Source organism: Eretmochelys imbricata, chromosome 8, assembly GCF_965152235.1.
Source record: "Eretmochelys imbricata isolate rEreImb1 chromosome 8, rEreImb1.hap1, whole genome shotgun sequence".
In the NCBI taxonomy this organism is placed as follows: domain Eukaryota; kingdom Metazoa; phylum Chordata; order Testudines; family Cheloniidae; genus Eretmochelys; species Eretmochelys imbricata.
The window spans coordinates 80326461-80398549 of NC_135579.1; the positions used below are offsets into that span (position 1 = coordinate 80326461).

The 72089-nt window shown below is 42.8% G+C and overlaps 1 pseudogene; it reads right to left on the reverse strand.

The window, feature by feature from the left end:
• Window positions 1–24676: 24676 nt before the first annotated feature.
• Window positions 24677–56135, reverse strand: LOC144269586 (large ribosomal subunit protein eL31 pseudogene; annotated as a pseudogene).
• Window positions 56136–72089: the final 15954 nt, after the last annotated feature.

Here is a 72089-nt window from a genome sequence, read left to right on the forward strand (position 1 = left end):
ATTATCAAGTATTTGTTCCCCTTATATATATACTCGTACACTGTAATTGTGTCACCCTTAACCTTCTCTTTGTTAAAATAACTAGACTGAGCTCCTTGAGTCTATCGCTGTAAGACATGCTTTCTAATCCTTTCATCATCCTCATGGCTCTTCTATGAATCATCTCCAATTTATCAACCTCCTTTTTGAATTGTGGACTCCAGGACTGAACACAATATTCCAGCAACAGTGACAATCGTGCCCAATACAGAGGTAAAATAATCTCTGTGCTCCTTCTCAAGAGTCCCCTGCACATGCATCCTAGGCTTGCATCTGCTCTTTTAGCCACAGCATTGCACTGGGAGTTCATGTTCAGCTGATTACCCACCAAATCTTTTTCAGTTACTCCTTCCCTGGAGAGGGTTCCCCCATTGTGTAAGTATGGCTTACATCCTTTGTTCCTAGATGTATATATTTACATATATTAAAAATGCATAGTGTTTGCTTGTACCCAGTTTACTGGGCAATCCAAATCTATTTGCCATTAATTCATGTTAATTGGCAATAATTGTATTACCCTCATTCAACTCTTTATTAATTGAGTCCCATATTAGTCACTCCATTATTTTGCTCAGGATCAATGTCAGACCGACTTATTACTCAGATCATCCTATTACCCTTTTTAAATATTGGCACAACCTTAGCTTTCTTCAAGACTACTGGAACTCCCCCAGTGTTCCAAGACTTATTGAAGATCAACATTAATGGTCCAGCAAGTTTCTTAGCCAGCTCTTTAAAACTCTTGAATCCAAGTTATCCAGACCTGCTGATTTTAAAAAGTCTAATTTTAGTAACTGCTGTTTAACATTCTCCTAAGATATTAATGTAATGGAAAGAGAGTTATATTATATGACCACATCATCTGTTGTTTCCCAAACATAGAACAGAAATATTTATTGAACATTTTCTGCCTTTTCAGCATTATTATTAATTCTACCATTTCCATCTAGCAATTGGCCAGTATGATTATTAGGATTCTTTTTGTTCCTAATATACTTTAAAATCTATTTATTGTCCTCAACTCTGCTGGCCATAGATTTTGCATTATATCCCTTTGCTCCCCTTGTCAATTTTTGATAATTCCTAGCTTCTGCTTTATATGAATTACTATCAACTTCCCCTTTCTTTCATTTGTTATATTTGTTTTTTTATAACTTTCTTCACTTCCCCTCTAACCCAGGTTTGTTTTTAACAAACATGACCTTCTTTCTCCATTGTGGTTCTATGGGTATCTAGTAAAGTATTCTTAAATCCCAAATTATCATTCACACTTTTCTGATTAAATTCTTCTTCCCAGCTGATGTGGCGCAATAGTTTTCAGCTTTGTGAATTTATCCCTTTTTATAGCATCAAGTATATATTGCTTGTCTGGACTTTATCCCGGTTCCACATTATAACTGTGATCAAGTCACGATCCACTTGTACATAAGCTGTCATTAATTTTTAGTTCTGTGATCAGTTCATCTTTATCTGTCAAGACGAGGTCTAATACAGAATTCGCATATGCTGGGTGAAACACCTTTTTGATGCCAGTGTAAGTCTAAGCAGTGGGTAGAAAATCCACCTCAAATTTTTATATGTGGTTGAGATGGTGTGGTCCCAATCACTGTGTCAGGGGAGGCAGGCAGGTGCCATCAGGCAGTTAGCAAATAAAGGATGAAAGCAACAACAGCAGGTTTGGGCCTCAGGCTCAGCAAATACTTGATTCAGCTGCAGCAGGTTCAGACCTGAGGCAGGACAGTATTGCTGACTATTGCGGAAAGAAAATCAGACCTGTTACTAGTGCAGTTTGTCTTTGAACGTATATAGCTGGGATACTACAGAAGAATATGCAGAGTTTCAGTTACAGGTCAGCCTTGCAATTTACAACTAGCTTACTCCTTAAACTCCAAATTCCCCAGTAACATGAATCGGATAATACCTGCTGCAAACACCATTTACAGAAAGGTACCTTTATGAAACCAACCATTTTGTTGATTAAATATCCTTTTTATTCTACATGCAAGAGAGGTATAGATGAAACCAAAGAAAGTGAAAAACACAGATCAAGAGCCCTGGTCTTTGGAAGTGCTGCTTGATTGACCTCAACTCCCCATTGGGTCACTAATAAAAACTGAGGTCAGTGGGAGTTGAGCGTGCTCAGCACCACATAGAATTTGGTGCCCAGGAATAAAAAGATACATGATCAAAACAAGCAGTTTAAAGGTGTGTTTCCATTTAAAGGGATCTTTATAAAACAACTTTAATGTTTCTCTTACACAAAGACATGCACACACACAACGACATCTTCCATTCTGCAAGGAAATCACAAGTGAGATGAAAACAAGCAAACAAACAAAAGAATCCCAAACACTAAACAAATAAAGAATAAAAGAAAGAAACCACAAACAGGCCTAAAACAAAACACATCGAGGGAGGAAAGGAAACCACAAAAAGGGGAGAAAAAGCAGTTGTGTCTGCCAGTCAAGGGTCAAAAAGGAGCATGCAACTGACCTAACTGACTAGTGGGGTCTCCCTACCCAGGGGCTTGGTTCACTGTGTCTCTGTCACACACTGCTGCAACCCTGCTAAAAAAGCCAAAGGAGAGCTGCCTCCTAGCTATAGCTCCTACAGCTGTGCTAAGCTTGCCTCCGCTGGAAGTCACTCTGGAAACAAACAAACTCACCCCAAACAAACTTGCATAGGTCTGTAGTGAGGAAATGTGTCCCACCAGAAGTACAGTGGAAAATACAACCAGTGGAATATAGCAAGAACAAATGTAAAGAATGAACCATTAGAGATACGATTCCTCTTGGTGCTAATGCAAATGTCAAATACAATCTGCATTGACCTGAGCCCATGGCTTTATTTTGAGTGGGTGAATCGTAGGGCTATTAAACTCTAGATGCAATTTGTTACTAGTTCAGTGGGCACAGATGATTACAATGGCATTCATCTGGTATTCTAACACATGTACTTAATGCTTCCCAAATTTATTATGGGCCATTTTTATCACAGAAGATTAAGACTTCATATGGTATTAGGCTTAGATGATGTGGTGGTTAAAATACAGACAGTGGAGCTGTATTGATGATAGCAACAGTAGGAGATTCTATAAAAATTGTTTAATGTATAATAAAAAGCTAGCTTCATCCTTAACTTTTGAAACACTACCACAGCTCTGTAATTATTGATTCTATAATTTAAAGAGCTGGAAAATACGACTCGGTATTTTATATTGCTTACACAGGGACAAAGCCAGGGTTCAGTTCAGGATGGGGAAGATGTCAGTCTGGGACTGTCCTGTAAAGCCATAGGAATGATGTGTTCGCATCAGACAGGGAATAGTGGAGGTCTCCTTCCCTTTGGTAATTCATTTCGAAGATGGTATAAACTCAGGACTGTCTATCACACCATGCTACCCCGAAATGGATCCATGCTGTGAACATTTTCTGAATGAGCTTGTTGTTTTGAGCATTGTGGACCTAATCAACCTCCCACTGACGTAGATGGGAGGTTTTCCATTGATTCTAATAGGATATAGATCAGCCCTGTGGTCACAAGTTTTCTATAAGACCAGAGTTCAGTACAAATTCAGGGTGAAACAAAATCCATAGGAGCCAATTGCTGATTTGATCCTGGCATTTTGTTTGCAGAAACCAATACTGTGCCATTCCCTTTTACTGATAATACACTTTGATGGCATCCTGTTCCATAGTCTCTAGACAGATGAAGAATCAAAACAAAGGGGTCTCATTCTCCACATTATACCATTTTGATGTCATGAAATTCTAGTGAAATCAGTGACATCGCGCCCCTCTGTAAGCAGTGTAAGGGGGTGGAGAACCAGGCCCAGAGGATCTTTGAGACATAGTGCTAAGTGTGTGTGTTTTATTTTTGTGCACACACATTCCCCCCACTATTCATTTTTAATGAAGTAAATGTGCCTTGATGAAAATGAAATACAGTATTTTGCATGGGGGGGGGGTGTAATGACAATCCGCTAGCACCAAGAATGACACAAAAATTGGGGAAGTGGTAAACAATGAAGAGGACAGAGAGCAATCTGGATGGCCAGGTAAGCTGTGTGCAGACAAACAATGTGTGTTTTAAACAGCTGACTTTTTAAATAAATACACAGAGGAGCAAAGAATATAGGCCATACTAACACAATGGGGAACTCTATCCTGGGAAGCAGAGACTCTGAAAAAGTTTGGGGGTTGTGGACTGTCATAAATATAAAGGGAAGGGTAGACACCTTTAAATCCCTCCTGGCCAGAGGAAAAACCCTTTCACCTGTAAAGAGTTAAGAAGCTAAGATAACCTCGCTGGCACCTGACCAAAATGACCAATGAGGAGACAAAATACTTTCAAAGCTACAGAGGGGGAGAGAAACAAAGGTTGTGTGTGTGTGTGTGATGCGATGCTTTTGCTGGGACCAAAGCAGGAATGCAGGTCAGAACTCCTGTAAAGAGTTAGTAAGCAATCTAGTTAGATATGTGTTAGATTCTGTTTTGTTTAAATGGCTGATAAAGTAAGTTGTGCTGAATGGAATGTATATTCCTGTTTTTGTATCTTTTTGTAACTTAAGGTTTTGCCTAGAGGGATTCTCTATGTTTTGAATCTGATTACGCTGTAAGGTATTTACCATCCTGATTTTACAGAAGTGATTTTTCTTTAATTAAAATTCTTCTTTTAAGAACCTGATTGCTTTTCATTGTTCTTAAGATCCAAGGGTTTGGGTCTGTGTTCACCTATGCAAATTGGTGAGGATTTTTATCAAGCCTTCCCCAGGAAAGGGGGTGTAGGGCTTGGGGGGATATTTTTGGGGAAGACGTTTCCAAGTGGGCACTTCCCCTGTTCTTTGTGTAACACTTTGGTGGTGGCAACTTTTAACCTAAGCTGGTAAGAATAAGCTTAGGGGGTCTTTCATGCAGGTCCCCACATCTGCACCCTAGAGTTCAGAGTGGGGAAGGAACCTTGACATGGACAATCAACTGAACATGAGTGTGACACTGTGGCCAAAAGGACTACTGCAGTCCTTAGATGCATAAAACAAGAGAATCCTGAATAGTGGAAGAGAAGTTATTTTACCTCTGTATGTGGCACTGCTGTGACTGCTGCTGGAATACTGTGTCCAGTTCTATTGGCCACAATGCAAGAAGGATATTGATAAATTAGACAGGATTCATAGAAGAGCCATGAGAATGATTAAAGGATTAGAAAACAGGCCATATAATGGTACTGACATGGGGAACAAATACTTGATAATGGGCTCTTCAGTCTATAAGAGAAAGTTTTCACACGATCCAATGGCTGGAAGTTGAAGTTGGACAAATTGAGTCTGGAAATACAGCATACATTTTTAACATTCAGAGTAACATTAGAACAACTTACCAAGGGTTGTGGTGGGTTCTTCCTTCACTGACCATTTTTAAATCAATCTTGGATGTTTTTCTAAGAGATATACTCTAAGAATTATTTTGGGGGAGTCTTATGGCCTGGGTTATGCAGGAGATCAGCATAGATGATCACAGTGATCCCTTCTGCCCTTGAAATCCATGAAGCTATAAAAATATTTGGGCAGAAGAAACCATTGATCTTACATTCTGTCTGAGTAATCGCATAATGATTCATCATTAATGAACAGACAGCTTAGTTCAAGTCTGCATGTGTCAATGGCCATACTTTGTGAATGCTGAAGTCTGGGAAATTAGGGAAGCAGTTATGACATAAACGGAGTGGGGGATAAAAGTCTTTTCTACTGAACAGTTAAAAGCTAATTAATTACTGCATAATCATTTTTCCCCAATGGAAAGTATCTTACAATTCCAAAATAATGCACATTTAATGTATACTGGTGCTTTGGAAGCAGATGTCTCCTTGACATGTGCATTCAAGCTGTTGGCGGTGACCTTGTAGGGTGAAGCAGTTTTGAAAATTAGTTTTTGCCTCCCAATCTGTGAAAATAATGCTGTAGTGAAGATTTAATAAAAGTCATAGCTTTTCACAGAAGCTTATTTCAGCAAAGTCAACTATTAATTAAAATAACAAATGTCAGCTATTTCTCAGGCTGACAGTTAACACAACACAGCTTTTGCTTAGCATGTTGCACAGGATGTATGGGAGGTATACCTATAATTCATTTTACCAATGTGTGGTTCACTTCTTATACTTTAACACAGTGATAAATTAACAAAAAAATGCTGCAGTTTTATTAGTGGCATGAGAGCTTGGGGAAAACCCATCTGGTGGGTGAATAGCATCTGGCTAAAATGGGGAGGAGAAACATTTGCAGCAAAAGTGAAATTGTGGAATTTCTGGAAGATCTCAGCACTGCAAAACAGATGAGAAAATTTGTAAATGCTGTTTGTGTGTGTGTGCATGAGAGAGGGCGGGAGGAGAGGGGGCTCACACAATGCTCTATGCGTGCGCATGTACATTCTCTCATTCCTTAATAAACCATACCACATGTGATCTTTGCTGAAAGCACGGGATAATAAGGCAGGAGATCTGGGGTCAGACTCTGAGTTACGTAGCTAAGGAGAAGGTAGCTTCAAGCCAATTTTGCACTTGCTGAATTCTGGTTCTGGCTAAGAGTCTGGTAGTTCTCCAGCATAAATTAAGGCAGCCCCTGGCCAGCTTTGAACAATCCTCTTCTGTTCTAGATAGGTTTTTATACTGTGCTCATCATTGTAGTGTCTGAGCACTTTCCAGTAGTGTATTAAGCAGTGTGACTTACATCTGTCGCATGTTTCTTCTCTCATCCTCTCCCCAACAGGAAAAGCATGTGCAGTGGAGTATCTTTGGGGGCTGGGAGAGGACCCATACCACCAGCTCAGGATAGCTAGAGTGCTCCATGCCTACCCTCATCTGCACTCGGGGCCAGGAAGGGACTGAGCGAGAGCCCTTAAACAAGCTTTACATCAGGCTGAAGGTATTTCCCCACTCTTGCTCTCTGCTGGCTCTCTGCCTGTTTACAGTGGGAGTGTAAAGAGGGCATGTTGAAGTGGAGAATTGGAGCCTTGGGTTCTGTTCTTGGCTTTGCGATTAGAATCACAGAATCATAGAATATCAGGGTTGGAAGGGACCTCAGGAGGTCATCTAGTCCAACCCCCTGCTCAAAGCAGGACCAATCCCGAACTAAATCATCCCAGCCAGGGCTTTGTCAAGCCTGACCTTAAAAACTTCTAAGGAAGGAGATTACACCACCTTCCTAGGTAACGCATTCCAGTGTTTCACCACCCTCCTAGTGAAAAAGTTTTTCCTAATATCCAACCTAAACCTCCCCCACTGCAACTTGAGACCATTACTCCTCGTTCTGTCATCTGCTACCACTGAGAACAGTCTAGAGCCATCCTCTTTGGAACCCCCTTTCAGGTAGTTGAAAGCAGCTATCAAATCCCCCCTCATTCTTCTCTTCCGCAGACTAAACAATCCCAGTTCCCTCAGCCTCTCCTGCTGTGGGTGGGTCCATAAGTCATGTGTTCCAGTCCCCATGGAGTTGCTCAGCAACCTTGATCAAGTCACTGAGGGTAAAAATGGTGGTCGTCTTTTTTGGGGGCTCAGTTTGAGACCCCAGGCCTGTTTTTCAGAGGGGTCGAGCACTCAGAGGTCTAACTAATGTCTTTGCTGACTGCAGGTGCTCTGTCCTTAACGTTGGAGGGGAGATGCTTTAGAAGTGCCAAGCTGTATTATTTACTGCTCTGCGTAGTACAGCAGGGAAAGTAAATGATGAAGACAGGGAAAAGAGCAATAGCTAGTACAAATAGGGGGACTCAGAAAAGTTTCAGCAAAGGGGCGAAGGGAAAAGGAAAACATATGAACCCTCATCCCTAGAGTCAGCATTCTAAGAGTTTGGGGGTCAGCCAGGGGGAAGCCTGGAAATCAATAACAATATACTTAGTGTATTTTTTCAGGAACAAGAATAGTCATTTCCAGCAAAGTACAATTTAATATGAATTTGTTGGGCTGGTGGGGCTGCCTCCGTTTTTGGTTGTGGCTGTGAGAAAGCACTTTTGCTTAAATGGTAAAACGATTGAATAAGATACTCTTGTCTCTTATTTCATCTCAGCAAACATGCACAGCCTGGGGAGGAAACATTTTATAGGAGCCTATTGTTAAACTATTGGCAGCACAGTTCTAGTGCTTCCCCAGGAACAGTTGTCTGTCAGAGCAACTGTGAAGGGAACACACTTGGCTCTGTTGTCTCCTCCTGCATTCTTACAGGAAATTCCCTTCCACTAGGAAATGGAGCCTACAATCTACAGAGCTACTGCATGCATTCAAATACAAGAGTGGTATTTACTGCAGGGGAGCAAAATTTTTCTACTGCATCCCATCCTTACAAACTGAAACCCAAACACATTTATTTATCACAAGGGAAGAGCCAAAAAATTAGAATTTTTCCCCAAACAAAAGCCAAAGTATTCACCAATCAGCAATAAAACAAATTAGAAGATGATAATTTGGCCATTGTGAGATGTGGTCATATAGGATGACTTCCATCAAACTAAAATCCTGCTTAGATTTAATAACAAAGACTCAGTAGCCAAAGGAGTCCGTTTCCAGTCTGATTGGTGTAGGCATGACACAACAAGTCAGATAAAGTAAGAACCAGCTCAAATCCTTGCCCTTGACTAAACCAGAATCAAACTTCTTAAAGATTCTAAAAACTTTAGTTAACTAGGCCACTCCTATCCCCATGTTCACCAGCCCCTCCGTAGCAATCACCTTCCCTGGCAGCTCTCATTGGAGGTTAGGGGACAAGTAGCCCACCCTCCCATGTAGTGAAACTCCTTCCTCTTTTAGGGGTGTCTCATGTGCCTGCAATACCAGAGTATTATGTCTTTTTAATGGTGAGGGGTGGCAGCTTTCCCCCCCCGCCCCGCTTTGTAGCCTTGCATTTCTTTCCATTTCACCCCTGGATGTGGGGTGAAGGAGAGTCTCACTTTCACCTTCAGAGGCAGATGACTCTCGTGCAGCCATTAAATATTTCTTGTGAAATTTGATCATCAATTTTCTTGTGTGATCTGCCACCTATCACTCTTCTTCTCTTTGAGGGGCTTTACAGCATGACAAAAACTATAGCTTCCTGCTGTTCTAAGTTTAAAGCTGTGTATATTATTATGTACCGCTGTACAAAACCAGGTGATTTTCTCTGTATTTAGTTGATTTCTAGGGGAAATGGAATTTGGTCACTAATTCTCCTTGATTCTTAGTACAGTGCGATATCTAAAAAACCAAAATGCGTATGATTTAGCAGTCACGACAATAAATACTGACTTGACACGGTGATTATCCTATGAGACCAAAATCATGGTACAACAGTTAAGTCAAGACCAGGTGTAACCATAGGCATGGGAACTAGGGGTGTGAGGGTGCTACAGCACCCTCAGGTTTTAGATGGGTCCACTGGCCCCATGCCCAGGCCTCTACTTCCTAGCCCAGGGCTTGGGTCCCGGCTGCCTGCCCTGCTCCCTGGCTGCTGGCCCTGTGCCTGGGGCTCCACGCTGGGGCCCCGCTCCCAGCTCTGTGCCCGGGGCCCGGGACTCCACTCCCCAGCCCTGTGCTCGGGGCTTGGGTTCCAGCTGCCAGCCCAGTTCCTGGCCATTGGCCCTGTGCCCAGGGCCCCACACATGGGGCTCTGCTTTTGGGGCACTGGCCCCGCTCTCTGGACACTGGCCCTGTGCCCGGGGCACTGCACCTGGTCCCCCACGCCAGGGGTCCCGGCTGCTGGCCCCGTGGCCAGAGCTCTGCTACTGGCTTCATGTCCGCACCCAGCCTTTGCCCCCTTACCCCTGTCCAGGTCCTCCCCTCCTGGAGACACGGCACTGCTCCCAGCCTCAGCTGGGGTGGGGGGAGGGCGGACAGGAGTAAGCAGTCTGGCTTTCAGCACACCCACAATTAAAAAGGTTCCAGGGCCCACTGGGTGTAACAATCTCTCAGAAAAATGGGGCATACATTCTACATTAATTGCTAAATCTTGAGCTAAATTTGTATTAGACAATTACATGAAATGCAAGAGTTATTTTTCCTAAAGGTGGGGCATTATGGAATACGTAATACTTATAAAGCCAGTAGAAAGAACTAGAAATTTCTGTAATGAGTCCATTCAAATCGAAGTACCTGCACCCAGAGAAATATTCTGTTCAGCCCAAATTCCATCTCAGCAAATTCTAGTCAACCTTTCTATTTTAATCTAATTTTATCTGTTTATTTCTAACGCTCACAGTCTCTTTTCAGCTCTTGTAGACCTGAGTTCCAGTTGAGAAGACAAAGTTATCTCCTTCCAAGCTAGCTTGCCTCTCTACTTAAACAGGTTATTTCGAACCACTTATTTCTCAGGTCCATATGGGATCTCTGGACATAAGTGTCATTATTGCTTGAAGAGGGAATTCTTTGTGCTAAATTGACATGAAGGCAGATTGGTCAAGAGGTAGCAGAGGAGTACCCTGAAAAGAATTATTCAAAGTAAATTCAACAACAAGAAATGATTTTACTAGTAAGTGTCAGTAATCATAAATTTACTGATTATTTAATAAGGCCCCAAAGTGGTTACTAATTATGGATGTTCAACATGTAACATCTAGGGTCTGATTTTTCAGAGAGGCTGAGTGCGCTCGGCGTCTCTGAAAACCAGGCCCTAGCTATCTCAAGTTGGACATGGTAGAATGAGTGGACACTGAATATCCGTGTCTTGGGAGATATATATATATTTAAGTGTGAGTAATCACAACTCCAGTTGGAGTAACGAGAGCTACAGGTGCTCCATACCTGCGAAAATCAGACAATTTAGCCTCCTGATTTTCTGAGGTGGTAAGCACCCGTCTGTTCTTAAGGAAGCCAGCTGGGGTTGTGCTTGCTCAGCAATGCACAAAATTAGGCCTTTAGTGCAATAGCTGGATTAATTGGAAGTACTGGCTTCCTTCCCTGAATGAATCAGATTTAAAGTTATGCAGAGGAGGAAAGCTCCCCCACCACTGTTTGTCCTCAAGCTTGCAAAGCCACTTCTCCTTAGCTGATATTGTTGCGACTGAATAACTCATTTGGATGCAAAGCTAGGTCCTCGTGCTTCGGTCCCTTCTAGGGTTTCCTCAGCAGGAACACTGCAGCTCTTTTGTGGAGAAGAGGGCCTTAAAAACTATTTAAAGATACGACAGTACATGAAGTGCCTTTCTTGAGAGCCAAGTTTTATGCTGCCAGGTAAGTGCTTCCTGAGCTGCATTTTGTGAAGCAGTATCAGTGGCATTCAGCAGCTGATTACATTAATCTTTTAGAGAGAATAAAAAACCCAAATGCCATTTCCTCCTTTCTCTTTCAAAGTGTTTTTGCCAACATCAGTGCAGATCAGTTGGCTGTAGTGATGAGGAAAGCCTTAGGGTATGTCTACGCTGGCAGAGTTACATCGCCGCTCAGAGAGCGCCGAAGGGAAACCACTGTTGTGTGTTCACACAGTCATCTGCTTGCGCAACAGCGTGTTGCAACACTTGCAGCGGTATTCCACAGAGCATCTCTTCTGTCTCTAAGAGTTGTGAGAAGACAGAGGGGGGCCGCGGGGCATCCTGGGTCCTGTCCCAATGCCCTGCGAAGCATTGCTTTGCATCCCAGCAATCCCTGTGCGTCCATCCGCATTTGGCGCTATCTTTAAACGGTTTGTGTGCTGCCTGCTCTGCCTCTTCAGGAATGGATCTCGCGCTGTGGTCACTTTCATTAACACATCATGAGTAGCAGTGGAGTTATTTCTTAAACTACAGAGGCAAGAGGAGTTTGACATTGATCTTGCCACACGTAGTAGCTATGACACAAGATTGCTTGTGGCATTCACGGGGGCACTGACCACAGTGGAACGCCACTTCTGGGCTCGGGAAACAAGCACTGAGTGGTGGGATCACATTGTCATGCACATCTGGGATGACGAGCAGTGGCTGCAGAACTTTCAGATGAGGAAAGCCACATTCATGGGACTGTGTGAAGAGCTCGCCCCAGCCCTATGGTGCAAGGACACAAGAATGAGAGCTGCCCTGTCATTGGAGAAGCAAGTGGCAATTGCACTGTGGAAGCTGGCTACTCCAGACTGCTGCTGATCAGTTACTAACCAGTTTGGAGTGGGAAAGTCTGCTGTTGTACTCGTGTTGATGGAAGTGTGCAGGGCCATTAATCACATCCTGCTCCGAAAGACCATGACTCTGGGTAACATGTGTGACATTGTGGATGGCTTTGCACAAATGGGCTTCCCTAACTGTGGAGGGGATGTAGATGGCACACATATTCCAATTCTGGCACCAGACCACCTAGCTACCGAGTACATTAATTGGAAGGGATATTTCTCTGTGGTTCTCCAAGTGCTTGTGGATCACTGTGGGCATTTCACGGACATTAACGCAGGCTGGTCTGGAAAGGTACATGACGCACGCATCTTTCAGAACACTGTCCTGTTCAGGACACTGCAAGCAGGGATTTTCTTCCTGGACCAGAAGGTCACCATAGGGGAAGTTGAAATGCCCATTATGATCCTGGGAGACCCTGCCTACCCCTTAATGCCGTGGCTTATGAAGCCATACACAGGGAACCTTGACAGCAGCAAGGAGCGGTTCAACAACAGGCTGCGCAAGTGCAGAATGATTGTTGAGTGTGCTTTTGGCCATTTAAAGGCCCGCTGGCATTGCCTATATGGGAGGCTGGACCTGGCCGATGACAATATTCCTATGCTTATAGCCACGTGCTGTACGTTCCATAATATTTGTGAAGGGAAGGGTGAAAGCTTCACTCAGGGCTGGACCGCTGAGGCTCAGCGCCTGTAGGCTGAATTTGAACAGCCAGAGACCAGGGCTATTAGAGGGGTGCAGTGCAGGGCCATAAGGATCAGGAATGCCTTGAGGCAGCAATTTCAAGCTGAAAGCCACTAATATTTGTTGCTATGCTCGGGAGTGCAGTGCTTGTAATGCTAGGCAGTGATTGTGATTGGTGCAGACGATGCACTGTGAAGATTTAAGAAAATTGCCTGTTGCTTTGCAGGGCTCGGTTGCTTTCAATTAATGGAATAAAGAGTGCTTTCAAATCAAAACAATTCTTTTATTAAAAAACAACTGGAGAAGAGAGACAAATAAAAAAACGCATCAGCACTGTAGGGGATGGGGAAATGGAGGGTCCCAGGAGGAGGTGGGTCCTGGGATAGTTAAAGATTTGTGTATGTCCAGGTGTTATATGGAACCTTATCCTTTGGAATACAGTGCAGCGGATACTGTACTTCAGCAGGGCTAAACTGCAGAGAGACGGGTGTTGAGTGCAGTAGGTAGTGGGAGTCCGCCTGGCTGGACTGTGACAGGGCAGGAGTGGAATGCAGATGGTGCAGACTGGAGCCAGGAGGTTGATAAGAGTGTATTTGTGGTGTCTAGGGGGCGCATTGGAAAGAGTTTTGTGACAGTGGCTGCAGGGGAGGGCAGGCGCGGAGCTGCTCGGTTTGCAGTGCTAGTAGCACCTGGAGTGTGTCCACTTGGCGCTCCATAATGTTTAAGAGCCGCTCCATGGCTCCATTCTGGTGCGCTGCGTTCTCCTGTCAGTCCTTCTTCTTGCTGTCCCACCACTCCTTCAATTCTTGTTTTTTGGCCGCAGAGTGCATCATGACATAAAGTCCTCTTTAGTTCTTTGTGGCCGCTTTCTAATTCTGCGCAGCCGTTAAGCCGGCAATAACAAAGAGGGAGGCTGGGATCCCAGGGTCATATCTGTGAAGCCAAAATGCAACATTTTAGAGAAGCAGTATTATTTGCAACAGACCACTGATTCAGTGATTTAAAACATAGCCACTATTCACATACCTATCACTAACTGGCTGACCCCAGGCAAGCACACATGAGCCACAAGACCCCCAAAATGGTGAGTAACTGCAGGGGCAGGGGAAATCAGTGTTCCAGGACTGTACTGTACACTGGGCAGGTGGCTCTTGGGGAGAGCCAGCACTGTAGTGGGGGCCTGATAATCATTCCTGTCTCCACATTTTCCACAGACTGTATTCATTATGGAAGATATCTCACTGCTGAGGGTGAGCAGGGAATCAAGGAAGGATCTTCTCCAAGACTGTGGCTTCCGCCCTGGCCCTTATGCGGCATGCCTGTGTGCAGCAATGGTCCCTCCTGCCCCCCCCCCCCAAAAAAAAAAGTGATGGCAGAATGGTGTGGGAAAGTTACCCTTAATGAGGCAAGAAACAAAGCAGCTCTGTCAAAGAATCTGCAATGGTGGATTGCCCAGTATCTCCATGACGGTTTTGTGGAGATCTCTGAGGCAGATTCCCATGAAGTGAGGGAGTCAATCGACACCCTGTTCCGCCACTCAGACTAGGCATGTGGTGGTACATGCATTATACAAGCCTGCTTTCTGCAACCCTCCTGCCCCCAACAACTCGCTTCAGCAATTCCCAAAATCAAAGCCACTTACCAGGGGCCTCGTCTCCTGTTTGCACTTTGCCAAGCTCCGACAGCTGTGACTGGCTAGCCTCCTCCAGGGTAGAGAAGAGCTCTTGGCTGCATGCATCTTTGACCTCCGAGTCATCCTCTGCCTCTGGATCCCCCTCTCCCTCCACATCCTCGTCTACAATTTCTTCCTCCTGGCTTGGTGCACTCTTGACCAGCACGCAAGCCACCGAAGTATCCACAGTGGCCTTCACAGTGGAGGTGGGGTTGCCACCGAGTATCGTGTCCAGCTCTTTGTAAAACTGGCAGCTCATGGGCGCAGCATCGGTGTGGTGGTTTGCCTTCTGTGCCTTGTGGTAGGCATTTTGCAGCTCCTTCACTTTGACCGTGCACCGCAGTGTGTCCTGGTCATGGCCCCTTTCTGTCATGCATCATGAAATCTGTCCATTGGTATCATAATTCCTATGGCTGGAACGCAGCTGGGACTGGGCAGCTTCCTCTCCCCAAATGTTGATGAGGTCCAGCAGCTCGGCATTGTTCCAGGCGGGGGATTGCCTGTTGCATGGAGCAGGCGTGGCCACCTGGAAAGATGCACTGAGACCACTGCACGCATCACCAAGCAAACAGGAAGGGGACTTTCAAAATTCCCAAGGAATTTAAGGGGTGGTGCTCATGGTTGGCAGGGCAGTAGAGTTCAAACCGATTACCAGAGAGGCGAGAACAGGCATTGTGGGACACCTCCCGGAGGCCAATTGCAGCACTGTAATCGATCAGGGTGTCTACAATGGAACCGCGATGCTGTAGCCCCGGTGCAGGAAGCTGTACGCCTCTCGTTGGGGTGGCATTCTTACAGCGCTGCAACTGCGCAGTTTCTGTGCACGAAATGGCTTGGCAGTGTGTACACCTCGGGAGTTACACCACAGAAAGCTGCTTTACTGTGTAGAAACTTGCCAGTGTAGACAGGGCCTATGTGTAGATAGGCTGCAGTGGTTTCTGGTGTTTTTGCACTGTTATTTAGACCTTGCTCTGAGCTGAGTTAGACCACCTGGTGTTAAAAATACCAGTGGCTCCCAGCACTTGATCTCTGCTAGCTCTTCTGCTCTTTCTACAACTAGTGGAAATATTACCTAGGTGGAATTTTGGTCACAAAACCCTGGTGGAAACGGGTGGTGGAACCTGGGAAATGGGGGGGTGAGCTAGAGGGAATGGGAATATTGTGGTGGCTCTGCCCCTGCATACATTTTGTGTATGCCCACAGGAGTGGGGATGAGAGCAGGAGGCAGTGGGGCTGGAGCAGTTGCCACTGTACCCAAGATCAGGCCAGGGAGCACAGAATGGGACCTGGAGGGGCTAGAATGAGCCTGGGAGCAGGTAGGAACCCCTGGGATCCTCCATCCCACCCTGGAGAGACAGCTGCCTATCCCTCTCCAAGTCTTAGTACCTCCCTTCACTTCCCATTCTATCCTTCTGCCCCTCATTCCCATTGTGATTCTGCCCCCTTCTCTGCCCCAGTAAACAAACCTCAAGTGTCTTAAGTGAAGTACCCAGAAAATGGAGGGTCCAAAAATCAATGGTCAATTTTGTAATTTCTCGTAAACATGCTACCTCAGTTTCCCTGTCTGTGAAATGATTCCTCATGGCCAGATTGAGGCTAAATTTGTTCATGTCAGGAGGGGAATTGTGTGATGCTTGAATGCAAGGTGCTCGGTGTGTAATGTATCTGTACACTTGAATAATGATAGTACCCAGTTCTCATATAATGCTCTTCATCAGTAGATGATGATATGAATTTCTATTTTTGTGGTTAACGCTTCTTTTGTCTTCAGAGACATCTTCCCTATGCTCAAAAGACTGAACCTTTTCACTTACTGTTTGAACCATTCTCTTAACATATTGGTGCATGTTTTGAAAAGAACTTCCTATTTTTTATAAATATTAAAAAAATGTGGTTTGCTAAGTGATTCTGTTTACTGGAATTTCTCAGGCGATGTTTACTACATCATCGGCAGATACTTATTTCAGATGGTGCACATGCAATGATTGAAACAGAGGGCACAGAACTCTACCTAGGCACATCTTTGCCTGCTAGAAATAACAATAGCAAATCTAGACAAAAGATACTATTTGAAAATGAAACTGACATTACTTATTCAGCCACACCGACAAATGTACTTGAAGCTTCACTTACCACAGGATAGGACTTGTAGACAGTCTGTCTGAAAAGAGACATGCAACTTACTGTTATGATGGTAATGCCAGCAGGGTTTTTTTTCATCTTCCCGTAAATGCTGAAAAAACAGCTATTAATGGCCTTAATTATAAAAGGCACCAATGGTTAGTATTTAGCATTATGCAATAGCATTAAGAACACTGTATTCTGAGCAATTTAGAGCCAGGGTGATGCTATAGCAAAACTATGAGTCAAAACTCACTCTCTTGCTCTCTTCTAAAGGAAACCACATCACTTAGTGTGGATGTTTATCTTTGAAGCTTCGATGTTATTTATTATTTTACTCTGTATTCAGAAATGCAGCAATTCGGGCTAAAGTTTGTATTGATAAAATAGAACAGGTCAAATTTTGCCATCAGCTGCACAGTACAGTTTGGTGGGAGATTTTCCTGTGTCTGAGCACCCAGTTGGGCACAGTGGGCCTGACTACTTTGTGGTGCAGCTCCACTGACTTCTGTGATCTTACACCATAATTAAATTGCCAAGTAGGAAAAATTAATTGTCCTGGCTGGACCAGGTCAGGACCTTGAAGTTAACACTTTTTCTCTTTTGAAAATTGTTGAGTTCTTTAGTAAAAGCAAGTGGTCATGACTGCAGTCTTACAGATCATCAAAAAGAAGCCATCTCCCGCTGTCCCAAACCTACTTTTTCTCTTCTTAGCACATGAGCAACATGCCTCAGTTGGCACATGATCATGATTTATCACTGAATGTGGTCTGCTGGTTGGATCACTAGCTTCCCAGGCTTGAGCCAGGTACTGACAGGGAGTGTGACATGAACACAGATCCATGCCCCCCAGCATTGTGCTGAGAGACTGGTTCATGTCTGAGGACTTGTTTTCACTACAGAGTTAATTTAAGTGTTATCCATAACTTGCATCCTGTCTATCCACAACCCTTAGCCAAAGCAAGGTGGTACTTTTAACCAATTAGCTGGCCTATCTGGGGGTATAGGCTACGGTTTAAATTAGCACAATTAGTTATCTGCTAACACAATCACTCTGTTCAGTAATCCAATCACTGTGCAGAATAAATGTTATTTTGTACTATGGCTGTTCTCACTCAATCTACCCTTGTGTTAACTCTGCAGTGAAAATACAGCCTGACTCTGAACAAAAAGTTCTACTGATTATTGAATCACCAGCCACCCTTCCTGCAACACCTAAGTTCCTGTGAGGTTTTCAATTCAAATAGTGACCCAGGCTGACCTGTCTTAGCTTCTGTGATCTGATGGGATCAGAGCTTGAGGTGGTATGGCTACAGGCATGTCAAACATTATGATTTCTCTGTCAGTGCACATCACTTAGTATTGTATCCACCAGCTTGTAAAAGAAGCATTTATCATTGTGGGGCTCTGTGCCGTCTAAGAACTACAGGGTCCAATCTTATTTTTCCTCAGGCAAAAATCTATTTAGTTTCAGTGTTTGGTTTTTTAACGTTAGTAAGGACCACAGGATTGAGCTCTATACACATTTTTGTATTGTATTGAATCATTAGCAAGTTGTGGCTCATAGATATAAAACGCACCCCCCCAGTCCCCAAGATGTATGTATGTTGACCACCAAACATACATCCTGCTGGATGTCCTAGGGAGCCGTGGGTATAGAACTAGTGTTGTTTGTTTTGAAAAGGGAGGGCCAACATTTTTATTGTAATAAACTCCCTTTGTGCTGTAATGCTGGCTTAACTAGATCAGAACATTCCCATGATGCTGAGGAATTCTTGAGTAGATGGGAGGAAATATAGCATTTCTCATTTATACTGGAGACTAGATCAGTGCCCAGTGGCCCCAGCATCTGGGGGCTGCAAATGTGGCAAAAATGTTTGCCTTTCTTCAGTTCTTGGAGCTTGACCAAACGTGAGAATTGGGGTCAATATGTAAGAAAAAAAGGAGTCCTAGGGATAGTAATGAGAAAAGTGTTGATTTTGGTCTTGGAAATATTTATTTAATGGACACAGTTTCCACATTTGTCCTTTTACCTTCAGTGTCAATGAAATCTACACCTGTTTTTCATCTGGCGGAATTGTGTAGTTCACATAAACATTTACCACCTGTCTTGCTTGACCTTGTCACAAAGTATTTGCATTTTGGAACCCATTTGAATTTTCTTGTTTTGAAGTTTGGTGCATTTGGCAATAAAGGTAGTTTCTGCTGACATACCAGATATGACTTTTGGTTTTACCTGCTTACAATAGTGTGTATGCTGCATGTGAATGAGAAACATTTCAAGTTGACTTCATCTCCTGTTCGTTTCAATGCCAAACCATATTTATATGAAGTCGGGAAAAAACTGCAAAAGTTTAAAATGTCAAACCTAGTGTGCCTGATCAGAATAGTAACAAAACAGTTTACTAGGTGAATTTGAAAGGCACCTACCTACCTCTGTCATTTTTTAAAAACAAAGCAAGAAATGGACGGCAGTATATTCTCAAAAGATGTGGGTAACTCCCCCGCCCCCAGTTGTCAGATGTGACAGCAAACCAATGAGAATGAATTAAAAAATAATTATTTGAAATGCCAGAATATGGGTAAAGTCACAATAGAATAATCTGAATAAATTCCAGAAAAGAATAAAGTTTATGGTGCAAAATGAAAACATTGTGAAGCAAGAGAAACTACCAAGCAACACGAAGTCAAAAACTCATAATAAAAGTAGAGATGAAATGCAATGATATTAAACCCAAGAGACCCTGGGCCAAATTGAACCCTGATGTAACTATGCCAGCATCAGTGCCATTCAACATTGCTAACACCAAAGATGATTATTTATTACAGTATTTGTATAATGGTGTCACTGAAAGGCCCCAAAGGAGACTGGGTTCCACTGTGGCAGGAACTGTATAAATGCATATTTAGAGACTTGTCCCTACCCTGAAGAGCTTGCAATCAAAACAAAGGAAGGCATATTACTCCCATTTTACAAATGGGAAACTGAGGCCTGGAGTCAGTAGGTGACTTGTCCAAGGTCACATAATCTGTTTGGTGCTCTAATTACTAGAGTGTTCTTCTTCTTTAGCCTGCTGTCATTGCTGTTTTCAAATGTCTGTGTATTCATGCCTCCTTAATGCTGTCCTAATATTTTTCATATAAATGAACACAGTAGTTGGCAGAGGTGATGTGTAGAATTGGGTTTGGCAGTTTAGAAGTGGGGTTGGTGCATTAGGAGTTATTCATGGTATTGAAAATTTTAAGAACCACAGCTATAGCTTCTGCAGCACATTTATCTGCAGAATATCTATGTATGGAACAACAATGCTAGTACTGTAGTAGTCATGCCACCTCTGATCACAATGAACAGTGTCTTACTCTGCGAGTAGTCCTGTTGATCTCATTGGGGTTACTCATGGAGTAAAGCCTTAAGGATGGCAGAATCCAGTCCATATATAGTACTCTTCACTTTATATATAGTACTTTATAATCTTTGTCCACAGTCAGCCTTCTCCTGGTGGTGTCATTTTACAGTGACAACCATTTCCCCGGTACTTAGGTTAGCACTTGAGAGCATTTTATTTCCTGTAATTTCAATTATTTCATTGTTTTATATTTTGAAAAAAAGTTATTTGCTCTTCTTCTACATCAGAAGGTGAATCCACTGGACGCATTTCCAAATATCCAGGTCTTTCCTTTCAGTCATTAACAGTTAAATGTTTTCTCTAATCTCCAGGGATTATATTTGATGCTCTTCCATGGACTAGGTAAGATTATGCTGGAAAATGAAGATCCTCGGCTGCTAATAGTCACATGACATCTCTTTGTTACTTAAAACTGGTGGATCCTGGCAAGTCTCGGCTCATGAATTATAATTATATAATTATATTAAGTAGTTACAAAAGCTTCTTTTGGGGTCTGATCTCTGACTTCGTGAAGTTCACATCTGTATTTCCTATTCCTTTCAGGATGTTTTTACTGAATCTCATTAAAGCACGGGCAGTGACTCGCTGCGTCTCACTCAGCTGCATGTTTGTCTAGTACCTCCCCTACTTGTATGCAAGCAAATCACAATTTTTATTTTCAACATTTCAAAAACTTTACAGTAAGAGAGATGAAATAAATGCCAATAAAAGCAATAGCAAGCAAACATGGACTGGCGGGTGGGTCTTGTGGTTACGGCACTGGATTTGGACTCGGGAGATCTGGCTTCAGTTCCCTTGGTCCGAGGCAAGTTGTTTAATCTCTGTGCCTCAGTTTCCCATCTGTAAAATGGGGATAAGAATACCTTCTCCATCTTGCCTAATTAGATTTGGCACCTAGTACAATATTGCCCTCACCTAGTTGGGGCCTCTGGGTGCTACTGCAATAGAAATTATAATAGGAGTGCTAAATCCAGGATGTGGAACCCTTTTTTGTGGAGTAGAGATTTCTCAGTGGAGTCTAAATGAAATTCATGTTCTGTTTAGAGGTGTTGTTTGGTGGATAGTACTGGGGAGGAAGGTGATATAAGTAACAGTTACCTCATAGTCTGCTTTAATTTCCCTGTTCTCTCTGTCTGAGTATGTGAGGTAGGATCTTAAAATAGAGGCATGGAGTATGTGGGAAAAGGATGTGAAGATGAAAAGAGCTGAGAGTGAAGATAAAGCAATTAGAGTTTGGGGAGCTAGGGTAAGGATTAAAGTAATTCAGGGAGTGGAAAAGGGAAGTAGGTAGGAATTGGTATAATTTAGATTACAAGGCTTCCTGGTAGGCTAAAGATTCAAGATAGACCCTTGAGGCTTAGTAGCGTTTCTGGAAGGGAATATTATCAAATAAGCAGAGTGAATATATATACTCCTATAAAATAGAACAATAGCTCATTAGCTAAGGAGTTTTGGAGTCTATAATGGAAACCACACAGGTCACGGGCTGTGTAAACCATGTGCCCTCATAGGTTCCCATCCCATAAGTGATCAGAGCATCTCAAAACCAACAAAGAAGCTGCATGCTCTGAGAGCCCTGACCTCTGCACAGTTCCCATTGGGGACCTAAAAGATCATAAAGTGACCCTTGCCCAGCAGAAGCTGGGCCAGGTATTTTAAGAAGTTCCGTGAATCTTCAGGGAAGTAGATCACAGCACGGTCTCAGAACAGGGGATTGTTAAAGAGCTCATTATTAGATTCCTAAAACTACAGAAAGATTGAGAGCCTGAGCTACAATGTCATGGGCCTGGGACAAATCCAGCAGTAGTATGTTGAGAGCTACCCAAAAGAAAATTGGTCTGCAGGGGTCAGTAGAAAGACCCCTCCCTAGGAAATAAGAACCCCTCCACTTGCTTTAAAACTTGTGAGCTCAGCGCAGAATGCTGCAAAGCCCTATGGCTTTTTGTTTTAGCAAGCTAACAGGAACACCATTAAGGTAACCATTTAGAAAGGGTACTCTGAATCGTTCAGCAAAAATGTTTTATTGCATTTGGTGTGCCTTGCCATTTTGTTGGGGAACTGGGGTGGGAATAGTTCTGGATGTAAATTTTCCTAGCCCCTGCTTTCAGACATGACAAAATTGCTATATATTGCTTTTTGTTGTCCTACCACTCTGTGTTACCACTCTGCTTTTTGTTGTTATACCACTCTGATCCAAGGCCTGGTGAGTCTTTTCCATTGACCTCAGTCCCCAAATAACCAGAGAAAAGTGTAGCTTTGGGTGTACTTCACTTACTAGAATGACAATGAGATGCATGGGGTTATATCCACTAGTAAGTAAAAGAATGCTTAGTGACCTATGACAGCCACAACTTAGTATTTTGTATTCAGGAAGAGAGGATCTCGGGGCTGGGAGAATGTAGCTTTTTAAGTTTTAAACTGCTGTGCGACTCATCTCAAGGTTCATAAACATTCCAGTGCTGACAACTTCTGAATCTCTCCGAGTTTCCTAATGCCTAGTAATAACTATGATTTCTATATTGATCATGAAGAGTGCTTCCCTTTGGAAGTGTGGTAATGAACTAAACTGCTGACTCTGAGGTTGTGGGTTTTTTATGCTTATAATATCAACAAAACCAACAACAAAACCCAATGTATTTTAACATTCTGTGTGTGTATACGCATCTATATGAGTACGTATAAAATAAGCATTTTAAAAGAGGAGCACTGACATATATTGTGAAGTGAACAGAGTTAGCAAACGTTGAATGGGAAATTGAAATTATGTAGGTACTCTTCCTCTCTCAAAATATCAAAACATCTGGATACACATTTGCTATAATTAACAGAAAATATTACCCAGTTGTTGTTTTTGATATAGAAAAGGTTTACGGCCTGTTAATGAAGTTTACAGTTGATGATATTAAATTAGTAGGAGTTGCAAATATCACTGAGGCCAAGGAAATAATGGAAAGAACCCAAAAGAATGTAGAAATATGGGCAAAAATAATAAAATGAGATTCAGGTTTTGAGGAAAAAACTAAGGTAAAACAAATGGGGCATGAGGAGAAGATGCTCTAAAATGCAGATGGGAAGATGAAACCTACGAACCCTCAGAAGGCAAATAAAGGTGATAGTGGATGGGGAAATAAGATCGAGATTATTTAGAGGACAGAAGGGGGTAAACATAATAGTAATGGGATTAAATTTAGTTTCGATTAGATGCTAGGAAATGTTTCCTGAGAGTGAGATCTGTTAGATTATGGAGTAGCCAGCCAAGGAGATGGTGGAAGCTCCATCACTTGGGACTTTAAAAAATAAATTGAAGAAGGGACTAGATGATAGATTGTAGAGAGCAATCCCATATTAGCAAAGCTACAGATTATAGTTAATGATCTAACAGGTCTTTTCCGTCTCTAATCTTAACTGTATATTATATGATTTGAGATCATATATCAGGGTCCAGAACCACATTTTTATTGGTCCTACCAAAAATAACCTTTACGCATCATGTGAGACATTTATTACTAGAAGTCTAGAATAGCTCCTTTGAGAGAGGACATAGAAGTGCATTCTGTCATGCTGATATCATACTGATTGATAAAAAGGGGTACATACCCCTTCCCCCCTGCATTCCACCATACACTTTCATTTATTAATCTCATCTGTACAGTTATAGCAAAGGTCTTGGCCCTGAAGCTTGAAAAATGAATGCCAAATTTAAACCAATCCATATCAAATAGGATTTAGAAGGAACTGAAGTTCCTTTATTAACATCTGGAGGCTACTGAATTTGAAGTCTTATATTCAGTCTTCCTTGAAGCAGGCTTTCTGTTATCTATGTATGCCAAAAATATCTGATTCAGTGCAGCCAGCCTTCATGTGGGAGGCATTGTAGTGCTGTGGCTTGAAGATAATTCTATGAGGAAGGTTCCTGTGCATCCCAAAGCACAGGTGAGAGCTGGTAATCCTCCTCAGTAGTCATTCAAAAGTAGAGTGACCATATTTCCCTATGCTGAATATGGGACACCTGGTAAAATTACTCATATTCAAGCGAGTTCAATGGCAATCAGAACTATGTAGTACAAATGTTCAAATTAAGATCAAGTTGACTGAGCCCCTGTTAAAAAGAAATATGAGTAGTTGGATTTTTTTTATTTACCTTCTTATCTTTTAAGGCTTTAGGGCTCACATGAGGAGAGGGGACACACACACGCACACACACACACATTCCTGTACACCTCTCTCACACAGGGAGGGGTGACCGGCCCAACCCTCCCTGCCCAGTGCTTTCCTCCCTCCATGCTTGACTGGGCCCATGGGACGGACCTGCCTCTCCTGGTACCTTGCACTGCAGGCTTTCCAAGGCAACATGTGGGGCGGGGGATGCAGGGTCACATGGTCCCTTGCCCCAGATTTCTGCCAGGGTTCACACCAGAATGGTTCCAGCAGCATCCTTTCAGCACTGTGAGGGAGGCAAGGGATGGGAGCTTCTTCCAGCCAGAGGGCAGGAGGAGGAGGGGGAGGGTTAGGAATGACCTGGCCTGTGTCTTTGCAGAGCTCATCTCTCCCCCCTCACTCCACTCCCCTGTCTGGAAGCAGCTTGTCCCTTCCTGCCTGCACAGTGGGGTTTTTGTGTGTGTGTTTTTAAGTATCACTTTTGTAACTTTTTTCTATTGTAAATCAGTTTAGTTTTCATCCACATTGACTGTCTGTAGACTTTTGAAAGTGGTGACTGGTACATAGGTACCCAGCATGTATAGTTTGTTGGGTGAATCTTCATCCTCATTGCGTTTTCTGGATAAACGTACATGGATCCGGTAGGGAACATTGGCCCAGACTGCTTTGTTCAATCTGGTGTCAATACGTACATCAGACGTATGCATCTCCTTCACTGCAAATGTACGGATCTCCTTGAGAGCACGGGGGGCACGTTTCTTGAACCCCACTCCATGGATCCGTTTGTGAATGTTGATGATATATTCCCTAGTCACCACCTCATTGATGGCAGATCTCCCTTTCTTCTTTTCTCCACCTTTCTTTGCTGGAGCCGTCCTGCCCGGAAAGGCAGCTCAAACCTCCAGGCTACTGCTGGCCACTGACATAACTCAGATGCCTCCTGTCCCCTGGCTACAGCACAGGCAGGAAGGGGTTAAGCACTGAGGAGCCATTGTGCACCAGGGCCCAGGGAACCTGACTGCAGGGGCTTCAGGGAACCCAGCCAGAGAGGTGGCTCAGCAGGGGAGAGTGTCTAGGGGATGGAGCAGCCCCGCTCTCCCTGGGGGGAGGACCCAGGGCGGAGGTGGAGTGGGGCGGGTGAAGAGGGTGCTAAGCTTCTACCCAGGGGGCTGCTGTGGTGCCTGCAGGGTTGGGGCACGAACACACTGGCAATCACTTCCCCCTACACACTCCAGAGCTTAGCTGAGGGGCGGAGAGGCTTCCCTGTGCCAGCGCTGTGCAGGGGGTTTGGCACATGCCGGGCTTGGCTCCTCCTGGCCAGCGCCCCGGGCCAGTGGGTCTTGGGCTTTCCCGGAGTGCTGGCCCAGCCAGAGGCAGTGGGGGAAGGAAGGAGCCTGCTAGCCAGGCTGCTGGTGGGCTGAGCGCTCAGACCAGGGGCTGGTTCTCAGCACAGCGCTGGGAGTAGGACATGCCCTGCTGGAGGCATCTGGAGGAGCAGTGGGACTGGGGGTGTGTGAAGGGGCAATGCAGGAAGAGGACTGCGAGAGGGGGAGCACATAAAGGGCCGATGGGTAGGCAGCAGAGGTGACATGTTACTGGCTGCTGCCTGGCGCCTGCCTGCACACACTGGGCACCACAGCGCACAGCCAGTGCCGGCTGGAAATGAAACGGGGAGGGGGCCCTGCTGGCTGAGAGCTGGCGCACAGCGTGGGCTGCGCTGATGGACCAGCAGGGGGAGTGGCCAGCCCCGCCACCAGCCTTGCACACCCACCCCCGTTGTCAGCCACTGGACCCCCCACCCCCACTCACAATTGGTGGGTGGCCGGTGAGCCGGGATCCAGCCAGCAGTAGGACCTGCCAGTACTGATGGGGGGTGGGGCAGACAGAAAATACAGGACAATTTGCCAGTTTTTAAGAAAAAGTTGGGACACCTGCAGGATGGCTTAAATACGGGACTGTCTCTTTAAAAACGGGACGTCTGCTCACCCTATTCAAAAGTGGCATGAGACAAAGATACCCTGTAGACTTTCTTATCTTCAGTTTAGTTATTGAACTTTATCAGGAAAACTAAGTTTTTCCTCCCAATATTCAAATTATCACAGTCAAAGAATGGTAAAGTTATGCTGACAGATTCATTTAAAGTCCAGTGATCTCTCACTCACAATTGGCTAATGTCATATGGCATATAGGTATAAAACTAGCTAACAGAGAGAATCAATTGGACAATTTGATTTAATTTATAGTGCAGTGGCTGTTTAGACATTTTTCTTTCTTTTCTTTCTATTTAATAGAACAAGTTAAAGGCCTGATTTTCAGAAGTATTGAGCACCCTCAGATTCCATTAAAGTGGACTGGGGTTACAGATGCTAAGTAGGTTTGTAAATCAGGCCATAAAACTGTACTGGGTAACTATAAGATGTACTAATATGACAATCAATAGCAGGGCATTTTTACTCTGTATTTAAGAATGGCATATAAGGTTTTCAAATACTCTGATTTCACTATTTGTTCATTCAGAGTCTATTTCATCTCAGATTTTTAATGTTTGTCATTCTCAAGTAGGACTTAAAAGTTTGTCTCCTATTTGGTTGAGTGCAGGGAGGAAGCAAATGGTTTTATCTAACTCTGTAGAAAGTAAATACAGGATATGTGTTGGCAGAAATAACTTTGCAGCAACAAATTAGTTATGCCATCTTGATTTTTACAAATGTTTTTATTGAATGCAAGTCTCATAATCATGCTTAAGAGCTATATGTCTGTCTGGAACTAGGAGGTGAAATTCTGCATTCTGTGTTGTGCAGGAGGTCAGATTAGATGATTTCCCCCTGTGGCCTTAAAATCTCTGAATCTCTCTCCCATTTCTTTGCCACTGTCCTAGAATGAACTGAAACAGCATTCTTTATCAAACCTGTGCACAAATTCTACCCAGTCTGGCACTTTTCTTTGGTTAAGCCCCCAAAAGCTGTATAATCTAGGCCTGAATTTGATTTTCAAGTTCGTTTATATCCATTTCCATTACAACACTAATGCGTTTAGTCTTCTCTTATTTCTGGGGAGCGTGATGGCCACTCGTAAGTTTTTCTGAAAATACCAATTTGGATCTTCATAGCTGTCCTATAACACTGTTTGTTTGTTCTTTCTGTTCCATTTGAAATCTCCATATCCCTAATAATGGGATGCTGAGCCCAGAGATGTGTTTTTTGAGCTCCTTCCTATGAGCAGGGTTGGTGTGGAATCCTAGGCAAACAATAGCCTTAGCCATGGTTTTAAAATGTCTAGTTTGTCAGCTTAGGCTGACTTTTGTTGGCATATTTCCACCCATATTCAGGCTAAGCTTATGATGCCATAGCTGGATTTTCAGTTCATGCACTGTTCTCCAGCATCATTAATGGTTTGTGCTCAATTATGGCCCTTATCCACCAATGCCCACCAATAGAAAGACTTCTGTTGATTTCAGTGGACATCAGATCAGGCCCTCAGGTGGATGGTGGTCTGGAACAGAGTCAAACAACATGCTCTGTGCTGGAAAGATAATTTTACTGGTGTTGTCCTGATTTTAACGCCTATGTTACCAGCATGAATGTCACAGCACAACATTGCACTTACATGGTAGAAAACAAAACACCTGCTATAGAAGGGGACATGGGAAAAGGTACTGAAAACATTTTCCACCTCATATTTTTGATGCTCAGATACATTCTATAGGGTTAGAAACATGGAATTCCAAAATGCTTGTTAAAGTCAAAAAGAGGAACAGCTTTATGCCAGATATAAGTGTGTTCCAGCTGCAGCTCTCTGAATTTGGGTATACAGCCTCACAGGGCTCCCTGCCTATAACTCCTTCCCCTTAGGCAAATTATGGACCTTGAAATTCTTACCAAATACTGCCTGACAAGATCTTACTTGCTGATCCTCATGGTACATCTGTGACCTATCCTTTTTAATCTGTTGGTCTTTCTGTGGCCCATTTTCCACCCTCTCCACACACTTTCTCTTGGATTGCTGAATTCAACAGCTTTTCACAGGTAGCATGGTGTTTATTATATGTAAATAATATACATGTAGGGTATGGAATAAGAGTCTCATTTTGCTTTCCTTTCCTATAGCTAGGTATGGTCCAGGTTGCCTTCCTTCAACATTCATTAATACTATTTTGAGCACCACCTAGAATGTGTAACTTGTGTCAGTTGTTCCTTCCACCTCAGGGAAGGATGAAGGACTCTGCGTGGCCCCAACAATCCTCTGTGGTCCATTTGGCCAGCTTCAAGATTTCAGTTTGTGTTACAACATAAATCTGGAGTTGTTTAACATTCCCAATTTAGCTTTTTGTTTTAAAGTAAAACTTGAAAGTGTCTGGCCATGCCTCTGTTGGCCTGGCCACTGCTGTTTTGAACCATCTGTTGGCCTCATGCCTCACAAGATGCTCTAGACATGTACTGTATTAATAGCCCCATTAAAATTGTCCTGTTATTTTACCCATACTACAGGATTCCAAACAGATGTAACGAACATCTTTTGACCCAGTAATATACAAATCAGATTTTTCTTATCTGGAACCAAAAGAATCTGAAAGGATACTAGAACTTTTATGTGACCACTGGAATTCATGGTATTCCGCTAATTAAAGGAAGAGTAAGATAACATGGCTGTTTTAAAAAACTACCATATTACAATATCAAGATATGAATCCTACACAAAAACAGGAAAACAAAAATGTATACCATATAACGAGGTCCATGATGATTACTAGGTTGAGAGCATTTAATTAGAAGTAAATATTTGTAGAATTCTGGGGAAAACATTTTTCTAGTTTTGTAAACTGTAATGGTCTATTTCAGAAGCAAAGGTATAAGGTAGCATATTATGCCACTCAGATGGTGGGAGTAATCACTAGAATTTAGCAAATCAATGGAACTACCTATGGAATAAGGTGCCGCTCAATCTGGCCCCCGTTTTGCACCGCAGAGGAACAGAGGTGCCCTAGTGTATAAATGGGGGTTTAAATTGTAGTGTACTGCCTCAACGGCATAGTGGCTGTGCATGCTCCAATGATAGAATCAGAAATCAATGTGAGGCAAACAACATCCAATACCTTCACCAATATATAGGGCCAGATCTTCGCTTGGTGTAAATCAGATTAGCTCCCAGGTTGAAGTAAACGGAGCTTTGTCCCTTTACCCCAGCTGAGGATTTGGTACGGAAGGTTTGCATTTTCTGGCTGAGACTGAAACTGAAAAGCTAATTTTATGGGTGCTCTTTGAAAAATCCAACCCTGTCTGTAAACATTTAGCTTCTCAATGAACAGCCCCTTTCAAGGATGTGAGTCAGTGAAAAATACAGCTGTTTCACATACTGAGGAAAACATAAAACAGCATTTACCATTGGCTCAAGCTGCTTCTTTACTGAATACAAAGTCCCTGATTCCCCGCACACAATGGGGTAAATCGGGAGTACCTCCACTGAGGTTGATGGAGTTTTTAGGGAGTAAAACGTGAATGAAGTCAAAACTGGAGGGTTCCTATACAATAATTTTTAATCTACTTTGTCCTAATTACATTATATTAATTGACCTATTTCATAATACAGTGACAGCCAAAGCAGATAATAGTATTATTATCTCTATTGTATTATTTCAAATCAAATGCTTTACTCTATTGCATTCTTGCATCCAGATTAATAAACGAAGCAAACAAATTATTTGCTATTGTTCACTTTTAATCTAATATGCAAGTTAGTCTAAAATCAGATTTAACTTAATCACTGTTCTCTCTTTTGAGATGCTAGCAGTAAAAGTATATAAAGTTGTGTTTTAACATGACTATAATGTATACATAGCATTATACATTTAGGCCCAGATCCTGCAAATTGATACATTCAGGTTGACCACAGTACCCAGCAGGGTCCCCATACAAGTGCAGGGATCTGCCCTCACAGAACGCATTCCAGGATCAAAGCCTTTGGGAGTACATTCTACACTTGTTCATATATAGCTTGACTTCAGAGTATGTTCCTTAGATTGCTGCCATATAGTTACAGAAATGCATAACAGTGAAGTGTCATTAAATTTAATGTACTCATCTAGGCTGATCCGTTCCATTGTAAACCAAGCAAGAAAACCAAGGTGTAAATTATTAAAAATATTAACTTTAAAAACAAAATATGAATTTCTTTTCTCCTAACATTCGTCACTGCTGACCCCAATAACTGATTAGCCTTTCATCCGGCCAGATGCACTCCCTGACATCTACACTTGCAAAAACAGTACACGTGCTCTACGCTTACTTTCATTCTTTATTATGACTGCTTTTTATAGTTTGTGCTGGAAAATAACTTCCAAATTAAACAAACAGAAAAAGTAATATACTGTAGTTTGATTGCAACCTTTATATTTTAAACTAAAAAGGATTTGCTGTATATCCACTTAACTAAAAAAGAAAAATCTATGGTTAGACCGAAACTTTGCCATCTCCTCTGATTTAAGGAGCAGCATATATAGTTGCCCTGCCCAAGGAGAAGGGCAAGGACTGAATTGTGGCTTGGAGAGTCACAATTTGGTCTATGCTTCCCCCTTTCTCCATAGGGAGGGTAAGCTGTGCCTGACTTTCTGTCTTAGGTTACTTGCACTGGTCATCTGGCATATTGGGGATGAGTACATGGTTCATGCACTTCCTGCTTGCAGGGGTTGGATGGGGAATAGCAGCCTGGAAGCAGCTGCTCTCCTCTGCTATGACCTACGTTGCAAGTAGCTTGTGCAGGGGCTTCAGTGAGTATGGTATATCTCCTTACTCCCTTCCACAGACACACAGGCCCAGATCCACAAAGGGATTTAGGTGCCTAAATCCCAGATTAGATTTAGGCTCTACTGGGATCCACAAAACCCTGCTCAGCTGCTGCCTAATCATGTAGGTGCCTAAACTTGCTTGGCACCTAAATTTTCACTGTAAAAGTTCCCTAGGCATCTAAGTTTCTGCCCCTAGGCCCCCTAACCGCTGCCTGAGGCAGGTGCTTGGATCCTTATCTCATGCCTAAAACCCAGTGTGATCCTCAAACCAGGTGGAGCTAGGCAGGGCAACGCCTATCGTGTCCTGCAGGGTCTGACCTGGTAGGTTCACTCAGAGCAAAACTGTGGATGAGAGACGGCCTTCCTTGTAATCTTTAGCCCAGTGGTTATGATACTCACACAGGAGATACACTGGTTCCATTCCTTCCTCTGCCTGAAAAGGAGAAGGGATTTGAACAGGGGTTCTCAGGTGAGTGCCCTAACCACTGCAGTAGGGTATGTTCTGATGTGGGTGTCTCTGTGTCTCTCCCAATGAAGTTGTTCCACTTTGTATAAATAATTAAATATTAATTGGGCCAGAGTGAGAATCACTCTCTAGACCAATGATTAGGGCTCTCCCCTGAGTGGTGGGAAAACCTTGTCCAACTCTCTTCTCCTCATCAGGCAGAGAAGGGAGGAGGATTTTAACCAGGGTCTCCCATATCCTGTGTGAAAAGAAAAGGAGTACTTGTGGCACCTTAGAGACTAACCAATTTATTTGAGCATGAGCTTTCGTGAGCTACAGCTCACTTCATCAGATGCATACCGTGGAAACTGCAGCAGACTTTATATATACACAGAGAATATGAAACAATACCTCCTCCCACCCCACTGTCCTGCTGGTAATAGCTTATCTAAAGTAATCATCAGGTTAGGCCATTTCCAGCACAAATCCAGGTTTTCTCACCCTCCACCCCCCCACACAAATTCACTCTCCTGCTGCAGTTTCCATGGTATGCATCTGATGAAGTGAGCTGTAGCTCACGAAAGCTCATGCTCAAATAAATTGGTTAGTCTCTAAGGTGCCACAAGTACTCCTGTTCTTTTTGTGAATACAGACTAACACGGCTGTTACTCTGAAACATATCCTGTGTGAGTATCCTACCTGACGGGCTAAAAGTTATAAGGGAGGCCCTCTTCCCCAGCCATTTTATGTGGATTTAAGCATGCTCTGAGCACACTTACCAGATCAGTACACTCCAGAAGAGGTTTCATGGCTGTGGACCACAAATGGAAATGGGGTCATCCCTCTTTCCTTGGTATCTCCCATTGACTAGTGAAGGTGGCTCCCTGACTTTTGTGGATCATTCTAGGTGCATATCTCTCCCCATTCATTGTATAGGGAGCCTAGTTACCTAACCTTCGGTTTGTGGATTCCAGTGTTTTTTAAGCCGGCTACAAATATGATGTTGCAATGCTAATCATTTATTTTCTCCCTCAATAAAACCTTGGGGATCTGGGTTGTAAACTGATTCACAATTCAGGCCAATGTGCCAAAAGTTTCTTTATTAGCTAATTTGCATACTGTGGTCATTGCCTACTTTTCAAGTGTTCTGCATTGCACCAAAAAGATAGCTAATAACTTAACTTTTGTCCATTATACTTGATTGCTATTTCAACATATCGTATACTCTCCCGCATAGTTACACTAATAACAATGAAACTTAGATGGACATATAGATGAAACCACAGTGGGAATGGCAGGAAAACTAGACAGGATGTTTTTGGCCCTGACATCCACCTTTACTTCATCTGCTTGGAGTGTGCTTATGCCTATGACCATGAAATTTCATCTTCTGTTTATCTTGAGAGTAGAAAGTTGTCCGGTTGCTGGACTTCAATCTGTGAGGTTTCAGAGTAACAGCCGTGTTAGTCTGTATTCGCAAAAAGAAAAGGAGTCCTTGTGGCACCTTAGAGACTAACCAATTTATTTGAGCATAAGCTTTCGTGAGCTACAGCTCACTTCATCAGATGCATACTGTGGAAACTGCAGAAGACATTATATACACAGAGACCATGAAACAATACCTCCTCCCACCCCACTCTCCGGCTGGTAGTAGCTTATCTAAAGTGATCACTCTCCTTACAATGTGTACGATAATCAAGTTGGGCCTTTTCCAGCACAAATCCAGGTTTTCTCATCCTCTGCCCTCCCCCCCCCCCACAACTCACTCTCCTGCTGGTAATAGCCCATCCAATACCAGCAGGAGAGTGAGTTGGGGGGGGGGGAGGGCAGAGGATGAGAAAACCTGGATTTGTGCTGGAAAAGGCCCAACTTGATTATCGTACACATTGTAAGGAGAGTGATCACTTTAGATAAGCTACTACCAGCCGGAGAGTGGGGTGGGAGGAAGTATTGTTTCATGGTCTCTGTGTATATAATGTCTTCTGCAGTTTCCACAGTATGCATCCGATGAAGTGAGCTGTAGCTCACGAAAGCTTATGCTCAAATAAATTGGTTAGTCTCTAAGGTGCCACAAGGACTCCTTTTCTTTAATCTGTGAGTTATTTCACATACCTTTTTCTCACTTAATTCACAAAGAGAAAGTTATTAAAGTATAAGGCACCATCACCTATAGTACAGGAATGCAGAAATATCCACAAATATTTATAGTACAAATATCAGTTAATATGCTGCTTCTCAGTAAGGAAAGTACCATTTTCTTTACCAACATACTATGTGTTAGAACAAGGATGGTAACTGCACAAGAGTGTTGGCACTTGTACGCAGTTGTTTGGAAGTAATATAACAACTGAGGGTACACCGTATCAAACTGGGACAAAGGTGATCTTTCTTCCCTGGATTTGATATATTTTCAGCTACTTTAAAGGCTCTTGAGATCAGGACCCCGCATAGTCTTTGAAGCTCATTCTTTTCTTTCTGTAGAAAGTGAAACCTGGGCTTCTAATGGCAGCTCAGCAAATACCTTATCAATATTTAAAGTGTCAAGTGTATCTCAGTTAGATGTACCAATTGCAGATCAAAGACACTATCACTGTGGAGTTGCATTCCCTTCAAGGGTCTTCACACCTGACATTTTCCTTTTATTGGGGGACAACTCCTCCTCTTAACATAAGCTGTTTACGAGTCTTAACCATGTTGTTTGGCATCTGTGGGGAATTAAATGTTTCCTTGGGACAGTCAGGGAGAGATTGGAGGTTTAAAGACTTCATCCTTGTTTAAGAAAAGAGAATGTCAGGAAAAGGGTTTTTCCCTGCTGGTTCCATCATTGTTCAGTAGGCCCTCACCAATTTTGTTTAGTGGTGGGAATGTCATGCTTTCCAAGGATGGCAAGAAGAATTCAGGATGGATGAAAATTTAGTGGTATGTAGTAACTGTAGTGAGCTATATCTCTATCTTTCAATGGTGATTTAGAACATTTCTGCCTTTTCTCATCTAAGTCTTCTCTGTTTGCTTTGTTCTGCTCATCACACAAGGAGTTTATGAACATGACTAATGCAATCTAATCCCATTACTGCTCTTCTAACTCTTGCAGTGTTATTTCAATTGTAACGTTTGCTGTGGTGATTACAGCAATGGCAATCTTGAAGCTTTCATGTTTGTGGCTTTACCTGCTTCCGTGTCTTAATTTTGGGTGAAACTGACCCCTTTCAGAGCTCAGTTTTGAGGTGTTAAGTGGGTCTTGAATGGTGGATAGACTTAGGGCTGAGAGGTAAATAATCTCTGAATGCATACATGTTTCATGATTTTGAGAAGAAAACAGAGTGGGAATTAAAAGGCATATTTATGTCTCTTTTGGAAAACGGAGACTATTTGTTATCCATTGTAGTGAGGCCCCCTGCCGCTCCGGAGAGGGACGAGCCCTCTGGACACTGGAGTAGGCGGAGCTAGGGAGCTCTGGGCCTGCCCTTCAGATGGTCAGGCGATGCCCCGGAAGTATAAAGGCTTGACATCAGAGCTCACTGGAGAGCCAGCTGCTGGGGAGGCCAGATGCTTCCGGCCTAGCCCGCGACTGGGAAGCCCCTGCAGCCCAAGGTGCACGCAAGGACTGGCCCGACCTGCCGCATGCCCGCTACCCGGAGGAGTTGCCAGGCCTGCCTCTCGCCACCTACCCAGAGGAACCTATGGTGCTGGACCCCCTGGAGAACACCACCGTGACCCAGCTAACTCCAGAGGGGGAGTGCGGAAGTAGCCTGGGGGCAGCCGACCCTAGTTGGGCTGCAGCACTGCCAGAGCTCATGTCCGTGTGTTGTGGCCAAGATCCTCACTGACTCAGCAGCGGGTCTTCTGCTGCTGCTAGGGCTCCGGGCTGGGACGCAGTGGAGTGGGAGGGCCTGTGTCCCCCCCGCCACCCAACTCGCAGGTGGCAGTCTTCCCCACTCCCAGGGCCTTTAGAGGCCTGGGCTTATTGCTACTGTGTATACTACTACTGCTCAGCTCCTGCCTGAGGGCTTGAGCATGTGACTCATTGTTGCCCCGCCCTGACCTAGGGCCCAGGCTTACTGTGCTTATTTCAGTTGCTGCAAGGGCTGCCGAGGGAGACTCCTGTGGCCGGACTAATTCCCCCCAAGACATCAACAGTGTGTAGTGAGGCGGAGAGGGACGAGCCCTGGCTAACCTCTTTACATCTATGAACTGCCACCCAACCCCATACAAAGTGCTACTGAGAGGATTAAGAGAGTGAGAGTTGAGAGAGTTTCCTGTATCCTTAAAATTCCTCCTGTCCTAGGGTATGTCTATACTTATAAAAAAAAAAAAAAAAAAAAAAAAAAGGGTAAATTCTTAACTCAGCTTAACTAACCCAGGATAGCTAACTTCGATTAAAATATCATAGAAGACATGGTGACTCAGTTTTTAACTCGGGTTAGCAGCTCAGGTTAAACCCTATAAGGGATTCTGGGGTTTAACTTGAGCTGTTAATCTGAGTTTAAAAACTGAGTCATGTGTCTTCACTGCTATTTTAATCCAAGTTAGCTAATGTGATACAATACACCTCTTTTTGCAGTGTTTTTTTTTTCCCTGCAAGAAATTCCATTGAATAATATTGAATTCCTGTTTAATTTTTAAAAAATACACTTCCTTCCTATAGGACACATGGTGTTAGTAGGCTCCAGGACTGTACTTCAGAATAATTGCATCAGCTATAAAGTATAGTTGAAAATGTATATATGTTCTTTGATGCACAATGCCCGGTGCGACGCTGTCAACCGTGGTTGCTTTGGCTGGCACAATGGTCCTTAATAAACCATGTGTGTTTGATGAAGATTTAATGAAGATTGGTTTCAGAGCTAATAATTTACTGCTGTTGTCAAATAAGGAAAGTTTAATACATTGGGTTTATGGTTAACTAAAAACCCTGATAAGTGCAACATTACTTGTTCACTGTCATCCTTCATTAACTAATGTGTCACATTGGGTTGTAATTCTTTTGGGCAAGTGGTGTATTTTCTGGTGAATGCCCGTAATTACATTGATTTCAGACTGCCAGAGGTATTAACAGGTAAACAATACCACTTCAGAAAGAATCCTGTCTGTATAGTAAGATGTTTTAAAACTCTGAGACTGTTTCTACACTGCAAAGTTTAGTTCACATAAATTATGTCACATTGCTGGCATTCATGGAGCAACTCCACATGGTGGATTAGTATTTCTGGGCCTGAAAAATAAGCACCAAGTGGTTGGATCACATCATGATGTAGATTTCAGATGACGTGCAGTGGCTGCAGACATCTTATATGCGAAAGGTCACATTCCTGGATTTGTGTGACAAGCTCGCCCCAGACCTCCAGTGCAGGATACCAGAAGCAGCATTGACAGTGCAAAAGTGAGTGGTGATCGCACTCTAGAAACTTGCAATTCCATTGTCATCCAAGAGTTCAAGGTCTTTAAGTGTCTCCTGCAATGCAGGTCTATGACTCTGGGTAATGTACAGGAAATAGTAGATGGATTTGAAGCAATGGCATTCCCAAACTATCGTGGAGCAATAGAGGGAACACATATCCATCTTCTGGCCCCACCCCATCTTGCCTGTGAGTATGTACACTAAAAGAGGTGCTTTTCCATGGTTATGCAAGCTCTAATGAATCACTATGGATACTTTACTGATATCAACGTGGGCCTGACCAGCATGTTCACATTGTTGATGTTGAAATGCCAATAGTGATTCTGAGGGATGCAGCCTATCCCTGGATTTTGAAACTGTACACTGACTATCTCAACAGAATGTTCCTATTGTTGCTGTATGTTATGCTTTACATAATATTTGTGAAGCAAAGTGGGGAAGGCTTCTGAGTGAAGGGGTGAGGTGGACTGCTTCTGAATTTGAACAGCCAGACACAAAGACTATTAGAAGGACCAACCATAGAGCTACACAGTTGAGGGACGCCTTAAAAGATCATTTTAACAATCAGCCATAGTAGTGTTGTGTGATGCTTTTAGGAAATTACATGCCATCTTCTTGTTAGACCTTATGTATGGGTAAGTTATTGACTCCCATTCTGAAGTTTGCAACATGGAGTTTTCCAAGGAATGAAAAGGTTGCTGTGAATGGAGGCTTTAGACATTTTAGCTTAGTAATGTTTTGAACATTTGCTTTGTTGAATCATCAAAGCCATAATGCCCTGGTGCATTTCCCACTGAACTGCTGTCTCTGCCTCTCCTCCAGCAACCGTGCGCTCCATTCCTGGTCCTTCACCCTGCTGTAGGCCATTTGGCCCTTCCAATCCCTGTGTTTACAGTTAGCAGTTGTAGAGGACTGGAGGATCTCACAGAAGAGATTCTCCCTGGTCCACTTCTTTCTTTGCATGATCCAGGTCAGGCATTCAGCAGGCATGGAAGGGCCACATCTCAAGGCCACCATGCCAGCGGCTGCAGATAAAAACCGACGATACATTGTTAGATTTACAATTGTAATGGAAAGGGAAAGTTGCGTCTCAAAACGCCGTTAAATTATTCACAATGACTCCAAGATTCACATAAAGACCTTTAATAAATACTACCAGTTGTGCAGGGGCGGTGAGTTGTATGGGCCTGTGGTGTCCGGGCTCCAGCAATATTCAGGGCCCAGGGGCCCGGCCCCACAAATGTTTGGGGCCGGGTCTCTCCCCTGGCCCCACTTGCTGACTCTGCACACCTTCCCCAGGCCGCGGAGTGTCCCTGCCTCAAGCCGGTGGCTGCCCCCTGCAGCTCTGCGCTGCGCTCCTGGCATCAACTGCCACGGCAGGGTCCTAATGCCCCACAGCCACTAGTGCCAGGGCAGGCTGACCCTGACCTTCGGCCTCGGACCCTTCCCTTTTCCAGTGGGATCCTCCATCAGCACAGGGCCCCCCACCCCATCCACAGCCACCGCTCCTGCCCCACACTGGGCAAGGGGCAGCCCCATCTCCTACTCCCAGTGAGGCTACAGTGAGGGGCAGCAGCAGGGGAGGAGGCACACATGATGGCAGGCCCCCCCGCCCCCGGTACCCACCACAGGGGAGGCAAGGGGGCTTCCTGTCCTGAGAGGAGCCCTAGGAGCATGTGCAGTGACAGTGGTGTGAGGTGAGTGTGCTGCTGGAGGGAAGAGGGGAGCCCCTCCCTCGGAGCTCACTTCTGCCAGTGGGGAGATGGCTGGGGGGAGTCCTCCACTCTGGCCCCAGCCCCAGGGCAGCCTGCCTGCACCCCAAACTCCTCAGCCCTAGCCCTGCCCCACCCCAGAGCCTTCACTCCCAGCCAGAGCCTTCACCCCCCCCCGCACCCCAACCCTCTGCCCGAGCCCTGAGCTTCTCCCCCACCCCAAACCCCTCATCCCCAGCCAGAGCCCTCATCCCCCCACACCCTAACCTTCTGCCCCAGCCCTGATCCCCCTCTTGCATTGTGAAGCCTTCAGCCCCACCCCACAGTCCTCACCCCTGCACCCCAACCCTTTGCCTGAGCCCCACCCCAGAGCCCTCACATTTTTACATTATTTTAAAAAATATCTATTGGCTTACAAGGCAGGTGGGGCGGGGGGGCAGGACTTGGACCTGTTCTGGGCGCTGTTAGAGAGCTTATTCCTTCACTCTCCCACTTCCCTGGTCCTTCTTGCATGAACAGAGAGCAACAATACCCGAAGTCTGAAGGTGCAAACAATTCGATGTTTATTGGGGTGAACTTCCAGCAAGCTTAAATACAAGTTCCTTTTTCCTTATTTTCGAATCCCAGTTTACTTCCTGTTTGCCCTTAATTTATATAGTAATATTCTTAGCTATACCTTAACCAATCATTCTACTGAAATTTAACTAACCAATCCTAACATATTGTAACATGATTAGCTAACCAATTATATCCCACCACCTTAATTAGTTTACACCCAGCAAAATTAATTATACAGCAGACAGAAACAATCACAGAACCAGACAGAGACCATGCCAATAAACAATAGCAAAGTGGGAACTATAATGATAAAACAATACAGAAGTGGGGATTTCACAACTACATCTATAAAGACATAAGAGTTTCCCAGCTGTGTCTATTGATAAGTGAGTTCTTACCAGACAGAAAACTATCAACCTCAATTTCCTTTCACATCTTCTAGGCACTTCCCTTTCTCTGGAGGTGATAGGCACTATCAGGACAGGATTGTATTCCTAACAGCCCAATAGCACCTTCTTTCAATGTGACTACTTTGGAATGTGAGGATGTGACCGGTCGCTTCCCAGCTTATGGTTGCCTCTGTCACTTAGCCAAAGGCCTTAGCCTAAGAACAGGGCCTCAGACTGTCACAGTAAGAGAAGGACCTTACACTGGCAGACAGTGATTTTGATTCTTTGTTTTATACCTCTAACTAGCCAAGTGATAAGAATACACCTAAATTCTTAGAGTACAGGCCTTTACAGATAGGCCTGAATATCTATATCCTAACAGGCGCCACCAAAAATTATACAAACCTGTTGCCCCTGCAATTATCCCTTTAGCTTGGAGCACCTCATTACAGCACTGCTCTGCAGCTCAAGCCGTAGTGAGTATGTTCTAACATGGTGGAGAGGGGAAACTTGCATAGGAGGTTTAGATGCTGGGCACACCGGCTATAAGTATAGGGAAAGTGTAGTGAATATTGCCAATATTTTCACAGGCAGTGGCGATTTTGGTTGATACCTCACTCCTGAGGGTGATTAAAGGTCAGACAATGCAGCTCCTATTGGCATCCTGAAGATACACTGGCCTGTATGCTGCAAGTCTGTTTGCTGCAGTGGTGTCAATGGAGCTGAGTGGCATGGAAAGGTCTCCCTATCACAGGAGGAAAAAAACAAACCCGCCATCCATTAAGGAGAGGATTGCAGAATATTTCCATGAAAGTTCCACCAAGATTCTTCAAGAGTATAAAAAAGGGACATCCCTGTTCAGATAAACAAAAGGCTCTGCATAGGGAGAATTGTGTTCCCCTCCCCTCGCTAGGTCAAACAGAGGAAAAGTGAACACCACCTCTTCCTCGTTGTTTTACCTCTATCTGAGCGCATGTCAGTGATTTGTTGTGCACTGTGTATTCTGAACTGCTACACTAACCTTTTTGCATTCATTCTCCCAAATGTAGTATTTGATAGAAGTGGCAACTACATATGAATTCCGACGTTTTAACTTTAATTCTATTCTCATTTCCTGTTATAAAAGAAACAGATATTCCTCAGGTTTGACACCTGAAAAGAATGGCTCAGGCATCCTCTGCACTGAAGATTGATGCAAAGAATTTGTTTAGCTTCTCTGCAATGTCCTAGTCTTCCTTTAGAGGTGCTGAAGGATCACTCTTGTCCAGTGGCCCCACTGATTGATTGGCAAGCTTCTGATGTACTAAAAGATTTTTTTTGCTGTTAGTTGTTGTGTCTTTTGCTAGTTGTTCTTCAAAGTCTTTTTTGTCCTATTTAATTATACTTTTACACTGGACTTGCCAGAATTTATGCTTCTGTCTATTTTCCTTGGTAGAATTTGATTCCCAATTTTTAAAGGATGCCTTTTTTTGCTTCTAACCACCTCTTTTACTCTGTTGTTTAGCCATGGTGGCATTTTTTTTTTTTGGTCCTCTTACTGATTTATTATTTGGGGTATACATTAAATAAATTTAGCATAAAATGTTTCCGTGCAGTTTGCAGACATTTCATTCTTGTGACTGTTCCTTTTAATTTCCATTTAATTAGCTTTCTCATTTTTGTGTAATTCCCCTTTTTGAAGTTCAATGCTACTATGGTGGGGTTCTTTAGTACTCCCCGCACCCTCCGCGGACAAGGAAGTTTAAATTTAGTTACATTACAGTCACTATTAACAAGGAATTCAGCTATATTAATCTCTTGGGCCAGATCTTACATATGTGCCATTTAGAACTAAATCAAGAATCCCCTCTCCCCTTGTGGGTTCCAGGACTAGTTGCTCCAAGGGCAGTCATTAATAGTGTCTAGAAATTGTATCTCTGCATCCCATCCTGAGGTGTCATGTACCAAGTCAATATGGGGATAGTTGAAATCCCCCAATATTATTGAGTTTTCTATTTTTATAGTCTCTCTAATCTCCCCGGTCATTTCAAAATCACCATCATCATTCTCGTCGGGTGATCAGTAGTATATTCCTATTGCTACACTCTTATTATTCAAGCATGGAATTTCTATTAATACAGATTCTATGGTGCAATTGGAGTCCTTTAAGATTTTTATTATATTTGACTCTGCTTTCTTTCACATATAGTGCCACTCCCCCACCAGTGTGACCTACTCTGTCATTCCTATACATTTTGTACTGAGGTATTACCATGTCCCATTGATTATCACTGTTCCAGCAAGTTTCTGTGATGCCTATTGTATCAATATCCTCATTTAATATCAGGCACTCCCTCCTCTTGACTGTGCACTGCAAGGGTTTCTGTGCCTGGTTCCCTTAGTGTCTACAGTCACATTTGTGGTGCTGGTGGAGCCCTCACCAAGTATGGCATGCAGTCCACTGTAGAAACATCACTCTGCGGGGTGGCCCAAGATTTGTTGCCCTTCCTTGCCTTCTGAGATGCCTGCTGAAATTCCTTGGCTTTCACCCAGCATTGATTCCAATCCCTGTCATGTCGAGGGTTTAGCATCCCCTGTGAAATCTGCATGTAGATATGTATATTCCTTCCTCTGCTCCTTAGCTGGGTTTGCCCATCCTCTTCTCCTCACGGGCCTAGGAGATCCAGGACTTCTGCCCTACTCCAGACATGAACATGTCTATATGTAGCTCTTAGTCTGTGCTGAGCCAGCATGGTAGGATGCTCACAAAGGTGGTTCTTGTCAAGGTGGGCAACCAGGAAAAAGCATTTAAAAACATACTGGGGTTTTTAAGGGTGGGATGAGGTTCCGGTATCTGTGAGCCCTGGGTAATGGAGTTCAAAATTGTGACTTGAGCAATCACTGCCATGGGGAAAGACGGTTTGTGGGACAGCTGCTGGAGAAATGTTAGATGTTATACAGGTAATATGGTGGCTACAGTCACACTATGTCGTCAGAAGTAGGTTGACTTTGGCTCTGCGTTGTTTGGGAGTGTGTTATTGTGCTGATGCAACAAGGTGCTTATATTAGGAGGAAACAAATTTAGGTGTGGACACATGCAAAATTATGGTGAAACAAGTTGTCTTAGGTCAACCAAACTTTATAGCATAGACCACTCTCTCGCAGATGAGTTCTGAATCTGCAACATTCCTGATTCACATCAATCTGTCTGTCTCTCTGTGACATTGTGGGGACTGGAATCAGTGTGAGCTCAGAGTGACTGTGTATAAAGTGCCAGCTCATTTAGTTGATCTGTAGATCAACTATATCTGAGTAAGGATGGCAGGACTTTTCCCTTGGCTAGCAGTGCCATTTGGTGATGTTGTAATTTAATTGAAAATTTAATTTGTATTCTATTGGAATCACTTTCAAAGAGATATTAGCTTAAATTTTATTATACTGCTCCTTTTCTTGTACTTAAGACATTCACTGGCTTTGTGTAATAAACATAGCGTGGTGTGAATAAAGTTGGCAGTGGAAAACGCTGACCCAGTGCCCACAGTGATTTTTCACTCCCGTGCAGAGGGCCAGAATGAAGCCTATGCACCACGCAAGTGCCACATAAACCATTGGGCTGGCCAGTGAAATCATAAACAGAATGATCCCTGAAGTGCTGTGCAATTTGGAAGGGTTGTGTAGGGGTTCACTTCAGATGTAGCAGAAACAGCTCCAAAATCCAAGAAGCCTCAAGACTAAAAACAAAAGCATTTTTGTTCATTTTACATGTTATTCTTTTGCTTCCCAAACATATCCGCTCCTACCACTCCCTGCCCCAATCAGCCAGCCAGATGGAGCCTTTGAGAGAATGAACACTTATTTAACATAACTTCCTTTCACCCACATTTACAACATGTAAAATTAAAATTGAACAGCCACTGAAGAAAACAGTCTTGAAGTTGTACTGTGGCCACTTTCACTGTGACAAAGTGAAATGGCTGGTGTCAGGCAGAGGAAAATGGTCAGTATCCTCTGAGCTCTGCTATGATCAGTGTCTGGAAATCATTGTCCTCCCAGATGATATAGGGGCTATCTTTTTATTGCTCAGTTTCTCCCAGTCTTCTTTGTACAAATAATCCTGATCTATGCATAGTAGGAAGAAAAGGACACAGGTATTACTATATCTATAGGTATATCTGTATTGGAGGTTCACAGTCTCTCCTGAATTTAAGCTATTTTTCGGATTATAGAGGTATCAGAAAAATTCCACTGCCACTGAGTGAGGGGAAAAGGTCTTCTGTGTTTGTTTTGCAGGGGTGGTTGGTCAAGGTGCATGTGTGTGGCTTTGGTTATTCTGGTGGCAGTACATATAGTACTCTTCGGGGAATTTTGTGCCACTGCGTGTGCGCAGAATTCATGTCCCATGCAGATTTCTGTGCTTCCCTTTAGAAAAATGACTTTTGATGGGGAAACAAAGGAAAGCTGTGAGAATGATCACGTGCCCTTCCCCAGCAGCATGGTTTCAGGCATCTGGAGGAGCCAGCAGAGAGGTAAATCAGCGAGGGGAGGGGCGGGAACGGGACTGGGAATGCCCAAGCCGGTGGTTCCTACCTTGTGCCTGGCTCAGCTGCTAGTCCTGGCTGGGCTGGGGTTGGGGGAGGATGGGAATTCCTCTTCCCCTGCAAAGAGTGACCAGGGCCGGGTGAGACCCACCCCCAGAAACCTCCCCCAGCTGTGCACCCTCCTCCCACTTCATGTGCCCATCGCTTCTCAGACATGGGGAAAGGGGTCACTCTACAGGGAGCTGATCCCGCCCCCACATCTGCCCAACCCCTGTGCATCTGGACCCTACCCCCATACACAGACATCTCCCACTGAGCCTCACTCCCCTTCGCACCCAGAGCCAGTGGCCGCACATCCAACCCCCAACTTCGCCGAGCCCTTCCCCCTGCACCTGCACCCAGACGTCCCGCTCACTGAGCCCCCCACACTTGAACCTCAACCCCAACAAACCCCACCCCTCCTGCACCTGGACCACCCCACTGAGCCCCCCCAGACCACCATGCCACTGAGCCCCACCCAGCTGCACCCAGACCCCACCCTGAGCCCCACCCAGCTGCACCTGAACCTTAACCCACCAAACCACACTCCCCCAGCACCCATACCCCCCCCACTGAGCCCCATCTCCCCACACCCAGTCCCGCCTGCTGAGCCGCAACCATCTTCACCTTCACTCTGTGAAGTCCCATTCCCCCTGCACCCAAATCCACCAACAAGCCCCTGTGCATCCAGATTGCACCCAGCCCCTCCACTGAGCTGCCTACCCAGATTGCCCCACACAGAACCCTCTCACCCCACATCTGGATCCCCCCACACTAAGTCCCTCCACGCTTGGATCCTGCTGGTGTGAGCTTGCTTCCCCACACCGGATGCCAGGGCTAGGCATGCGTGCAAGACTGTCCCTCTGGCTCATTATCTTGGTATGCCTGTTGTGGAGGGGCAGGGTCCTGGGGTGTTTCTGGGGCAAGCCCGGCCCCTGCTCTGTGTCAGGTGCAGCCTCACCACCGAGTCCATGTCCAAGTGTGTGTGAGTGGGGGAGCGGGATGCAGTGTGAACTCCCACCTCCGTGCAGCCAGTGGCCTGTGCCCCCCACTGCAATGCTGGAACCTCCACATTTATTTACTGACAAGTAAAATATCTAGAATTTTAAAATACTGTGCACAGAATTTTTAATTTTTTGGTGCACAATTCCCTTGGGAGTAATATAGCTACACACTGCAGTGGAAAGGAGGCTGTGTCAATACTGCGGTGTGTAGCTACATGCGGCAGTGAAAGACGGGCAGCAGGGAGGCCACAGGACACTAGGCTGCTAAAAATAGCAGGGAGGCACTGTTTGGGCATGTAGAGAGCTGTGCAGGGTTCAAAGCCACAGGGTTCAAGCATGTCTTTACTCGCCTGAGCTGTGCTTCACCATCTACACTGGTATTTATACCCGTGCTGGGGGTATGTGCAGAGTATGTACTCTAAGTGCAGACATAGCCAGTGTCTTTCTCTCCTGTCATCAAAAGACTGTGGGCTAGATTCTCAACTAGAGTAAAATAGCTCCATTGCCTTCAATGGAGCCATGTCTAACTATACCAGCTGAGGACTTGGCCGGTATTTAACAATTGAGATGTAATACTGACGTAATATTCCTTTTTCAAACTCTGAGAAAAATCTAAAATATGTTTAGAGCATCTCTGGGTGGTGATATTGTGTGTGCTAATGAAGTAACGTTAACTCTACCAACTGTGTGATCGTCGATGTTACTCAGAATCCTATTGCCCAACAATGAGTTGTTCACAACTCTCTTGAAAGCATGTGCTGTAGGTATTTTTAAAACTGGAAAAAAAATGGGAAGATAGATAAAGTGTTAAGAGGAGTGGAGAGGGGGCCGTTGAAAATGTTACTGGGAGAGGAGAGGCTGCTCTTTCACTCCTCTCTCCCTTATTTTAGGGTGAATTTAGATATCAACTGAATTTGAGGCATTATTAATTTATTATTTTTTAGATTATAAAGCCAGAAGGGACATTGTGATTATCTAGTCTGATCTCCTGCATAACAAAGGCTCTATAGGACTTCCCTGAATTTATTCCTGTTTGAACTAGAGCATATCTTTTAGAAAAACATCCAATCGTGGTATAAAAAATTTCCAGCAATAGTTTGATTTCTCCTTTTGTCTTTTGTTTCCCATAATAATTTTCCACAGTTCCTAGCTTGCTTATTACTATCAACTTGCCTTTTCCCATGTGTTTTTATATGCGTGCGTGTGTGTGTGTGTGTGTATATATATATATATACATACACCCACCTACACACACCCTTGCCATTATCTCCCCCTTTATCTTCCCCTCTTGATTGTGGGATAGTAGATTTTGGGGCATTTAGTAACATATTCTTAAACAGTTCCCAATTATTATAGTTCCTATTTCATATATCCTTAAGTTTAAAAAAGGCCTTTCCACCTAGTATACTCCACAGTCAGTCACATTTTTCAGTCTGATGGGTAATACTTTTCCTTTATAGCCCTCAACTCCTGTTAATACTTTATTTTATGCCTGTGTAAAATAAGTAAGCAGTATTTTTGAGGATTCTGTATATTGTTTTCCTAAAGGTCTGGAAATGAGATGATGAGTATTCTGAAGTGGATGAAGTATAAGTTATACAGGGATGAGAAGTCAGCCTCTGGAAATGCACTATTCTTTCATGTTTGAGCTTTCTTTTGTCAGCTTTTTATACTTAAATGCCTAAATGGCTACACTGGACAAAATCTGAACCTAATTTAAAGTTTAAATCCTCCTGATTGAGACTATCTTGAATTCTCTGAAGAATTAGGCTGTCACAGAGATTCATAAAAGTCAAAAGAACAGTGCATGAAGCAACAGGATATTTTCATATATTTTTAAATATGAAGTTCAGAGGGAATTTTTAAAGCTTAATTTATCAGAAAGCACAGTGAAAGGGCTTTTATGCAAAACAGTCTTATTTTAAAAGATACTTGGTCACTCACTTCCAGTTAAAGCAAGTTGCCAGATCCTTGGAAACAGAGCCACACCTCCCTCTTGATCAATTCTCTGGTAGATTGCAAAGTGGCATTAACTCGGGGCACCAAATCTATGGCACATTGGGGACCCAGGGTATCATAATGCAGGGTATTAGGTTGGAAAACAACATGGGATAAAAACAAGATGCCATAGGGTTCCCATCAACAAAGCCTATGTAAAGACTGAAGTTAGCCTCAGCTGTAGATACAGCAGCAATAAATTAAGTGTTGTTTTATGAGAGCAACCTATATCAGTCTAGGGAACAGTTCTTTTTTGTACCTGATGATTTCAGAGGTATCTGATTTAGATGAGGGTGTCATTGGCTGAAAGGAATTTTTTGAAATGGGAAATTTGCTGAAACCAGCCCTTTTCTATGAACAGCTTTGGTTTCAGTGAACCTGTGTTTTCCAATGAAAACAATGTTTTGTCAACAAATTCCTGATTAGCTCTATTATGAAGATTCTTGAATAAGAGGATTTCTTTGGTGTTACCAAAGCTGCTTCTGCCAGCAATTTATTTACCAAAGTCAATTTCCTGTATGCCATTTTTATGTGTTTACCTTGTGGCCTTTCATAGAGTGAAGTCACAAATGCTACTGAAATACTAATGTTGAGCCCACCCAATCTAAGTAATAAAGAGCTACTATCTTCTGTTTCCTTTTGTTCTCCTCTCTACAGATCAGATATCTATACGTAGAACATTTTATTAACACTAAGGTCACTGCATATTTTTGCTTCTAAAAGGATAAAATATGACTGCAGAGAAATCTCTGTACTGGTTTCTTTTTGATATCAATTGAATTGTAGAAATATGTCGTCTTCTTACAAAAAAACCCAACAACAACCAAAAATAAAAAACCAAAACCTCTTAGCTACTTCTGCGCTTACTATCATTTTGCATTAAGGTTTCTAAAAAATATGTCTACTCTTAATTTAAAAAATACATAACACATTACTGGTCACGGGATTAAATTAAAGAACATGCATTCTTGGAGCTGTCATTTAGGAAGATACATTTAGAAAAAAAATATTCTCACTGCAAAGCATTCATTATTTTATTTCTATGTTAAAGATAGTGCAGTAAAAGTGCATTACCTTAATAATCAATAACTCAGCAGGAGGTCCTAATAGGTAGAACTTGCTTGAAGCTGAACTCCAGCTAAAGTGGCAGAGGACCCCTGAAGGCCTGCAAGCTATAATTAGAGTACCATAAAACTAGAAGGTAAAGGGTGGCTGAATGTATTAGCATTAAAATGCTAACTTGCAAGTAATAAGTCTGGATTCTTTCATGTCTGCATGAGTGTCGCTTATACATGGACAAGTAAAATGTTATGTTAAAGAATAAATTTACATTTAGAATCCCTAATGCTTAAGGATTGGTGAAGGTTATCATGGCACTGAGAAAACAAATGCATACATATCAGGACAACTTTACAATTTTCTTTCTTCTTCCACCCCCCTTCTTTTTATCCTTCCTCTCTTTCCTGTCTGCTCTTAGAGAAACACATCATAGAATTTAAACACAGGAAACTAATATAAAAATCCTCTCATGCAAAGAAACAGTGCATCTCTCTTTACATTGTTTCTATTCATGGCTGGCTGGTTTTATATTTTCTGATTGGTGACTGACATGTGACCAGTAAACCGGTTTCCTCTAAGAGCATCAGTGGACTGTCTGGAGGTCCTGCATTATTGATTTTCTGCTTGTACATTCTGGTTGCTCTGTCAATCACTAGCCTGAAATACAAGATGGCAGTCAATAAGCAAGAGGACCGTGCTCCCACAGATACAATAAAATAATTCAGAAGGTTGAGACTCTCACAGAAAACAGTGAAACCCTTGAGAGGAAGGAGAAGGAAGTAAATCTGCTAACCTTCTCCAGAAGCAGTGAGCACAAAAACAAATATGCATTGGGTAAAGGCTTCAAGCCTATCAGTACAAGATGCAATTTAAATTCTTCCAAATCCTGTATTCAATGAATGTTGAGTTTAGAAAAACACAAAAATTAAAAAGTAAAATTCTGTATCTGTGTTTAGGACATGTAATCTAGATTTAACATCACAAACAGATACCGTATATAAAAAGGAGCTTTAAGGTCAGATTTTCCCACAACTAACAGAAGAAGGGATGAAATCCAGTGGATCGCTTCTTGGGGGGGGGGGGAATGGGAGGGGGGGAGCAAAATGCATAGTGACACCTCAGCTGCGTCATTTCCCCCTTGCTCAGATCCCATGGAAGCCTTTCCATGGGTATCCGGATACATTGGTGAGGATGGGAGCTGCCCATGCATCATCTCCCTACCCATCACCTCAGAATGCAGACCAGTGTTAATTCAAATATTACAAAATGAAAAAGAATGTCTATGAATATTAATTAAATTTCTGAAAACCTGTGATATAAAAGTGCAGTCTCCTGCCTGCATCCATATCAGTTAAACTCTGATCTTGTCAGTTCTCATTAACTGAAATTGGGAAGCAGGTTTAGAATTTGAATGGCGATTGCTTTGGGGAAAACTATGGTGCTGAAGAAGTAAGGTTGAGGATTCAGGAAGTGTCACTCTTTTCTCTGAGTTAGATACATTCTATGCTGTGTGCATAGAACATGCTGTTTCCCTTTGATATTTGCTAATGAGAATCCCCGCTTGATGTGCTTAAGGGTGCTCCTTCAACAAACTCCCAGTTCATTTAAAAAATTGTGAAAAACAGCAGGGAAGCATCACTAGGAGGGACTTGAACTGTCTAATATGAAGTCAGAAGAACTGCCTTGAGAGTAGAAATGACAATTGCTGGCACACAACTTTGTGACCATTCATAACATTTGTATTTGCATGATAAATATAGCAGCAACCAAATATCGTGCTTCAGGGTGTATGCTGATCACCACCAAGATGAGGAGAAAGTATTCCACTCCAATTATGCAATATTTTACATTTGGGATATCTTTCCCCTGTCCTTTGTATATAAACTTTTGGCCGCTGGCAGAGGAAGGGTAATGGAGTAGATAGATTCATGTTCAGATGAAATGTGGTAAAACCTGTGGTCCTGAAAGGGAAAACTCTGTGGTTCTGCTTCTCTCTGCCTTCCCCTTGCTTAGAAAAAAAGAAGAGGATAAAAATGGAAATAAAAATGATTAACCACCTAGCTATCCTCTGCTACCTAGCCAGCTATTTATAACCAGAAGTAAAAGTGGGCTGGTAGGGGCCAGCATGGCATACTGGTAAGAAGTGGCCACCGGTACCAGCCCATACACAGCCGATGTTAACATCGCTGCCCCTTTTGCCCCCACCCCGCCATCCAGGGCCGCAGATGGGATGGGGGAAAAGAGGCTGTTGCCCTGGGCCCTTTAAATCACCACCAGAGCTCTGGGCAGCATGGGCTCGGCAGCATGGAAAGGCTGGCTGGGGGAGGTTGACCCACAGCTCCGCCCCTTCCTCCCGAGGCCCCGCCACTTCCAGGGGCCCAGAGCCAGGCTCCTGTACTGGTAAGTAATTTATCTTTCTTTCACCCCTGCTTATAACACACACATCACCTAGTATCTGAGAGCTTGCAATATTCTGAAATTGGGAAGCTTGGACCAGCAAAGGCATGAACTGCAGCAAAAATAGCTGTATACCAACTATCAACATGTCAGAATCTATTAATTGGCAAGGATTCCCCACACTGCTTCACAATTCCAGAAGATTACAAAACAACTCAGAAAAGGCAAAAATAGCTCTAAAAATGCAAATTATGCCTCCCATTTATATTGGCAGCTTCTTTTTAACCTGCATGTGTAAAAATTGGTGATAAAATTGAGGTGTGGAGCTCAATTTGAATTTTAACTAGCCCAAAGTTCTGGAGGGTTCAGATTTAGTGTTCCAGTTCTGAAGGAACTAAATATGAAATTGCAGAACTGTTAATTGTGGTATGTAACTTATTGCTTAAATCAGCCTCTGTACCAGATGACTGGAGGGGTACCTAATGTAAAAAAAATTTTAAAAGGTTCCAAAAGCGAGTAGAGGCTGGTAAGCCTAACTGCAGTGCCTGGCAAATTGATTGAAACTATAATAAAGAACAGAATTATCACACACATAGATGAACGCAATATCTTGGGGAATAGACAACACAGTTTTTGTAAAGGGAAATCATGCCTCACCAATCTATTAGAATTCTTTGAGGGGGTCAACAGACGTGGAAAGTATGACTCAGTCGATGTAGTATACCTGAACTTTCAGAAAGCTCCTGACAAGATCCCACACAAAAGGCTCTTAAGCAAAATAAGCAGTCACGGGATAAGTGGGATGGTCCTCTCCTGGATCTGTAACTGGTTAAAAGACAGGAAACAAAGGGTAGGAATAAATGGTCAGTTGTCACACTGAAAAGTGGTAAATAGCAGGCCCCCCTAAGAATCTCCACTGCTGTTCAATATATTTGTAACTGATCTAGAAAAGGAGGTAAACAGGGAATTGGTAAAGTTTGCAGACAATAGAAAATTACTCCAGATTTGTTAAGTCTAAAGTCGACTGTGAAGAGTTACAAAGGGATCTCACAAAACAAGTGACTGGGCAACAAAACAGTAGATGAAATTCAATGTTGATAAGTGCAAAGTAATACACATTGGAAAACATAATCCCAACTATACATACAAATTGATGGGGTCTAACTTAGTTGTTACCACTCAAGAAAAGAGATCTTGGAATCATTGTGGATAGTTCTCTGTAAACATCCCCTCAATATGCAGTGGCAGTCAAAAAAGCCAGCAGAATGTTAGGAATGATTTGGAAAGGGATAGATAAGACTGTAAATATCACAATACCACTATATAAATCCATGGTACGCCCACATCTTGAATGTTACATGCAGTTCTGGTCGCACTATCTCAAAAAAAATATTAGAATTAGAAAAAGTACAGAGGACAAGAAAATGATTAGGGGTATGGAACAGTTTCCATTATAAGAGAGATAAAAAAGACTGTGTTCAGCTTAGAGAAGAGACGACTAAGGGGAGGGCATATGATAGAGATCTGTAAAAATCAGGAATGGTGTAGAGAAAGTGAATGAGGAAGTGTTATTTACCCTTCACATAACACAAGAACCAGGGGTTATCCAATGAAATTAATAGGCAGCAGGTTTGAAACAAATAAAAGGAAGTACTACACACAATGCATAGTCAACCTGTGGAACTCATTGCCAGTGGATGTTGTGAGGGCCAAAACGATAAGTGGGTTTAAAAAAAAAGAATTAAATAAATTCATGGAGTACAGGTCCATTCAAAAGGCCCATGAATGGCTATTAGCCAAGATGGTCAAGATCACAACCCAATGCTCTGAGTGTCCCTAAAGCTCTGACTGCCACAAGCACTGGGACTGGACAGGAGATGGATCACTTGATAATTGCCCTGTTCTGTTCATTCCCTGTGAAGCATCTAACATCAGTCACTGTCGGAAGACAGGATACTGGGCTAGATGGTCCATTGGTCTAATGCTATATGGCTGTTCTTATGTTCAGCCTAATGTACAGAAAAGACCTGAACCTAAGGTTCAGATGAACACCCCAACATCCCTGATGTTCAGTGAGATTCTTTCCAGAGTGCTCCAGTTCTGCCCCAACTTTAGTAATAGCAAAGATCTTAATTTTGCTCTTAAGGCAGAGCCCTTTATTAAGAGTGGGGCAGAGTTGTACCAACCTAGGGGGAATCCTAGATGAATTTTGTCTTCTGGATAACTTGAGTTTTCCCATTGAAATCAATGAGAAGAGAAACTCTCTTGCCCCATGACTTCAGTTTGACTCTGCATGAATAAGCTGAGCAGACGTGGGACTTGGAGAATCAAAATTAAATTAGGTCTAAGATATGTCTTGTATTTCCTTCACATAAGCAACATTTCCAAGGCCACCTTATATGTGTGATACTCTATATAGTTCTATGGTTACATGTGTCATTGCATCTTGGTTTTCTAAAGTAAAGTTTAGCATCTATTTTGTGATCTGATGGCTCTGATCTGTTATTTTAGTTGCTTCCTAGTAAGATACTAATGACCTTTTTTGTTCTACTAAACACCATTTTGCTTACTTGTGAAGTAACCATAATTAAACACTTGGAGTTCTAATACTTGTAAGATTGTATTGCAGCAGTCTGGTGACTTAAGTCAGATGACATTGTTGACTCTATCACTGAAGGCTTCCAGTATAGTGAAAGTATTGATGATTTATTCTTTGGCTGCTTTTAAAAGCCCATTTTCTTACAATAGACATTTCTGATAAAATCCAAAATAAATATTTTTAGAGACCGATAGATATTTGGCTTACACATAATTTAGGCAGGGGTAAAATTGTGAGCCAGTTACCGAAAGAAGCAGATATATCTGTTTCCCATAATTTATTAGTTCCTCTAAAAATACATCATTTGGACTCTTATGTCTGAGCTGACTATTAGTGAAACTTCTAGAAGGAAAGTTTAGTCAAGTGCTATTCTGAAAGCTTTCACATTTTTGCTTTATCTGACTGACTGGATCCCAAATGGAATGTAGCTCTCCCATTGCACTGAGTTCGTTGTACTGCATTAGTACAAAGAAATGGTGAGGGGTCAAGAGAGGGTATTTCCAAATGAATTAAAAAGCTTTAAAAAATGGGGCCCAATCTTTTGAGGTGCTGAGTGCAAGTTGTAATGATGTGTAGCATGGTTGTGTGGTATGGACAAAAATCCAGTTGGGATCTTAAGGAAGAGAGATCCCACAAAGATCTTTGTGGTCTAAGAAAGTATTTTAATGTAAATCTTGAAAACTGAAAGACTAAGGCCCCAGTGCGGCACTGAGCTCCATTAGCCCTCCTTCTTTCCCCATTGACGTCAATAAAGATATGTGTGAAAATTCTCAGGTTTTACCATGTAAAATGTAGTCCTTTACTGAGAATAGCATTCCATTCCATCCCCAGGAATCATCTTTGTGGATGCCCAACCCTGGAATCTGCTGGGCTATGTGCAAAAGAAGACCTGAGGGCTAGAACCAGTGCCCCTCCAGAGAAGGAGTGGGTCAGTCAGTTGAGTGCTCAGGCTGACAGCAGGTTTCTCACAAAAGTACATTGTCAAGGGCTCTTGCCCTTGATATATGCAAATGCTGTCTGCAGCCTTCCTCAAGGAAGGTTTATTGAAGTTCCAAAAGTCACTGTAATCTGCAAAGAGATGTAATCCACCCAAGTACAAGCTACCAACTTTATCCTGAGCAGACCAATGTCTTGTAAAATGAAATAGGACTCCTGTCAACCTACCAGGGAGTAGTGGGGTAAGGAACTTAAGATCCTCCTGTACATTTATTGCATCTTGGGCACAGGCTTGCATGTGGGTTTCTCCCTGAACATGGGAGAAGAGGTTCTTAAGCAACAACATCTCTTTTCACCTTTTCATAGCTTCTTTCCATGGTACTAACATCTCACATGAATATGACCCAACATTTTACTTTTCATAAATCCAGGGGTGGAGAAGGGGAACGTTTTCAATAGCTTCATTAATGTCGCAGTATTTTTCTCACAGAACTATCCATGCTGTCCATTTCCCAGACCTCTTATTGCTCAAGTACTTCATTTTCTCATTTATCTTAATCTCTTACCAGCTTATCGCTCTCCAGTTTCTACTTTTTCGTTTTCTTTTTATACTCCTCCTCCACTGTCTCTGAAAAAGAGACATGAACTGCAGACTGTTCCCCATTAAAGGGAAATTGGTTGACATTTATCTTTCTTGTGAAGCTGAATCCTATTTCTCCTTCAGTTGGTCTTTCTTTGGTACAGAATTTATTTGATCATCCCCAGTGTCAGCTTGAGTCTGCTACAGAGATGTTGATAGACTCAACATCCAAAACCCACTGTTAGTTTCAACTCATCTGAACCCCCATATTTCACTCTCTAGCTGAACAGACATTAAACATACAAGAACAAAATTGAAGCCTCTGTAGCAAACCAAGCAGCTGCAATGATCGTTTGACTCCTGACTGCCTAACCTTGACTTCATAAACTAAGTTGTCACCTGCACTGAGGTGGGCAACAACCTCACTGGTTTCTAAGACCCCTCAATTACACTTATTAAGCAAGTTATCCAAAGTAGCTGTTAAATATCCACCTCAGAAAGTAGTTCACAGAGGAAAGGTCTGTCAGTTTCCTCCAGAAATCCCACTATTTCTGTTGCCAGAGGGGCAAAATGTGGGCAAGCAAGGATACAAAAAGCTGCAGTATTAGCAGAGGTGCTAAGGATTCAGGAGTGATGTGTGTTGGTAAAGCAGAAGATGTTAATGTTGCGTAGGGAAGAAAATAGAGTTAAATACAAATCAGTGCAAGATGAAACTGACAAAACAGACAGCTCCCATCCAGTAGCTATGAGAATGTATGTGTTTTATGGACTTTCTGGCCACAATATGTAAAAGGGATGGGTTTTTTAAAAGTTATTTATTTATTTTCTACAAAAAGAGGGAAAAAAGAAACACTAATGGAAAAACATAGATAAATATTTCCGCAGTAATGATCTGTTTCAAGATCTTTTCCAGCCTCATAATGAAGAGCTAGAGCATGAAAGGGCCTGAAGCAAAGTAGGAGGCTATCGATATTCTAGCTGGTGGTTATTACATGACTGGTAAAGACCAAGAGCAAGTATTTGGTGATAGACTTCAGAGTAGCAGCCGTGTTAGTCTGTATTCACAAAAAGAAAAGGAGTACTTGTGGCACCTTTGAGACTAACAAATGTATTTGAGCAGAAGCTTTCGTGAACTACAGCTCACTTCATCGGATGCATCTAAGGTGCCACAAGTACTCCTTTTCTATTTGGTGATAGTTACTCTGACCTTGTTTTAATTAAAAAGGAATTTTCTTTTTGCCAGTGCTCAGCTTTTCTTCTGTCCATTGTTACTTGCATTACCATTAAATTAGAGGTTGTACAATGGATAATATTTTAAAATGTTCTGTCTGGAATTTTTTTTTTTTACCATTCTTTGTATTTTCATACTAGAGACAGATGTTAAGCATTTTTCCTAACAGCCCCAAACATTGATGCTGAGGTTTCTCATTCTCTACCTTTAACGTCTCCATCTGCTTCTTTGATACCATCCACTCCTGGCTATTAATCTCCCTTGCTCTTGCTTTCCCTGTCTTTTCTTCCTCCTTAAACTCCTTGCCCTCTTTTATTCCCTTCATAACGCTGTATATACCCTGTGTCACCATTTCAAGGGTAACCGCACCTGTACTGCCCCTCCATCGTCCCTCAGTGTCACTCACTCAAGGTTGCATGCTCCCAGCCATCCCTTCTTTTGGGTGGAGACCCATGTCTCTCTCCCTCCTTCCCTGCCATACATTTTGATATCCTCAGAAAGCTAGTCTGCCGTAGGCCATCCCCTGTGTATTGCTTTGTCTCCAAAGACAGTGACAGTGTTTTTACAAGCAGTTGTGAGTTACCACACAGCTTTTTTTTCAGCAAAGTCTGTTTATTAGGGATAAAAAATCCAGAGAACACACATAAAAAACAATAACAGGTCCTACATACTTACTAATAGTTATACCAGAAAAGTTCCCATCAGTCTTACAAGCCTGAGTAGGGCAAAGTCATTCCAACTCTTTTGCAGGATTTGGGGCCTTCCCTTAGACAGAATGTCCTGTCTATTTTCTCCCTCATAGTGAAGGCCCATGTAGGGTTGCCTGGCATCTCGTTTTTGACTGGAATGCCCGGTCGAAATGGGACCCTGGTGGCTCCGTTCAGCACCACTGAATGGACCGTTAAAAGTTCAGTCAGCGGCGCAACAAGGGCTTGGAGCTAAGGCAGGCTCCTGCCTGACCTAACTCTGTGCAGCTCCCAGAAGTAGCCACCACGTCCTTGAAGCCCCTAGGCACATGGGAGGCTCTGCACGCTGCTCCCGCCCCTAGTGCCGACTCCACAGCTCCCATTGGTCGGGAACTGTGACCAATGGGAACTGCGGGGGCCGTGCCTATGGGCACGAGGGCAGAGCCTCCCTGGCTGTCCATGCGTCTGGGGACTGCACTGCAGGGATGTGGCGGCCACTTCCCGGGAGCCGCGGTAAGTGCCACAGGGACTCTACACCCCCTCCCACACCCCAACCCCCTGCCCCAGCCCAGAGTCACTTCCTGCACCCCAAGCAATTCATCCCCAGCTCCACCCCAGAGCCCCCACACCTCTGCTGGAGCCCACACCCCCTCCTGCACTCTGAACCCCTCGGCCCCAGCCTGGAGCCCCCTCCTATACCCCAAACCCCTCATCCCCAGCCCCTCCCCAGAGCCTGCCTCCCCAGCTGGAGTCCTCACCTCCCCCAAACCCCTGTTCCAGCTCGGGGTGGGGGCAGAGGGTGGGGCAGAGGTATTCGGTTTTGTGCTATTAGAAAGTTGGCAACCCTAGGCCCATGACTCTTGCCAAACTCAGCATTTGAATTTCAGAAGCCATTTCGTTGTGTCCTTATCAATGAAAAACTCAGCCTGAACCAGCATATGTAAACTACATGAGGGACTGGAACTTCTCTGGAACTGTTTACAATCTCTGGAGCTGTAATAATCACCCCCTACCCCCATTGTTTTTAGTTCCTGGAGAACCTGTGATAATCCTCCCCCCATGGAACTGCATGCAGTTCCTGGCTCATGATGCTACATAAACCATTCATAAACTTAATACAATATAATCCTCAAAGTGCTGCAAGTGGTTGCTATATCTATCAAAAATAAATCCCACCTGACTCCTCAGTTATCACTCCATATTCCTCTTTCCTTTCATGTCTGAACTCGATAAGCATGCCATTGACAACTGTTGCCTGAAGCTCCACTCCTCTCACTCCATCCTGGATTCCCTGCAGTTTGTCTTCTAGCCCCTTCACTCTATTGAAGTTGCTGTTGCTAAAGTCTCTAATGGCCTTCTCCTGTCTGAACCTCAGGCCTACATTCCCTCCTTTAGCTGCTAAATGTCCTTCATACTAATCTTTCTCCTCCTTAAAGTCTTGTCCGCTGTTGACTTTCATGACTCTGTCCTCTCTTGATTCTCCTCTTCTCTGGCCATTCCTTCAGAATATCTTTTGATGGGCTCTTCTCCTTTCCAGTTCTCCACAAGAATCTTGGAGAGTTCTGTCCTTCGTCTCCCTTATTGTTTTCTTTACGCCCACTCTCTGGGGGATCTTATCACCTGAGGTGTCTTCAGCAGCCATCTGGACTCCTGACCTGCCCCCCTCTATTCAATTCCATATACTCTGATGTCTCTTCCTGGTAGGGGAGAGTGAGACTATCTCTCACAAGTTTCTAGTCTTCTGAGATTATTTGCCTGTCAGGGTAGGAACTGTGTATACCTCTTTGTACATACAACACAAGCACAATGGGATCTGAGCACTAGTGTGATATAAATACAAAATAATAATTACTGGGAGGGGGGGAGATTAGAAACTAGGAAAGAGGTGTTCATGGTTCACTGAAAAAGATGCAGAGAGCAACGAAACTCAGCATTAGATCCCCTGCACATTCTATGATTTCTCCCTATCCCCTTGGAGGGATTACAGAGCAGAGTGATAGCCAGGGTAGGCTGGAGAAAAAAATGTCACCAAAATAGAGTACTAGGACTCATTGTTCACCTCTACTTGTTCTTAAGCAGATGGGGAACATATTGGCCAGTGCAATTGACAAATGAGATTTGATAAGAACCGGGTACACCTCTGTGGAAAGTGAGAAATGGTTTGAGAATTCTTGAAAGCTTTTTAAAAAATAATTCATCTTATAGACATCTGGACAATTTGATTCAATCTCTGCCCCTGTTTTTCTGCTTCCTACCACCTATGGCGTAGTTTTAATTATGTAGTGTAAAAATAGTTTTGCCTCTGCTGCTATAGATTACTTTGCTTTAAAAAAATCCATAATATTTTGGGAGCAGGAGGGAGAGATGATCTTTGATCATGTATTGCACAAATGCCAAAAGGATTACAAGAAAAAAGAACTGATTAAAACTTGCCTAACAACATTCATTTTTTAAAGTTTTGCTTTTAATTTGTTTGTGGCAGCTTCTGCTTCAAAATGATTCAGCTATTTTGTAAATAAAAGAAGATAAAATGAAACTCTTCATAAACCCTTCCATTGGGTTACAAGGGTTTTACTTTTGTCTGATACACATAACTATAAAGGATTGCAAGGCATATTAAAAGCCCCCTTTTCTTAAATCCTGAACAGTGATCATAGAACCCAAGGTCAGTGATGCTTTGACTTCCAAGAGGCTGTGTTTTATTTATTTAATGCTAATTGATGCAGTGTCTTTTATTTCTGGATTAAAAGTCCTTTGCTCATCTCACTTTCATGCTGGAGGAGAATTTCTTTTCTCCTCATTCCTAATGCCTTTTTTTCTAACGTGTATGTGATGTTATCTTAAAAGAAAATTTCATTCGTAGTCAAACCAAATTGCTATAACACAAAAGATCATTTAGGATGAGTGTCTTAAAGAACAAAGGAGGAAAATTTAAATTGTGGATTAACCTTCTATTTCCTAGTGATGTGGAACAGTAGGAAAGATATGGCCTGTGTGAAATAAGTTAGTTGTCTCTGTTTCCTACTGGACAGATCTGCACACTACAGAAACCACTGGCATTAGTGTTACCTTTGTTAGCTGTCTCAGTAGAGGGGTCTGAGACTGAATGGGTGTGACCGGGGTCCCAGTGGGGGCCAGTTATGGTCACTCAATTAGGGTGAACTGCAAAGAATGGGGCAGACAATCCCAATAAAGCTGGTGGATATTCCAATACTTAGATTTACCAAGCCAGCATAAAACAGCTTCTTTATTACCTTACTGATTACTCACAAGTCCAAACAACACAGTTCCCTTAAAGTGATCCAGCCTCAGGCCTCCATCTAGGTACCTAAATCAAATATGATGATTTCTGAAAATTTTATTTCATCATATGAAAGAAAAGGTTCTACCATTCCCAAAGGATCGGACACATTTACCTCCCAGGTTATTGAATATTCCAGATCTTACCCAAATACATGCTATAGCCAGTTCTTATTAACTAAACTATTATTTAAAATTTATTAAAAACCAAAATTTATTTAAAATTTATTAAAAAACAAAAGAGAGAGAGAATGTTAAAAGATCAATATACATACAGACATGAGTTCAGTTCATTGAGGTTTAGATTCATAGCAGAGATGGTGAGCTTTGTAGTTGCAAAGAGTTCCTTTAGAAGTCAGTTAATAGGTTATAGTCCAATGTCCAAATATTATATTCAGGGTGTACCAGCATAACTGGGACCTCAGTCTTGTGACTCAAACTTCCCCTGATGAAGCTTAAGCAGATCTGAGATGACAGAATCAGGACTCAAGGATCTTTTCTACAATTTCATGTCCTCTTTGACAAGTTGAGAGTTGCTCTGGGAACAAAAGGTAATTAGGATGACTTTGAAGGAGATCCATCACTGGTACTTAGCTATAGAATTAACACATGGCAATTTGCTTGTTCTTCCACCATTCACAGATTATTTGTTATACATTTCAAAAAGAGATGAATACAGAGATAACCCTTGTTTACAATTCATTTAAATGCTAGGATGTTCTTTTGATCTCTGGACTATCAGAATACAGCATAGACGGGGCCTGTTGATTACATTGTCGACCCTACTCATACATATGTCAATACACAAATACACAAACACTATCTCCCCACATGTCTTTTGAGGGTTATTTATTTTGCAGGATGTTTAACCCTTTCTGGCCATGCGTCACAATGGGCATAGAGAATGAACTATCCTGGAGATGACACTCCAGGTCTGGAACGAGTCTTGGTGTTGAGCCAATATAGGGAAGCTTCTGCTGCTGTAATGTGTGCATTCTGTGAATGGAGGTCTTCAGTCTCCAGGTTGGTTAATCCTGAATCAAAATGAGCATTGCATTCTCTACTTTTTTCTTTTGCTGTGCCTCTGTTGTCCTGCGTTCAGGTAGGCCTGATCCTGCAAAATGTATGAAAGTAGTACTTACTCATACCAATAGTCCTGCTGACTACAATGAGATTACCCATGTGAGCAATGCTCACAGGATGGGGCAAAGGCTGCTTTTTGCACTATAAGTGTAAGGGAAAGCCCAGTGTTGGCTTACTTCTGCAATCCTGTAAATTGAATAGCACTTACTCGTTTTGAGTAGACTCACTGAAGTTGATGAGTAGGATTTGCAGACTAGCCTGTAATTTTAAAAGAAAGGCATGACTGGGCATAAATGCAATTTTGTGTGTCTACAGTGGTAGTAAAGTGAGGAGGAATGGGATGAGAGCACCCTAGGTGGGTGCAGGGTACTAAACATGAAAGTTCCATGCTTACAGATTTGGGAATCTAGCTGGATTCTGTATTGCATGAGAAAAGGACAAGATGGCTGGGCTACAGGGTGGGAAAGGGGTGGAGTTTTGGTTATACTGAAGGCAACGATGAAAAGTTGCATCTTGTTACGCTAGTGGTTACATTGACATGGCACTGGCTCCTCAGGAAGAACAAAAGAATGACAGAAACCACCAAAAATCTGTTTTTGTTTGTCTTCCTCATCCAACCATCTCCCCCTTCTCCTCCCCAACTCTCCAAAAGACAGCTGAACTGATTTTTGTCTAATTAAAAAATAAATCCCTCTTGGAAAAAGATCTTGTTTGCTAAGTTTTAGTTGAGAAGACATTTGTGTAAGAGAGTTATAATTGTAAATCTCTGAAAACAGGCATAATACAGTTGCCAACGGTACTTTAACAATAGAATCACCAATGTGATACTGTAATAGATGCAGTAAGATTCACTCATGGCTTTTTAGTTCAGAAGAGCAAAGTAAAAATGATCCCTCTTTGCATTTTGCCTCAGGGCTCAGTATGTTAACAAAACGGTCTTTGCCAATAGCCAAAATATCTTGAAACTTTGCAGACCTGTTGGACTGCAAAATGGAATATAGTTTGAAAAAAATGGATTTAGTGTGTCTGGATGCAAAACTAATCAACTCAGTATGGCTATTTCATATGGTTAAGCCCATTACAACTTTGTTTGACTTCTTTCATCTCTGTTGAGGATATAGGATATCATTAATGTTACCAGCTGCATTGTTTTCTTTTAATACCAACAGCAGAGAAAAAAAAACCCACTGGTTCTCTTGTTTTCCACTTATATAGCAATAGTACTGCCAAGGCAAATGTGAAACAGGCTCTCACAATAACAGCATTTTCCCAAATGCCCTTTTAATTTTCAGTAAACCAAAATCAAATGTGTTGTTATTTATTAAGACTATATGACCTATACAGATTCCAGATGATAAGTATTTGAGTAAAGTACCTCACCAAGACTCAAGGAACTTGAGTTTCCTTGCAGTTTTCAACTGTGTATATAGCCCAGGGTCAGAGCGGGCACTTTGGTTAGGCTGAATTAGTGATTAGGGTCTAGCTATACTTATAACAATTCTTTGCACTTACATAACATGCTTCATTTGAGGATCTCCAAGCACAGTACAGACATAAGTTAATTAAGGAAAATAACAGCCCTTAATAAATATCATTATTGCAACTGAGATCACAGAGATTAAGCTGCACATGTTTTAAGTGTCCTCTAATTTTGGATAAAAGAAAAGGAGTACTTGTGGCACCTTAGAGACTAACCAATTTATTTGAGCATGAGCTTTCGTGAGCTACAGCTCACTTCATAACCAATTTATTTGAGCATGAGCTTTCGTGAGCTACAGCTCACTTCATAACCAATTTATTTGAGCATGAGCTTTCGTGAGCTACAGCTCACTTCATCCGATGAAGTGAGCTGTAGCTCACGAAAGCTCATGCTCAAATAAATTGGTTAGTCTCTAAGGTGCCACAAGTACTCCTTTTCTTTTTGCGAATACAGACTAACACGGCTGTTACTCTGAAACCTGTCTAATTTTGGATGTTTCAGTTTTTCAGAGCCCACATTTAGACATGTAGAACCTGTTTCATCACAGGCAGCAAATGGATATCGCATGCATCTCCCCTATCCAGGAATTGTTGAGGTCTAGTTCAGTCCCCAGTGCAGGTTAGGGCAGCCCCAAAGGATGATCAACCTTCTGTCCCAGATCTTTATGAGTCTTAAGGCAGCTAAGGAACAGCCAAAGCAAGGAAATACCCTGGCCACACATCCTCCTGCTTGAGACATACCTCTGACATCTCCTTGTGCTCTGTGAGCTCCCATGGGGCAGGATTGTAGATACTTCTTAGAGGCCACTCCATTTTCCAGGGAGGCTCCATGTATTGAAGGTGTTTCTTAAGGGGTTTTATGGCTCGGTGACCACTTCATTCTGGCTATATCTCAAGGTATTGATGAATTGGGCCCTTATACCCTGGTTTTCAGAGGTGCTGTGCACCTGAAGGTCCACTTGTTTTTCTACCAGACACCAGTGAATACTGTAAAATCAAAATAGACCTTTTTTTCTCATTGTACATGCTACATTATACCATCTGTTTTGCTTTTTCACAAGAGTTTTAATGTCCAGCAGTAGTCAAAAATATTCAGACTTTTTATGCAGAGACATAGGAGACCTGAGGAGGCCTATTCACATTGTAAGTATGTGTTTTCCTGTAGTAGTTCATACTTGTAATCCAATCTGATTGACCTGTGTAAACTTCATATTTACATTCTGAAACAATTGTAGACTCTTATCAATATGATAGAACAAAAATTAGGGTCAAAATAGGAGGCAGATAGACATTTTTCCTTGGATGCATTTGGCCTGTGTCAGTTGTTAATATCCATAGGATCTCAGTAATATACTCTTATAACTAGGAGGCTATTTCTGAACATATACACATGCTGTACAATAATTGCAAAAAGAATGAGATAAATACTACGCTTTCATATGCAGCAGAAGAGCGCATTTTAATGCCAACATGTAGTTTCTATGAGCCAAATTTTACATAATTTTGATACTAAAAGTATAGTACAAAGAGAGAAATGGCATCTACTGACAATCTAAGTATAGCAGTACAATGTCCCAGCCATGGTCGCTTAATGCATGTGGCAAGTCAAATGTCTTTCCTAGGTAGATTACATCTGAAGACTGTCACAGAAAAATCCTTTATGGTTTTCTGATGGTAGCTCAGGAAAAACTTATGTCTCGCCTTGTCACACATTGTACAGAATTACAAGCTCTCTTTGTGCTCTGTATCACCCTCCTGCTGTTTAAACAACGTACTTACATACTGGAGACTCCACAGTGTCTGATTTGCACTAAGTGTTGTCTTCTATACAAGCTCGTTTTTGACATCTTTTGTAGTGTCTTGCTATTTCCCTTTGGTTTTCCTGTACTGCAGCAGTAATTTGAGTCATTTTGAAATTGGTATCCAGGCTGTTAATAGTCACACAGCAACCATTCTTGGCTGTTGTCACCTCCTATGTCACCAAGGCCAGTAAGATTGTGAGCAATCTGAAGATGATCACTGTGTTCTTTTTAGTCTCTTTTACAGAGCCAAAGAAGAATTGCATTATCAATGTCTAGCCACAATGGATCAGTGATCTGTTTATCAGATGACGTATTGAATTGTTATGTCCTGGGCATCATTTCATGCCTTCAGATTCATTGACTTTCAGAAATTAATCAGATTATTCTCCCCACCATTTCTATAGCAAAGCTTTTCTGTAATCCTTTTAAAAACATCTGAAAGACAAAATGCTTTGATGGATGTATAATGAAGTCATGTAAGGACCCAAAAATTGTTGTCAGGTCATTCTTGGGGTATAGAGGAGCATTGTCATCAGTAAAGTCACCTTTTCCTAAAACCCTTACATTGACAAATGGTCAGGTATAACTATTTTATAGCAGTTGAAAGCTGGTAACCATCTGGGATATGTCTCAGGTTAGCCTGGTCAATTTGTACTGGTGTTGACCCACCCATAGGTAGCAAAGCTGCTTCCTGTTGAAAACTTGTAGGTCTCTTACATTTTCTTATACTAGCTAAGATGCAAATAATATCTCCTACTTGTAATGGCACAGCATGCAATGGTGATTCTTTTCTTGCTGAATCTGTGCTCTGGCATTATTGACTCATTTGATGCAACATGTATACCATACGTGTTGGCAAGCCCTTAAAAAAAGGAACTAGTCTAATTAGTATTGCAAACCTGGCCAAGACGCACATTGTGCAATCAACAATGCAACTGTGGGAATTTTTGCTTGAAAATGTTGACTAGTTCAGTGTCAAATGAAAGTTTCTACTTGATTGTGAAGTTCGTGAATTCCACAATGATTCTTAGAAAGTAGGAGCCAGCCTTGGCTTGGCACGACAGGTTCACTGGTGCTCTTACTGCCAGGGACATCTTTCACTTACACCATTAGGATTAGCCTTGAAATGTAGTAAAGTTCTGCTAGAACCACATGTATGTGGAATAAATCGAATCACCTAGAGATTATTTCTTTGTTCTGTAGCCATGCCATAAGGCTTACTTACAGTCTTGCAAAGACTCAGAAGTTCACGCAACAGAGAAATTTGTGAGCTCCTCTAGAACTTTCTTCCCTGAGTCAGCAGTCTTCCTTTCTTCCTTCGGGCAGTCTCCATTCTTCTCATCCACATTGCTCTGCAATTCCCCCCTCCCCCGGGCTTTTTTTTGTTGGCAACTTCAGGAGTGCTTGCTGGCCTCCTGTCCCAACCCATTATCACTTGGTAGCAGAAGCTGTGTGGGTTGGCTGCTGTCCCATCTAATATTATGGGCTTTTTGAGGAAGGCCTTATCCTCATAATCCTAAGAGCCTGCTGAGTGGTCAGATAGTGACCTGATCCTCCCCTCTCGAGCAACACGAGACAGAAACCTTCCTTCAGACTTTCCTGCACTAATCCCATAAGGCCTAATTAGTGGGAAACCATCAGGGGTTCTTTAGCAGTCATGTACTAGGAATTGTGGTGCTTCATTGTCTAGCACACGGTTGCTGGTGAACTGCTAATGTTACACTTGCTTTAGAACTTGCGGGCCACTACTTGTTTGTGGGCATAATGCAGAGCTAACTGCAGTGGGAAAGTGAGGATTGCCCTTTATGTTTGTGGGCTTAGTCCAATATCTAGTAGACAGGTGCCCACATCACAATTGTTACTCACTGCCACTTTTGTTGGAAGTCTCAGCAGCAGGATTGTGAGGTGTCTAGTTTTTGACCAGAACACCTGGTTGAAAAGGGACCCTGGTGGCTCTGGTCAGCACTGCTAACCATTAAAAGTCCAGTCGGCAGCGTAGCGGGGCTAAGGCAGGCTCCCTACCTGGCTCTGCGTGGCTCCCGGAAGTGATGACATGTCCCTGTGTGTCCTAGGCGGAAGCGCAGCCAGCAGGCCTCTATTCACTTGCTCCGCTTCTCCCATTGGCCAGGCACTGTGGCCAATAGGAGCTGAGGGAGCGGTGCCTGCAAATGGAGGCAACACACACCATGCAGAGGCACCTGGCTGCACCTCCTCCTAGGAGCCGAGGGACATGTCACTGCTTCCAGGAGCCTACTGAGGTGAGCACCACCTGGAGCCTGCACCCCAAAGCCCCTCCCATGCCCCAACCCTGAGCCCCCTCCCAGAGCCTGTACCCCCTCCCACACCCCAACCCTCAGCCCAGGGCCCCTTCCCACACCCAAACTCCCGAAGCGCGCACTTCACACCCCCTCCTACACCCCAACCTCCTGCCCTAGCTTGGAACCCCCTCCTACATCCCTAAGCCCTCACACTCCCACATACCCCAACCCCCTCCTCCAGCCTGGAGCCCCCTTCCACACCGGAATCCCTCATTTCTAGCTCCACCCCAGAGTCCGCACCCCCAGTCCAGAGACTGTACCCCCTCCCACAACCCAATCCCCTGCCCCAGCCCAGAGCCCCCTACTGCACTCTGACCCCTAATTTCTGGCTCTATCCCAGAGCCCTCACCCCCCTCTCACACGCCACACCCCAATCCCCTGCCAGAGCCTGGTGAAAATGAGCAAATGAGTGAGGGTGGAGGAAAGTGAGCAACAGAGCGAGGGTGAATGTAGTGAGCAGGGGACGGGTCCTCGGGGAAGGGGCAGGGCAAGGGTGTTTGGTTTTGTGTGATTAGAAATTTGGCAACCCTACTCTGCAGAGAGGCAATGGACTGAAACAGGCTGGAATCTGACTTGCCCTCTCACTCCTTTTGAGTGATCCTTCCCAGTGGGGGACATTGATAAGGAGGTGTAGCAGGAGAAACTTACACAGCATTTGCCTGTGCTCTAAGACTTGCATTTTTCCCTTGGGCACAGGGAGTTTTAAAACCCTTGTCTCTCTTTCTCCCATCCACTGCCCTATCCTGTATGCACTTCATTATGTTCTTTTGTTACTCTCTTTTGGCTACATGCAGTGGAATGAAAGTGACTGACTGAAATCTCAATCTGTGAAGCATTCTGTGCAGGTATGTGAGAGACTGGGAGTTTAATTGCTTCCACTTTGCTGCAGTTGCACACCAAGCAGTAGCAGTGTAGTAATTGAAGGTGATGGTAAAGGAGGGAGATATGTGTGAGAGAGAGAGACAACTCAAGAAGGCAAATGAGTGGGAGAGCTCAGAAGTGAGAATAAGGATGATATTGGTGTCGGGAGTTGCTTTCCAAGAGCACAGTTCCTGATGTTGCATTTCTAGGAATGTAGTGATCATAACTATATGAGGTGAAAAGAAAAGGAGTACTTGTGGCACCTTAGAGACTAACCAATTTATTTGAGCATAAGCTTTCGTGAGCTACAGCTCACTTCATCGGATGCATACCGTGGAAAGTGTAGAAGATCTTTTTATATACACACAAAGCATGAAAAAATACCTTCTCCCACCCCACTCTCCTGCTGCTAATAGCTTATCTAAAGTGATCACTCTCCTTACAATGTGTATGATAATCAAGGTGGGCCATTTCCAGCACAAATCCAGGGTTTAACAAGAACGTCTGGGGGCGGGGGTAGGAAAAAACAAGCGGAAATAGGTTACCTTGCATAATGACTTAGCCACTCCCAGTCTCTATTCAAGCCTAAGTTAATTGTATCAAATTTGCAAATGAATTCCAATTCAACAGTTTCTCGCTGGAGTCTGGATTTGAAGTTTTTTTGTTGTAATATCACAACTTTCATGTCTGTAATCGCGTGACCAGAGAGATTGAAGTGTTCTCCGACTGGTTTATGAATGTTATAATTCTTGACATCTGATTTGTGTCCATTTATTCTTTTACGTAGAGACTGTCCAGTTTGACCAATGTACATGGCAGAGGGGTGTTGCTGGCACATGATGGCATATATCACATTGGTGGATGTGCAGGTGAACGAGCCTCTGATAGTGTGGCTGATGTTATTAGGCCCTGTGATGGTGTCCCCTGAATAGATATGTGGGCACAGTTGGCAATGGGCTTTGTTGCAAGGATAGGTTCCTGGGTTAGTGGTTCTGTTGTGTGGTATGTGGTTGCTGGTGAGTATTTGCTTCAGGTTGGGGGGCTGTCTGTAGGCAAGGACTGGCCTGTCTCCCAAGATTTGTGAGAGTGTTGGGTCATCCTTCAGGATAGGCTGTAGATCCTTAATAATGCGTTGGAGGGGTTTTAGTTGGGGGCTGAAGGTGACGGCTAGTGGCGTTCTGTTATTTTCTTTGTTAGGCCTGTCCTGTAGTAGGAGACTTCTGGGAACTCTTCTGGCTCTATCAATCTGTTTCTTCACTTCCGCAGGTGGGTACTGATGGACTTAGGCAGTCTCCAACCCAACAAAGAACGGTAGAAAACTTAGTTAAATTAATATTTTTGTTTTTGGAGCATACACCTCAATAGCCTTTTTGTAAGTTTTAAATGTCTTTAATAATCCTGCTCCAAAAAACAAAAACCATCAACAATGCACTTTAAGGTGAATCTATGCTTACAGGTGCATATCAGTGTGTTGGGTTCATATTGCCTTTGAAAAACATTAGACTTAAATAAATAAGCCTTCAAATATTAGAAACTCACGACATGCAGAGCTAATGCTACTTTTCTCCTATCAGGCAGAACAACCTTCATTCACTTCTCTACTTGTTTCAGCCTTTTTACTAAAACAGGGCTTAGAGAAGTTAGATATAAAAGTGTCCCCCCAAAAAATCTAAAAAATTAAAGGAACATGAGCAAACTGATCAAAATGAGAGACATGTCACCAGTTGTTAAAAATGAGAATTTAACAAATTCCCAAATTAGACTATTTTTGTGAAGGTGAAAAATGTACAGGGCCATGAGTTCAAAAAGTGTTGAACGTCCTTACCTGATAGTCAATACACAGGAAAGAGAGCAGTTATAGTTCTTTTAAGACAGTTAGTATTCAATAATTGTGAATCACTTTACTACAGCTATACTCAGCAGAAAAAACCTCCAAGCTAACAACTGGCTATTAGTCAGACAAATAATTTATAAATATATGAAAATATTGCAACCTAAACATCCCTGAAGTGCTGGGATAAATAGGTGGGTCAAAATCCAAACCCATCTCCTGCCTGAATTTTGTAAGCTATTCAACATTTTCATCTGTGATTGGGAAGTAAATATAAAATCACTGCTGATAAAATTTGTGGATGACAGAAGGATTGGTAGAGTGGTAATTAATGTTTAGGACAGGGCTTTCATACAGAGGAGTCTGGATCACTTACTAAGCCGGGCTTGTACAAATAAAAGGGGTTTTAATTCAGCCAAATGCAAAATTATACATCTATGATCAAGGAATTCAGCTCATACTTACAGAATGTGCTGTATCTCAGAAAGCAGTGACTCTGAAAAGGATTTAGCCATCATAGTGGACAAGCAACTGAACAAAAGCTCCCAGTGCGATGTTGTGGCATAAAGGACTACTGCAATGTATTAACAGGAGAATAGTGAGTAGGAGCAGAGAGGTGATTTTACTTCTGTATACGCATTGGTGAGAATGATATTGGAATATTGTGTACATTTCTGGTATCCATATTTTAAAAGGATGTTGAAAAATTGGAGAGGGATGCAGAAAAGAGCCACAAATTTTTTTTGAAAGCTGGAGAAAATGCCTTACGGTGAGAGACTTGCAGAGCTCAATCTGTTTAGTTTATCAAAAAGAAAACTGAGATGTGATTTGATTAGTGTATATGTATCTTCAGGGAAAGAAAATATTGGGTACCAAAGGGCTCTTTAATCTAGTGGAGGTAGGCTTAACAAGAATCAATGGCTGGAAGCTGATGCCAGAGAAATTCAAATTAGAAATTAGATACAGTATTTTTAACAGTGAAGATGATTAAATATTGGAAAAAAACTACCATGGGGTGTGGTGAATTTTCCATCTCTTGATGTCTTCAAATCAAGACTGAATGCCTTTCTAGAAGATATTCTGTAACCAAACTCAAATTATTGGGTCACTGAGGGAAATGTAAAGGCCTTTGATATGTAGAAGGTCAGATTAGATGGTCCTTTTTGGCCTTAAACCTTATGAATCTATGACAGCAGTCCCCCAGGCCCATATTCTACATTGCCTTGCACATTGTTCAGTGAGGGTGTAATTTGCAGTCATTCTGATTTCCATGCCCAGTCAATCCTTGCAGCCTTCCTGATAAAACTGCTCATGTCCAGACACTACAGTGCATTAACCATCTTGCAGAGACCTCATGCTGGTGGCTGATCACACCGCAGCAGGTACAGATCTCAGTGACACCAGACTAAATCCATCTTAACTCCAGCAGTTGTCCTATATTCCATCGTGGTAATTAAATTCTAGCAGGTTTGGAAGTGCTGATCATCTCTATCTCGAGAGGATAGAAAATACAACAATTTCTGTTGAGATCCAGTGAGTCTGCAGTGTGCTCTCCCCTTCACATCCATCAAAGTTCACAAGTAGCATTTTTGAAGGAAAGGCTCAAGACCATTGTGTTTCCTTTGATTTGGGGTGTGATGTATGTTTTTAGATCTCTGGTTTAGTGGATTTTTATAGGCATATTGCTTCTGTTCATTATAATTTGTTTTGATTTTTTCCCCTAAGGCTCCCCAAGGCCTTTGTGTGTTTCTACAAATTAAAATGCATTGATTATTGTTGTTGTAAGGAAGGCATTTCAAAATATATGAACACCATGAAATTTACTGTTCATTTACTATAGGTGTAACACAGAAAATGTTACTTGTTTTCCAGTTTGTATAGTTGAGAAGAACTTTACTTTCTTTTTCAGGTTATCACTGAAGATATAATAGCAGTACCACTCAAAGGTCAGTGAGCATTTCAATTAAACTCCCAACAGTATTTTCAGGGGTTTTATAACTTGTTAAAAAAAAATCACTCTAAACTGCAACTTGGCAAATGATGTATTAAACTGGGAAGTTAATTTCTTATAGACAAAAAGTATGAAAAATATCTGTCCATGTTTTACTTTTCAGAGTGGAGGAAAAATGAAATTAAGAATTAAAGGTACTTTTTGGTTTTGTGCCTGTCCAATATTCATGTCTTTACAGATCTGGATTTTTAAAACAATTTTTTTTGCCGGTGATTGGCTCATATTGTGGACTAATGAGGTTCAGCGAAGTGAGCCAAAGGGGAAGAGACATCGGTGTTGAAATGGCTGCTCCTTTGCCTGCCGAGTTGTCTGCTGCAACTTAAGTCATCAGTCTGGAATTTAGTTTTAAAATATAAGATATTGTAAATAAGTGTTTCAGTAGGATTCACCTTAAAATAGAAATTAAAATAATATTAAAACATAATGCTAAGTTTTCCATGCAAAATTATTGTACCTATGGCACCCATATGAACCCCAAGGAAGCCATTATAGTTAGTAGAGTCACATCCTCTTATTAAAAATGTTCAAGCTCGACACTGACACAATAGATTTAATGGCTGTGGAGAGTCTATTATACCCTGTTAGATTAACAGCACCTGGAATAACAGTTGTATGTTGGACCACAATGGCTTAGAGTTAAGTAGCCATTATAGTTTATTGGGTTATTGATTTGAGAATCCAAAGAATTTGTGTAATAGATTATATCGTGATATGCTAAACTCTAATGACAGTATAGGAACTGTTTCAGTTGCAGTGTCCTAATTAGGGGCCTGATTCTGCTGTGTTTCAGTGAAAGCCAGTGGGCAGTATGGGCCTGATCCAAAGCCCATTCAAGTCAATAGGAGTCTTTCAGTGAGTTTTGGATCAGTCCCTGTGTGCACAGGAAAGCTTCAGATGCAGGCTATATG